Here is a 72,089-nt window from a genome sequence, read left to right on the forward strand (position 1 = left end):
ACCCACGTGTCCCTTGGGACTGTCTATGAGGACTTCTTTGGAAGGAGGGTCCAGTGGTAGTATTCCTGGCTCATGAGGTCAGAGCTTGCTGCGGTGGGCCACACGGATATCATCTTCAGGACCAAGGGTGCCCCAGCTTCTGGGAGTGTTGGCTGCCAATGGCTTAAAACTGAGTCCTTCTCCCGGGGACTGAAAGAACAGCCTCACTCAAGGTCCTGGGCCCCACCCCACCATCTCAACGCAGCTCTCAAGGGCCATCCCGGCTTCAGCGCACCCTGTAGGACAGTGTCACAGCCGAGGCCCCTGTAGTGACTGCTTCCAGTTCAGCCTCCCTACCAGTGTCACTCCCCTGAACAATGATGCTCAGCACGCTCCCCAGTAATCGTCCTGCATGCAGTGTTCGCTCTCAGCTTCTGCGTGTCAGGGAACCACCTGAGTCATGAGAGTGTATACCTTTAATGTGACTACGCAGTCACAGACGCACAAGTGCAGCATAAGTGGTTTCCGTTCTCTCATCCTTACACACTCGGGGGGTTTTCTCGCAGACCAATTCTTGCATGTGTATTAGGAGTAAAATGGTATCTTTTTGTTTTAATATGCATTTCTTTGATTACTACCGTGTTTCTCCGAAAATAAGCTCTAGCCGGACAATCAGCTCTAATGCATCTTTTGGAGCAAAAATTAATATAAAACCCGGTATTTTATATTATATTATATTATTATATTATATTATATTATATTATATTATATTATATTATATTATATTATATTATATTATATCATATTATATTATACCTGGTCTTATAATAAAATAAGACCGGGTCTTATATTAATTTTTGCTCCAAAAGACGCATTAGAGCTGATTGTCCGGCTAGGTCTTATTTTCGGGGAAACATGGTAATGATTTTCAGCCTCTCTTTTTATACTTATTAGATTTTGGAGTTTCCTTTTCTGTAAATTGCCTGAACATATAATTTGGCCATTTCTTTTGGGGGTTACTGTCTAGGTATTAATCCCTTCTCAGTTTAAAATATTGCAAAATCTTCTCCCATTCTGTTATTGGTTTATTAACTTATCCAAGGTGTCCTTTAATGAACCAAAGGCCTTAATTTTGATTAGAGCGAATCCTTCAGATATTTTTGCCTACATTTGAGTTTTTAAAATTGTTTAGAAGGTACTTCCTCTCCTTAAGTCACAGTGATAATTGTACTTTATTCTAGTAATTATATATTTTTACCATTCATATTTACACCTCACATTTTCACATTTCAATCCATTTTAGAGTCTACCTGAATATGATACTATTGGACATCTTGTTTTCTATTTCTCTGATAATTAGTGACAGAGTCATCTAGTTTTCTCAAAAGCTCTCACTAATAAATTTAGCCCTTTTCCTTAGCTCTGTGGTATTATCTGTCTATTAATCTATTTATTCTTTTCCAGTGGCACACTGTGTATTGTTCTGACTTTGTAATGTGACTTTATATTTGATACATAAATTCTTTCCTCTTTAAATTTCCTTTTTAAGTTGTTGAAGTAGCTATTTTTGTATATTTGTTTCACTTAATTTTAGAGTAAATTTAAAGTAAATTTAGATTTTAGAGTTGATTTGTGAATTTTGTCAAAAATCTGATTTGGAGTTTTTGAATTTTACATGGATTGAGTTAAATTTATAGATTTAGTATAGGAGAATTGGCAAGCTTATAATGTTATCATTTTATGATGTTATATTCAAGTTTTGAAGTATTATTTCAGTGTATTTTACATATTGTGAATAATTTACTATTGTGAATAATATCTTATTTTTCAGTTGTATTTTCTGGTTGGTTATAGTTGGTAAAAACAAAATACTCTTGATTTTTGTAGTTTGGTGCTTTATCCAGCATCTTGCTCAACTTTCTTAATAATGAAAACATTTTTTCTGTTGTTTTTCCTTTTTGTGGGTTTGTTTGGTAGATGGCCATTTCAGCTGTAAATGGTGATGGTTTAAACCACCCCTTCCAATACATCCTCCTCTTACTTATTTCTCTTCCACTTACTGGCTTCATGGGAAACTAATAGTTCATTCGAATTTATTTTCCTCAATACTAAGGGAAAGAAATTGCCATTTATTCTTAGTTTGCAAATGAGTTTGATTTGTAACTTTTTTAACCAAAAAGTGCAGATGTAAGTGCACTACTTGTTAATGTGTCATTTCAGTCCTTTTTCTGACCCCCTTGGCAAAGGTTTCTGTTTCAATGACTATATCTTGGCGCTCACTGGCACAAACCCCAAGTTACAAGCCAAGGGCTCGGGAGCCCTCCTGTGCCCCAGTTGCTTTCTTGTATTATTCCTGCCATGAGCATGAAAAGAACATGCCCGGGCCGGTGAGGATGACAGACTCATGCAGCCGAGTTATCCAGTTAGGTCCAGCCAGGGCCAGTCAAGTCCAGCTGACTTGAAGAAGCAGAAGCAGGCCCAGTCAAGATCAGCCACCCCCAGGTCACCCACAGATGTGCGAGCTAACCAAATGCTTGTTGCTATATGCACTGAAAATATGTGGGTTTTAGTTACACAGCAATTGCCAACTGCAAATGTGTCACATGCCAGCACTCTCTTTGCTCACCATCCAGGTAAAAATTCCAGGAAATACGAGGAAGCCCATCTAACCCCACTCGCCAAGGCTCTGTCCCTCCCCAGTGTCTCACCACACTGCCAGCGCAGGTTAGAGACAGTGCTGACGGCTCCTTGGGGCCGCCTTCATTTTCCCAGGATGTGGACGGGCACAGCAGAGTTCCTTAGGGGACCTAGGAAGCCCTGGTAACTGCACGCAAACCCTTCCCTCACAAAAAGGAACCCAGAACAACCAAACATGTCCTGTGTCTCTGAAGCTCTTTGGAATCATAAACAGTTGTGTGCACAGTCCTTACTTGTGTTCCCAAGAGAAAAGAACAATTTTGAGGAACGCCTCAGATTTTGCAGGTTTTTTGTCACCAAAGGAAGATTGCCAGTCATTAATTCTGCCTCAACTTTGGCAACCGGAATCGCTGCCAGGGTGTTGTCGGACTCTGCAGCTGCCGGCTGGTGAGCCCAGCCAGCCTTCCTGTTTGGGGATCATGGTTTTTTCCAACGCGTTCTCATTGTTGTACGTGTCGCAGTTTCACTGCTGCGCTGAAGACCCAAGTATCAATTTTAGTGGAAAATGCTGCAAAAACAAAAAGGTAATGCAACTTCCCACACTGTTTCCAAAGGTTTTTAAGTGGAAAAAGGTATTTAGTATTTTTAATAAGCATCTTCAATACTATTGAGTTGGTTTCTTTGTTCATATCACAAGATTAATTATGCTGTCAGACACTTTCAAGGCCTGCTTAACAAAGATTCAGTGATATAATGGTTTGCTTTGCGCGGCCTTTTTTCTGCATAGCAATCACAATCACCGTTAGACAATTTAAAACCCTTTCACCAGCCGGAAGTTCTGAAGAGCCTTTTAATCAACAAAAGTAATTTTGCAAACAACTAGATACAGCATTTTTCATATTAACTAACTTGCATTTAAACTCTGTGGGCTTGATTCTTCCCAGGTCTCTGATTCTAGGAAACTGGGTTATTCTGATGGCCTGGAATCTGCAAGTGGGGATCACAACACACTGTCTGCCCTGGGTACCCCCCAAATTTTCACATCCCACTACTTCACTGGGCTTATAAAAAAGATAGCATTCGTATGCAAATGTAATTCATTCATTTTAATTATCGCTTAATATACATATCTTGTCTATCAGTGAAACTCCTTTTTTTTTAAATTTAGTTGTCCAGAAAGCTTTATTTTGCTATTTTTTAACAACTATGATTTGTTGTAGTTTTATATACCATTATTATTTTTTAATTTGCTTGTTTTTATTTTTATTTGTGTATGCCTGAAATTAGAAAATTCTACTACCTCTTCAAGATTTTAAAATTCAAATTTTTTTAGATGAATTGCGTTGAAGCTGGAGTCCCCCTCCCACAGCGACAGCCCACACAAAACCGAGGGTTTTTAGGATTTGTATGTGAATGAGGCTTTCTCTGGGGGACAGGGCAAGGAGACACATTTAGCTTTTTTTTTTTTTTTTTTAAATCAGGCATATTTTTAAACGAAACTAACCTGTTAATGACACCTTTAAAACATTAATTTAAAAAAAGTGGAGAAAAGAAAGGGCCCAGCCTGCGGCAGCCATTTGTACCGTGGCCGTGTGCAGTGATTAGTGACTGTGGCCGTGACCCACATCCTGAACCCCTTGTGTCTGATACACTTTCAACCCTGGTGAGAAGTGACCCAGGGATCTGGAGCCACAGGACACGAGGAGCAAGTCCTGTCACAGGAAATAACAGGGTCAGGAGATACGATTAATGAAGTCATAGCAACTGGCACACAGAGCCAATCAGAAGAGGCGCCAATCTGTAAATGAGGATATAATTAGCAGAAAAAAATAACATGCTTTGGTTGAATTCAAGGGGAGCCTGTAATGACTGGATATTGAGAAAGATTCCGAAAGATTAGAGCAAACATTATGCAACAAAGAATACCTAATTAGGGGAAAAACGTGAATATGCCTTAATTGGAGGGAAACCCTGACTGAGGGACCCACAGTTGTCTGTCATTTGACCGTAGTGATGGAGGTTAGAACGCACCTGCTGGTCTGGCCAAGCCAAGCACCCTGCAGCTTTAAGAACTGCACACACGTCTTTTTGCAGAGGGTGCTTCTTGCAACGAGGCACGCAGGTCCCCGGGCGCACCGTGGCCCCCTGTGTGGAGGGTCCATGGTGCCCACGCGCAGTAAGTGGGCTGGTCGTCATGGCCTCAAAGCCCCCTGCCTCCGGGGGACACGAGCACCCCCACAACTTGTCACGGAGCTTAAATGCAGAAAACTGGACTCTGGGTACAAAAGACCATATGTCCCTCTGTCAGCATCTGGTAGCTCAGGGAGCATTGAGGGCTTCCTTCCAGACCCATAACTAGTAAGGAGCAGATTTTGTTTAGGGAGTGAACACAGCCATCCTCCTCCCAGACCCCAAGGCTGGCCCTGCGTGTCACCCCGGCAGGGGCTCCCAGGAGGACTGGTGATCCGTGAGGATGAGCAAAGAATGCTACCCAGCCACCGTCTTTCCCCACAAAGAGAGACATTTTAGGGCTCCAGGCAGTGCCCACTCTTTCTCCTAACGGACCAACCACGTGTTGTTTTAGTTCCTCTCTTTTTTTCCTTTTTCCCCAAACTGTTCTGAGTATTGATTTTTCATTTATTTTACACGATTCTTAATTGTCATCATTAGCTATCTATGCCACATTCCCCCCTGCTTTAAATATACCCTGTCAATTTTGCAGCATATTTATAGATTAATTAAATGTGTTTTTTAAATTTATGACTGCATACCTTGGTATGTTTGTAACATTAAAATAACTTATGGTGCAGAATTTTTTAATTAAAACTATTCATCAAAGAAAAGTCCAGGTAGCCAGCATCTTCTCCGTGTTTGCAGTGGGGGTTCTGGCAGCCAGAGCAAGCAAAATAATAGGTAATTAAAAAAAAATCTAAAGATAGAGTTTTCCAAAGACCCAATTGTTTATGAGCATTTGCCAACCAATCTCCCCAAATTAAATTACGAACTAGTTTTTTAGTTATGGGCATCAGGGCTGACTTGTGGCAGAAGCAGAAGAGACAGGGAGGGGTGCTTCTACCTGAAAGCAGGGCCTGCTTTCTTGGGCTCGGACGGCAGGACCACAGCAGACCACGATCTGGAAGTGGTACCTGAGGCTTGTGTTCAAGTCACACTTCTGGAGCCCGGTGACTCCGATCTACCCTGCCAGCTTTGTTTGGGTCTTAAAACCCACAGTCTCACCTGGGCAGGCTTCTTTCTCCCCAAGGGCCTGCCCTAGGAGGAGAGCTGACGGGTCAGACTCACACAGCCCTCACCATCCAAGACAACGTCTCTTCTGTGCTCTGCGCCCTACGCTCCTAGTTCCCTTTGCTGAACTGTCAGATGCCCGTCTGAGGCCAGCAGGGCTTGTGTGGGGCCCTGGGCCGACATGGACACTGCCCAGAGGCCGGTGCTGAACGGCGCCCGCCTGCAAGTCCACTCTGAGGACGCAGACGTGCAGCTGGTGTAGTCGGAAAGCCAAACGGCACCCCAAAACGTGGTTGTGGGGCTCTGTGTCAGAAGTCCTGGAAATGACCACTGCTCTGGCCGGGGCTCTCCCGCCAGGAATGGGTGAAAAGATCCGCTCCATGTCTTTCCACCAGGCCGCTCAGAGCCCACACTTGGTGCTGTTTCCAAACTTCTCTGTCAAGTCAGTTCTGTTTGGGGTGTGCCTTTCTTTTTAGTAATTTCCTCCTATCTGCTGCCATGTACGAAAAAATAGTCCCCTCATGTGACCTCAGTTTCGGGCAATAAGTTTCGTTTTACCTACACTTTTAAAAAATACATGTCCTATAAAGAGAAAGGACATTTTTAGTCAGTGGTTTTTCATATTTTCATCATGTTTTTCTATAAATCTTTTCTGTTTCTCACTCTCCTAATTTTTAAATCCTCATTCTGCTTGGAATGTCCTAAGCCAACAGATGAGTGTACTGCTTCAACAGGGATGTGGTGTTTAAATTAGCAAGTTATGTGGGAACTTTGAACACACATGGATGAATAATATTGACTTTATACCCTATTATTATTTTTACTTTTAGTATGCAGCTGATTTTGGGGGTGGGAATTTTAGTGATAGGGACGAGATTCGGTCCCTAAATAAACAGCTTTCCCAATGAAACATTTTTCGCAGTGTTCTAACAGTTCTTAGATCATGTGAAAGTCATTCCAAATTAGATGGTAGAAAAATGAGAAGCTTCTATAAATTTGCGGCTGTCTGGACACAAGGCAGTTGAGAGACGCCCCTGGCCCCGCACCAGGCCTGGGCCATTCCGCGGGCCGCGTGGGAGCAGCCTCGGTTTCTACATAAATGGGTCCGTGGCCCCAGGGAGGCTCTCTGCACATCCTGCCACTCAGTCCCTGATTTATGCCTGACGTGAGCTTTTATCAAAATGCCCCGACTGACAAGCGGGGGGCAAATAATGAGAGAGCGGTAACGGCGCTGGGTGTGTCGGCATTGAACCACACGGTCCTGTTAGCCGACTGAATGCCGAATAATCCGTCAGATTTATACGGGGGCGGACCTGCACGAGGTCCACGTCAGGGCACAAGAGGGTTACGATTCCATAAAACGCGCGGCGGGGCTTTAGTGACTAATGAAGCCCCGAGCCGCCCACCGCTGTATTTTACTGCCGAGACACACGTGCCCGGCAATTACACCGCCAGCCAGGGTTTGCTAAGGACGCGCCTGTCGTCCCCAGACCCGGAGGCAGGTTCCCAGCCGCCGGGAGGCGCAGGCCGCACACCTTCCCCGGGCCCCCGCGCGTCGGTGCTGCTCCTTCTAAGCGAGCTGTTATTCCCGACGGACACGGCGGCCGCGGGTGGGATGACCCAGCCTGCCCGCGGAGGGGAGGCTCCCTGCGTGGCTCCGTGGCTCCGGCCGCACCCTCCGCCCCTGTCGCGCCCCAAACATTTTGCTGCGGACCGACCCCTCCCCAGGCAGGCCAGGCGCCCACGTGCGGGGCGTGCGCGGCGGAGGGGGTGGCTGTGTGCCCAGAACCAGGGGTACATTTTTATACTGAGAAACAGAGCGGCCCCCGCTGTGGGTGGCTCTGCGCCGCCCACGCCGCCCACGCGTGCCCTCAGGCCGGCGTCGGGCGCTGCCACGTGATCGCACGCACGTACACGCACGTACGCGCGCACGGACGCGGGTTGAGCCTCCTGCGTACTGTTCTGTGCCCTCGTGCGTTAAACGTGAACTTCAGTTTAGGAAAGTGCAGTGCTGGTGGCACCAGGGCCACCCTGCGGCGTGGCACAGCAGGCGGCCGAGCAGGACTGAGTCCGCGTGGGCACTTCCGGTGTCGGGCTCTGCGGCAGTGGGGTCAGAGCGGACACTCCGCGCGGGGTGAGCCGGCGTGGGCCGACCCCCGGGGTGCAGGGTGTGCTGAGTGCATAGATTATTTAGAGGACAAGCGACTTGCACAGTAATTCACGGGAGGATGGTTTCATCTTCATGGTTTTTATCCCAACAAAACACACTGAATGTATTTACACGTGAGTAAGTGTGTAGGAATGATGTAGAAAGAGCCACAGAACCTAAGAATAATGCATGTTCATATTATACGGAGCTAACACTGTGCCCGCATTGTTCTCATGTTTTACACGTGGTATTAACACGCCTGCGATGCTCCCAGCGATCCAGTGGGGCAGGTCCCATTCTGATCTCCAGGTGACGGGGGGAATTGAGGGACAGAGAGGTGGAGCCCTGGCTCAGGCTCACACAGAGAAGCAGCAGAGTGAGGACCACCTCCAGGCCGGTGGGCTCTAGAATCCACGAGTGTCACTCTCCACCGTCAACCTCTGGTCCTGAGGAGGTGGGGCTCGACTAGGGTGGATCCCAGGAGCCGCACAGCCACCAGCCAGGCCTGAGCTTTTCCCCGATAGGCTAAGCAGCTGTGGATGTGAGCTGTGTAGTAAGTATGGTAGGCTCGCACAATTGACTAAGCCGTTCTGAGCTGTGCGACGTCAGAGGCCATGGGTGACTGTATGGTTTGATCAGTTTTGCCAGAGCAGCCGGATGAGCAGAGCTGAGGGCGGCTTCATACGTAAGTGATGTCTCCTCTCCAAGGATGGAAACTTCCACCGTGTTGGGGGAGATGGTCCCAGAACCCAGGACAAGGAGGGGCTGCTGAACACAGTACAGCATGCAGGGCACTTCCTGCCACTGGACACCACAGATGACCTTGTGTTTCGAGCAGGACAAACTGGTCAAGCTAACTTCTTATCGTTGGTTTAAATTTTGTGGGTTTTTAATATTTTTGACTTTAATTAGATTTGTGGTTGTGGTTTTATTTACATTTAATTTGCAAACTTGCTTTGTTTTCAGTTGTACGAAAGCTCCAAATCTCAGCCATACAAAGTGATGATGGGTAGGGGCTTCCCCATCACCGTGTGCCTGCCGTCCTCCCTCCCCGGTGGCCACGAGCCCCTCCCTGGGCCAGCTCTGGGTCCCACTCCCCACGCTGCGTCTGACCTTTAGCAGATTTCAGCTTAGTGTTTTAAAATACATCATACAATGTGAATTGGAAAGCTCATTCATGCTAAAGAGTTAGTGGCTTGTGTTGGAGTCAAATGCATTTTTAAAAGGCCATGATGAATTCAACAGGAAAAAACCTAAAGATGAGATTTCAGGCACCGTAAGACTTGATGAGTATGGTGTCCACCCTGACCTTTGGGGTGGTGACAAGTGGGGAGCTCTTAACCCAGCACTGTGGGCTGGTAACGGATTTCTGAGCTCTCCAGCTTCTATGTAAAGGGCATCATTGGACAGGAGAAGTGGTTTAGGGGCCCACGGGTACAAAGGACCTCTCTATCATGTGGGGGTCCTTGCTCCTGGGTAGCCGGAAGTTTCAGCTGTAGCCATGATCCATGGGCATGCCATTTCCGCTCTGGAAGTCTGTTTCTCAACAGTAAATGGAGGGTTTGAAATTGTGGTCACCACGGGCGTCCTAGTGGGCACACATGAGACCTGCCTGACTGCACTCACTCGCCAGGGTGGTGGTCTGGGCAGATTTGCCCAGTTTCAGTGGTTGACTCCCTCCCACCAGCCGGGGTACCTCATCACCAGTGTGTCCCTCAGGAGCCCTCTGCATTCGCTAGAAGTAAGGTTGATCCAGCCTTCGCTGCCAGGTCAGTGGGGAAACATCAGGCCTTCTGAGGGGACCATTCGCCTCTAAATGCAAAGCCCAGCACTGGGGACATAATGGGAATTTGTGACACTCGGTGGAGAACTTTGGGTCCATAAACCATAGACGGTATGTGGTCGCTCATCTGTGACAGACATAATAGAGATAATCGTCACTTAATAAGTAACTCAAGGCTAATTAAGTGTTTCTAATATATGTTGCAAAGATTCCTTTTCCCCACACTCCTTGAGAAAACCCTGCATGAAGGGGTGTGGCAGAAGCTCCCGTGTGTGGACAATGAGGAAAATGCTGGGGAAGGTCCATTGTAATGCAGCTGGGACAGCTCGGTCGGGTCACTCGCTTCTTGGAGTCTCTCCAGCATATCGGCCCCCGGAGCTGGGTAAGTGGCCGAATGACCTGGGCATCCTGCCCTGTCGGCGCCCACTGCACCCCCAGCGTGGCAGCCCCCCACGGGCAGACGCCACCCCATTCACCTGTGGGGCGCCAGGTATGCGCAATGCACTGGGCTTACTGTTGGAGGACGCAGTCTTTTCTATTCGGCAGAATGTGATGCGAGAGGGGGCTCTGCTCACGCAGGACGTGAGGGTGTAGTGGGGATGCACACAGGTCCTTCAGGACCAGGGGACACATGCCCCCCACCGCTGGGGTTGTCAGCAGTGGGCAGCGCTCAGCTGAATTCTTGTGCAACAAGTGGCCTCCGCAGGTGAGACCAGCCTCCCAGGCCATGCCGTCTGGGGCAGCCCGAATCCAGTCGAGGGGGTGCAAAGGTAGGCCCTTCCAAAGGTGCACCCCAGCTCCGAGCTCCCCATGGCACTGGCCGAGGCCATGGGAGTGACCGCGTCCCTTCCCGCCTGTCCCTCTGCTTGGCCTGCCATCCCCCTCCCTGTGTGACTTACTGGGCGGCCCCAAGGCCTCTATCTCACGAGCCTCCTGCCTGAACTCGGGGCCCAGTTTGCCTTCTGCTCTCTGTGCCCCAGCGTGTGGGCTGAGGTTCAAGGGGGTGCTTGCTGTGTGAGTGTCCACCGAGTGTTTACATGCTCAGCTCTCAGCCCGCGGCTGCTCTGCTTGGGTCTGGAGAAGCTGAGCCTGAGCCCAGGCTCCCTGCGGATGTGGCTCTTGATGGAGCGTTGTGAGGTGACACCTGTGACTGACAGAGGGGGCAGGCGAAACAGCCCAATGGAACCGGGTCTCAGGTGTGGTCTCACCTTGGATCTGGGGCAGCCGGTTCTAGAACATAGCGCACTGGCCTTGTCTGTGCGTCAGCCGTCGGTGGTGGGCGCCCTGGTGACGGGGGGCAGGCCCGAGCCTCCAGGGTGGCGGCTCCCATGTGGAGGGCAGATGTGCAGGGAGCCGTCGCCCACGCTCACTGCTCCTGGGTGTGGGCTCCACAATGTCTGCCACAGCGCCTGTCCCGATGCCAGAGGGCAAGCTTGTCTCCTGTGTGCTGTGCCCGCTCCGGCCCCAGGTCGTGCTGTGCGCTCCTTTCCTGTCTGACTTGCTGTCACAGACGACTTTAAAGACCAAGACGGGAACACTTGAGCTTGCATGGTTTCTGAAAGCCCCTGTCGTCTACCATGTCTCCTTTCCTCCTGACACACTGAGGCAGCAGGATTGCGTTGTTGTTCCGTTCTGAGGTGGGGGAGAGGCCGAGCCCCACCCAGAGCCACCCAGAGAGAGGCGGGGCTGGGCTCAAACAGCATGTAGCCCAAGATCCTGGAAGCCAGGCAGAAGCCCCCTGGGGGGGCTCCCCGTGGGGGAGCCCATGTCACTGCCTGTGCAAATGCAGCCAGACCTTGCTGTGCTAACGTGGGGACTCAGCCCTCCATGTCAGCCATCGTCTTCCTGGCATGCATCTGGCGGCTTTTCCATCTCCCACTTTCCGGTGCTCATACTCCAGCTTTTTTCCGGTGCTGACCGGACCCGTGTACCTGCCACTGTCCCAGCATTTTCCTCACCGCCCTTCTGGGAGGGTCGTGGACCGCTCACCACGTGAGGATTTGCTTGCACTCGGAGTCTGCACCCTTGGTGCCCACGGACTGCGGGCAGGACATAGGGTGGGATCCCGGGTCCCGAAGCGTAGCCGGTGCCCTTGATGGGGTCTGTGACAGGGCAGCTCCCCGGCCCCTCTGGTCACCCTCAGGGTCAGGGCGCAGATCCTCACGCTGACAGCAGGTCGCATTGAGGCTCCTTCCGACTCTGAGTTCTGTGATTCTGAGGCCACCTGTACCCGCAGAGACAGACCACGAGCAGACGCCATCTGAGGGTGGTCTGAGTTCCTAGACACGCCGCGGGCTGTAGACAGCATGTCAGCGGGCCCCCTGCTAATGGGCCGCGTACATCAGTGCCTCCCACGGTGTCCCCAGGACTGGCAGAGCAGGTCGGTGCGTGTCACCGTGCAGCGGAGGGCAGTGGGCTTTAGACGTGGAGACAGATCTATCCTGACAGACAAGATGGAGACAGGAGGTGTCATTAAGAAAAAGCACGGCAGTGAATGTGAGGTCAGGACACCCTGCTGTCGTGCTGGCAAACCAGGCATGCCTCCACACCACCATTTCTCCATGTGACATGTGACAGGTGAGGACAGCCATTCCATCTGACCCACCTCTCTGTGATTTTGGAAACAGTGTGTTGATGTTTATGAAAGCCGGTGTGTGAGAGGCTCCCAGCTCCAGGAGTGCGCCTGCCCAGTGAGGAGGGAACCTGTCCCGGGCTGGTGCCTGAGGAGGCGGGGCCTCACATCCTCCCTGCCCCTCCCCGCCCCTCCCCGCCCCTCCCTGCCCCTCCCTTCCCTTCCCTGTCCTGGCACTCCGTGCCTCTCCCTCCTGCGGGGCAGCAGGGCCCCTTCTGTCCACAGGAAAGGAGCAGCACTGGCGGCTGCAGCCGCCCACCCAGGTCCTGTGTCCTGTCACGGTCCTGCTTTGTTTTTTAAAGGCTGTGTTTCTTTTCAAAACCCCACACAGAGAGAGGGAGCCCTGCATGGCTCCCACCTCTCTTATATACAGTAGCTCGTTTTATGACTTTGTTTTAAAAACTATTGGCTTAGGGTGCAATAACACAGATGTCTTTGCCTCACAAGAGAACCGTGAATTTCCACTTCTCTCTCCTCAGTGACAGCTCGATTACCTTCTATGGATAGTCTCTTACTTGGCCCTGGAAAAAGCAGGGGAAAATGGTGTTTCTCCTGCAAGCGTCCCTTACAAGAGGGCAACCTGATCAATACCACTGGTGCCCATTGTCCCTCGTGGCCCCTCTGTGGGGCCCGGAGCCAGGAGCCAGCCCTGCCAGCAGCCTCCAGGGGCGAAGGAGGACGGCGAGCACACCTGGGGGGAGGGGTTAAAGCCATCGCAAGGGAAATCGCGGTTTGCTCCAGGGTGACAGGCAGGCATGTCCTCAGGGGTGGCACCCCTGCGGGGAAAACTGTGTTGGCTGCCCTACTGAGTTGTCACCTGCCTGACCTCCGCGACAACTTCTTCACTTGCGCAGACAACAGTCAGTACTGTGCAGAGCCCACAGCTCCGTCAGCCCCTCCTCCGTGGGCTGGAGGGGAGGAAGGAGAGGGAGGCAGGTTTACACACGGCAGCGAGGAGTCAGCTGTCGTGCGCTCGTGTGCAGAACTCGTCCTGCTCAGAGCATGTCATGCTGTCACGCTGCCTCTTGTCTGTGTGTGAGGTGGTAAGGTGTGAGTTTAATTAGCATAGAATACAATTTCTTACTCTCTAATAATAACACCTTGAATCTTTATGTTACCTGCTCTCCAAGGGGCCCAGAGCATCAAAAAAATGTACTTCTTCATTTTGTCTCATGGGACTCCCGAGACCAAGGTCATGTCCACATTCAAGAAAAAGAGAAGCCCGTACGAGGGCTCCCTGTGGCACCGACACGCAGGGAGCTTCCCTGCGGCCTCCTGACCTCAGTGATCCTCAGTTCTGTGCAGAGCCTATGAGCCTGAATTCCTTGAAGAGAAGCGTGATGGGACTAGCGCAGGCGCTGCCACCCGAGCGCCTTCAGACAGTGAGTGGTGCGTCTGTGAGTGGCGTGGGCCAGGTGGACACAGCAGGGCCTGGACAGACCAGGGCGGCCACTGACACGGGAGCGCCTCGCCCAGTTCCCGAGAAGCGCTGGCACCCAAGAGTGCAAGCCCAGCATTGCTACGTGTCCCAGCATTGATATGTGCAAATGTTGACCGAAAGAAAAGCAGCACCTCTCTGTAGCTAACCTGTCCCTTGTTGGCATAGTTTCACAGCCTCCAGGGTGTGACTTCTACATTAAGGCACTCGCTTGTGCATGGCGGATCAGGGTGCACTGGAGAACACTGGCTTGTGGGAACAGGTGGGACTGCGCTCCGACTCAGTGTGTGGTGACAGGTCCCTGAATCATGGGTATGGCAGTGACATGGAAAGAGAAAACTGGAGCCCAAAGAGGTGAGCATGAAACACCGGCCGGTGTGGTCCATGGACGGGGCAGGAGAATCCAGGTGGATCGAGCTGGACTTTCCAGGTCAAGAGGGTAGTGGTGCCTTTGATGAAGACAGAGAGCTGAGAGCTCGTCTGGAGGGAATGGAAGCTGGGAAGGGACACGACCAGGGTCTCAGCACCATGTGCTCCAGGTAGAAACTGGAGGCAGGGAGGGGGTGCTATGGCCCGCCTACTTGTGGGCTCCTGCTCTTCACGGGAGAGTAAACATTATAAAAATGGTGAGACCGCTTTGGTCTCCAGTTCGAGGTTGCCAGCTTTTTATTTGGTCAGGCGAGTACCTGAAAATGAATAAATAGCAACCATCTTCTATTTTGTTGAAGAAAAAACATCTTTGCAAATAAAGACAGTACACAGCCCTTTAAAGAGAATGACCTTAGCTTTATAACATCTTGCTCCTTCGCCTTTATCTTATTTTACTTTTCACTGGGAAGCACGTTAGTGCATGGACTGCTGTGACCCTCCAGAAGCTGTGGAGAGGGGACCTGGGTGGGCATGAGGGGTCTGAGCGTGGAGGAGTCCGGCACCGCGGGGACAGAGGCGCGAAGGGCAGGAGCTGAGTGCTAACCAAGGCCTGAAGCGGCTTCTCCGTCACGGGCGGGAGGAAGCGCGGGGGGCTCTTCCATTTAGGGGCAGAGACACAGTGTCCTGGGTCCCGACGGAGAATAAAGCTGAAGGTGCAGGTCCACTGGGTCTTCTCTGGACGCCGAGAACAGGCAGGGGAGCTGGGCTCGGTGGCCGTGGGGCCGCACTGGAAGCCAGTTCAGGTGAAGGCCTCAGTCCACAACGCGCGACGGCTGCTGTGTGGCCGCGCTCCGGCCATTGTCTGCCTGTGTGGGGCCTCGCGCCGACATTGAGGGAGCTTCTCTGGAGGCGTGGGCAAGACTCCTTCACTGGGCTGAGCGTGAAGCACGGCCATTAGCACTGTGGAAGGCCTCCCCTCCTTCACCAGTGCTGTTCCGGGGTTGTGAGCTAACGTACCTGGACCGGGCTGAACGGCTCCAGCCTTTGGGGCTCCCGTGGGCCACCTGGCCGCTACCATTCCACTTGGACCAGAGTCTACCACTGAACGCGACGAGGACCTCGGGCCATTTATCACAGTGAATAGGGTGCCTGCGTCTGGGAGGATATGGTCAGTGGTCCACGCCAGCGTGAGCCTCCCTGCCAGGAACCGAGCAGGGCTGCACTGCTGGGTTTCTGGGCTGATTTGTCATCCTTTGTGAAACGAACGCCGTTCACTTAGCTTCCTTCTGGACCTTATCCATGAGGCAGTGAATTTCACTGATCTGCATATTCATCGCCTCGCTCGTTCAGTGTTTGCTGAGCTCTTACTATGTACCAGGCCCCTTCTGGGCTCTGTAGTCATAACATGCCTGTCTTGTCTCCTAGAGGAGAAGATGAACATAAAAGACCAAGTAATTTCAGACTGTGCTAAAATCTCAGGCAAATGAAAGAGTTAATGTATAGAGAGTGACTGGGTCTCTTTAGACAGTACTCAGAGAAGGGCCTTCTGAGGTGGTGGCAGCTGAATGGATCTGAACCCACTCGGCGAGGGTCTGGGGAAGACTCTCCCATGTCCGCAAGGGAGGCGTGGGCGTGGCGTGCTTGGGGAGCAGAAGGCCATTTGGCTGGAACTAAGCAGGCAAGATGGTGCCAGTGGAAGGTGAGGCTGGAAGGGAGGCAGAAAGCAGGTGACATGGATGCCGACAGGCCCAGGTGAGGGCCTGGGACTGTGGTGAGCGGTGAAGGAAAGCCCTGGGGCTTCAGGTGGAATCGGGATGCCAGCAGGTAGGAGGTTGTGCGCAGTACCCAACAGCTCCCAAAACCCGCCGACTTCTGTCTCCTGTCCCTCAGGCTCCGTGCACACCTGCAGTCCCCGGACGGGCGTGCCCTGCACCATGCTCATTCACAGGCCCCCGTTGAGGGTCCAGCATCTGGAACGCCGCTGGTCCTCATGGCATGGAGACGGGCTGGCAGTAAATCTCCCCCCCGTCTTTTACAGGTGTCTGCCCTGGGAGTGTCAGAGGCAGCTTCTGTCACATCTCCCTGACAAAGGAAGTCACACATTCGTGCCTGTCCTCAGAATGCATGTTGCTGGTGAGAATGACCACCACCCAGGGCACCTGCTGGTAGAGGGAGAGCCCAGGGACCAGCTGCAGTCCCTGGGATCCCGGGCTGCAGCTGCCAGTTCTCACCTGCTTGCAGCATTTCCCCCCAAATAAGGCTACTCCAGCTGCTGAGTTGATTGCTGATGTGGAAGGGATGGCGATCGTTGCTCTGACTCCCCCCAAAGCTGGGCTAGAGCTCGGACAGACGCCGCTATTGGGGGTCTCACAGCAGGCTCAGGGCACATGGGAGGGAAGCGCCCTGCCCTCCGGGGGGAGGTGCCGAGGCCTGGCCTTCGGCCTCTAGGTGCAGCCAGGCTTCCTGCTGACGCAAGGACAGCCCTCCCAGGCCCACCTCGATCCGGGGTGCAGGGCCCTCAGCTTGGTGGCTGCACGTCGACCTCCTTCCCTCCAGGGCTCTCCGTGTCTCATTGGAGACACGTGAGTCTTGCTCTAGAAGTTTCATCAGGAAGTGTTTTAGAATGTATATCCTGTTTTGATAAACAACGTCCAATGACTTTTGTGTCTCCCTTCGTGTGCCGGGCAAGGTGCTCCAGTCACACGCCCCCCATGGGCTCCGTGCTCACTGGTTCACACATCCGCTCACTGTCTCATTCAGCAGTCCATCCAACAACATTCAGGATGTGCCAGGCCCAGGTCCAGGTGCCGGGGACCCAATGCCCAGTGCAGTGGGCCATCTCGGCCTTCCGTCTGGTGGGGCACAGAGGCCTGTGAACCGGGCCATGTGCCCTGTCCCTCTACCCACCCTGAGTCACTGCAGAAGCTGACACACGTCTTCTCCGAGCTCCCCAAGGACGCCAGACTTCCTTGGGCTCACTTTCTCTCAACGTTTCATAGGCAAGCAGCAGTTTGTTTGAACGATACAGGGTTAATGTACTCTGAACTCACCTTTCAGACTGCTGCCCTTCCCCTTCGTTCCTGGTCTCCCTCCACCTCCACTTGAGACCCATTAGGGTGGATGGAGCCAGGAGAAATGTGCCGGTCTCTCAAAAGGAAGGCAGGCAGGTGCTCGCCTGCTACCTACCTCAGGTGGGCTCGCAGCCCAAACCCCTGGCTGGTCCGGCTGTTCTTTTCCCCCGCACCCCACTGTCCTGCCTGCTCCTGGGGAGGCAGCAAAGGCGGGTCCCCAAGGACCGAATCTGTGGTGATGTGCCCACGTCAGCCAAGTGGGGTGGTCTGGGTCGGAGCAGCCCAGCTCATGAGCATTTTTTGTTTGCCTCTTCGGTCTATTCTTCTCTATTCTATCCTTTCTAGTCTCTCTTCTACGCCTTTGTTTTTTATTTTTGCCTTAACAGCACAGACTACTTTTGATGTTGCCCAATGACTGCTCCTTTCCACCAGCCCCGTTCGCTTTGCTCTGTCTGGAAACCATTTCTCGGATTCTCCTTCTGTGGACTCTTAAGTTTTCAGAACAGCTGAACTGAAAGGAATTAAGGGAGAAGCCTTTTCCGGAACACCAGAGCGGCTTCAGAAATGTGTGGGGGTGTGGTCCCGGGGCCCAGCCCCCGGGTCTACGTGGGCCGAACATCTGCTTTGAGATGGACAGCAGCAGCTGGTGAGCTTCCTGCAGAGAGGAGTAACCCCAAGTTCTTACACAGCCTTGCTCGAGAGGGTAGACGTGTTTCCATTTGCCCAGCTGTTGGAGAAAATTTGGTAAAACCTAAAAGATGTGCCGGGAAAAATTTAATTCCAAACTATGGAGCCCAAGAATAGACTGACTTTTGGGAAATGGAAAGGTCCGCCCAGGTCCGCCCCATGGACACTGGACCCAGGCGTGTGACCAGCATGTCCAGAGCAGGGCACTGAGCTTGGCGCCAGGCCCCAGCGCTGAGGACACGGTATTTGCCCTCACACCGGGTACCGTCGGCCTGGGGTGGGGTCTGCTGTGACCACAGATACCCCAAATGTCCAGGCCGTTGTGCTCGCACAGGAGGGGAACCAAGGCACGAGTGTGTGGGCTGTGAGGCCAGGCAGCGGGACAGATGGCGGGGGTGGGGGTGGGGGGCACCCAGAGGAGCAGCACTGCCGCTTGGCCTGCCCGGAGTGGGAAGGAGGCCGACGGACGTGTCCTGACCAGAGGGAACAACATGGACACAGGCCTGCAGATAAGATAAAACTTGGTCCTTGGCGGGAGCTAATAGAGTTCAGTGTTTCTTCTGGCGTAGAGCCCGTGGTGCGGGTGGTCAGTGACCCGCCCAGGAGGCAGGGGAGTCTCCTCGTGAAGGTCCTTGAACACGTGATCAGGACAGAGGGACCCTGCAGCCGCGAGTCAGCGCGCGAGCTGGGAGGTCAGACTTGCGCTGACAAAGGGGTTTCTGGCTGCAGTGGGCACAATGGGGATGTGGGCGGCTGGGAATGTGGAAGCTGCTGCGTTGACCAAGCTGGACAGAGAAAGTGGTGGTGGGGGCTCAGGTCACAGCAGTGCTGATGGTGAGGACAGACAGTGTGGCAGTTGGCACAGTCCGGTGATCGGCAATGGCTGGGCTGAAGAGGAAGGGATCCGATGGCTTCTGGTCACTGAGCTTAGACAAAGAAGCCCAGGGAGCTGAGTCTGGGGCATGAGGTGGCAGGCGGGCCGGGAGGCCCTCAGGGGCTGTTCAGACAGAATGCCCAGATGACGGACAGCTGAAGTCACACGGCCAGCCAAAGGGGAGGTCACGCTTGCCCACAGACTATGTAGAGTGGAAATAGAAGAAAAGGGAATTATCCGTTTATACAAAGTCATGAGAAGTAAGTCTGTGAAGGAGCCAGACAGGGATGGCCAGAAAGATAGCATAGAAGGCAGGAGGATGTGGTATCTCGAAAGTCAAACTTACAAGAAGTAGTGATGCAGAAAACTCACGGTAACCAGAATGTGCAAGCGTCGTGGTTGTGAGCACACCCACCAGCAGTGGGGAGGGGAGGTCCATGAGCCGAGGGGCAGGTCAGCTGCAGTGAGTCGGGGAGGGAAGGGGAGGAAGCGGGGAGACCTAGTGTGGGCCCTTCCTTCAGAAGCACTGTGGGTCGGGAGGGCAAGAAGGTGCTTAGGGGATGTTAATTAAGTTGGGAGATATTCAAGTATGTTTGCTTGGTGAAAGGAAGGAAAGAGAAGGCAGCAGGAGATGTTGAGAATGTGGCAGAGGACGAGTGAACCCATAGAGCAGAGTGGGAGCCGTGCGGGAGCCGAGGGGACACGGCATTTCCTCCGCGTTGTGGGAGAAGAGTGGCGGGCAGGAGACTGCAAACCCACGGAAGGTTTGAGTCATCACTTGGGGAGACTTCCTGTTCTGCAGAGCCCGCTGGGTGGGAGCCCCCCTGCGCAGTGATGCGCAGTGCGCAGGCTCGGCTGAGCCGGGGGACCTCGAGGCAGGGCCTCAGCTTTGTGGGGAGCGCATTTTCTCCAGCTCCTTGCCCACCCATTGTGGAAGTAAAGAAGGGAGGACAAGGTGTTGCCAGGGGCGGAGTGACACCAAAAGGAGTGGTGACATGGAGGACACTCACAGGAGAATGGTTGGAATCAAAGAACGTGAGGCCAGATGCAGAAACGAAGGCAGATGGCCGTGCAAGGCAGGAAGAGGCGGAGGCATCCAGGGCACAGGGGTCCCAGCAAAATAGAAGGAAATGTACAAAATGAGGAAATCTCCCACAGCACGAGTGCGGGGCCCTGGGCCTGGGAATGTGATGGCGCTTCCTGCACTTCAGCCTGAGCCACCGTTTCTGGGGAAGCGTTAGTCCACGGGACGGTGGGCGGCTCAGGTAGAGTGAGAGGCAGGTCACTGCACGTTAGCAGGGGAATCCGTCACCTGGGAGGCATCAGTGATGGGTGATGGGTCATCTCAGTGAAGGCTGAGGTCCCCACCATGACAACAGTGCAGGGGGCAGGGGAGCTGCGGCCCCACTTGTCCTGGTGTCTGAGGAGTGAGGGAAATGCCTGGGATGACAGCAGGTGGCACAGGAGACGGTGATTACCTTTAGGGGCAGGAATAGAGATGGTTGCCACCTCGGGCGTGGAAGAGCAGAGAGTGCCCCCACGGGGCACGTGGGCAAGCTGCTCCCTGTAGCCTCACCAAGACACAGCTTCCACGGCAGTGGAACCAGGAAGCTGGAGATAGAAGGGAGACTGAGGACGTTTCTTTCCCAAGGAACAGAGCTTCCATGGAGCAATGAGAAGGAAGAGGAACACAAGTGAGGCGGTTGGGGGAAAGCCATGCACGTGGCAGTGGAAGAACTGGAGGCTGGATGGCTGGCTGGCAGCGAAAGCAGGGATGGCGGCATCCTGGGGGGACCTATGAGCAGGGGCCAGTCAGCTGAGAAGCAGTGGCTTCTCTCTAAGTGGAAATACCGAATCAGGCTCCATTGCTTTCAGAGGCACCCAGCCTACAGGCGCCGTGCCCAGGGGGCTTACCTAGACCACCAGGTGCTCGGTCCCTGTGGTGGGCCTGGCTTGTCATGCAACCCCCCACCCCGCCCCCCAAGGCTATGTCTCTGACGCTTGCACTTGGCTACTGTTCATTCAAGCCTCCGCCAGGAAACTCATTCCACATCGTATAACGGACAAATGATTTTTTTCCTTGAATTGGGATTTGACAGAGTAATTATAAAATTGGTATTTTGCTTTAAAATCCTTTCTTTGATATTATAAAATGACATTAGAGGGAAACTTTCTCAGCAGAGATTTTTATAAGATGGAGCATATTGAATTGTATTTAAACATATTGACTGTCTGTGAATTATCACTAGTAAAAAGAAGAAAAGAACAATTGTTTTATTTCCAAAAGATTTAAATGACTTTCACACAGCAAGACCCTATGGCCCCATCAATTCAAATGGCTAATGTTTGCATGGCAGGTTTGTGTCTCTTAGGATGGGGCGTCTCAGCACTCAGGAAAGGAAAAGAATAGCTGATGGGGACATATTCCAATCCCTGAATGTTGACATTTAGAAATACCCAACAAACTTTTAAAATTCCCACAGAGCTTGTTGTTTTCCTAAGCAATGCACGCGTTCCAAGAGCAGGAACCTAATTTATTGAATTCCCGTTCCTAAACGAGAGTCTAGTACATGGTACTCCTGGTAAAGTGTTTGAGAAACTAAACTAAATCCAATTTTCAAGTGGCTGAATTAGAATTCAGCGCAAGGTCACTAGATTAATTGTTGGGAAAAGCATGATTAAGACCAATATGGCAGACAGAACAACACCTCTGCCTGGTGATGGCTGAGCAGGCAGGGCCCCAGCTTCCTCCAAATCCCACCCAAGTTTGTGTTCTGGGGAGCAGGAGGGGGGCTGGACCTAGTTATGTTCCTTCTCTAAGGCTGTGATTTTCCTTCCTGTGTCCTAGCTTGAGATATAACCTTCCTCTTGTCTTTCCCTCTGTCCCACTTGTTCAATGGCTGAACTCATTCCCTGCTGCTCACGCAGAGCACACTGGACAGACAGATGGATGGACAGATGGATGGGTAGATGATGGATGGATGGATGGATGGTGGATGGATGCATTGGTGATGGATGGATGGATGGATGGATGGACAGACAGATGTACACAGTGGATGGACGATGAATGGGGGGTGTGGTGGTGGATGAGAGAAGAAAGGAGGAAATTTATTGCTGAGAATCTTTCACCTTAGGTTCAAGGTCAGTCCCCAATACCCAGAGAATATGCTGACAGAGCCTGGAGGCTGTGCCCCCCATGACAAGTCCCCTTAACCCCCTGTGGGCTCAGTCAGAAAGACAAGGACCTGCCAGTTCAGAAAGGCCCAGCCTGAGAAGGAAGCTCATGTCCCTCATGCACCCCCAGTCTTGAGGCAGGAGAACGAGCTGTTTGCCACATCTCAGGCTCTGGCACAGACCCGCAGTGTGAAGCCACCTCATTGCTGTCACTCTTCCTGTGTCCCTCGCTTCGGATGCCATATGTGTGAGCTTTAAGATGCACCAAAAGTGCTGAGTGACGAGTACAGTCCCGAACCCGTGTCTCTGCTTGGGGTCCCGGCCTTGCCACTACAAAGGCCTCTAACAGGGGCTCACACCTCTTTCTCAGGTATACAGTGGATGGGGGAGACCATTAAAAAGGTTGGGGACAGTGAGGTTCCAGAGTCCGGTTCTCTCCTCCTGCCCTGGGTGCTAACCCGCCCCTCCTCCCATTAGCTTTGCTCCCCAGTCCCTCGTCGTCAGGAGGGCCTCTGGTCTGACCCCGGGGGGGCCTTTCCTAACAGCTCCTCCTCCTCCTCTGTCAGCACGTGTGTGTGAATGACACTTGCAGTGCCACCTTCCCTGGCACATTGGATGAGGAAACGACTGGAAACCTGACAGTCTATCACTACCAAGGAGTGACAATTTAAAGAAAAAAAAAGATTCCAGTTATGAGTGTAAGTGTAAAATGTAACTAAAAGCCTTCATCAAAGTTTAAAGAGCTTCTGCGCTTTTAGCATTTGCTTATTCTGATTTATTGACAGTGACACACCCAGGAACAGTCGTCTGTGCTGAGGCAGTGAAGTAATGGACTTGGGGGGAGAGACAGAGGAGAGACAAGGTGTAGCGGCAGGAGAAGGCCGCTGATTACAGCCCACTAATTTGTTATGCACTCCGGCAAATCAGCAGTGATTCACATGACAAATAAGGAGAAAAAATTAACAGCTGTCATGTTGTGATGTGTTAATTTCCTGACAGTCTCTGCACTGAAGCCAATTACTGATTTAAGGGCAGGGACAGAGAGCCCTGTTCAAGCTTCTAATTAGGCTTCTTCAAGACTAAAAGGATAAAAGCAGAAATAAGAGCAAGAGAAGAGGCAGGTAGCTGGGCTCCACAGCTCACATGCTTTAAAGCCCAGTTAAATAGCTTTAAGCTTAAGTGTATTTAAGATTGGAATTTAGAAACATTTATTCACTTTTATCCCTGACCTGGTGGTTTAGGCTTTTGTGGCGTAATTGGGAGTCGAGCAAGGCCCAGGGCTCTTGTTACCCGTTTCTGTACGAGTCCAGCCTCTCAGACGTAATCTACTAATAATACCTTTGTTTAGTGGTGTCAACAACCATTCATCACCGTGGAAGACAAAGGGCGGTGGCGCTCCACCAGCCTGCTGCCCAGGGACCTGCAGACGCCACGTGCCCATGGCTGTGCCTCCATGGCACTAAATGTCCCCATTGGCAATGAACCCAATAGAGAGGACCTGGGGTGGGAGTTCCTGGGGTCTGGGTGCTTACACATCAGGCGACCTCCACACAGACCAAAGGAAGAGAGAATTGGGACATTACTGGCTTGATTCTGGCTCCTTCCAAAATACTGTCTCGCCGGGCTCGTTACTCTATTTGTCATCTGCATTGGTTCAGTTGTCCAGAACGTGAGTGGATCTGCTACGGGACCCAGAGGGCCTCTCACGGGGAGTGTCAGGGGTCCTGGCTGGTGGGAGAGTCACCCTTGACCGTTCTCAGCACACGGGTGCTTCGGGGCTCCTCTCCCTGTCAGTCATGGGGTCCATCAGGAGAAGGAGTCACGAGGCCACGTGGGTCTTTTCACTGTGCCTTCTGAGGAGCGCACGTCCTCTCCATCGGTACCTTTACTCTTTCCTAGGGCTCGTTTAACTTCAGGGCTCCGGGAACACTTACTCAAAACCCCAGCACTGTGGGTGGTGTCATGTCTCTTTGGGGCCCCTGCCCTGTGGATCCCCTGGAAGGGCTTTCCGCCCAGAGAGACAGAAGGCACGTTCCCAGCGCTCATGCTTTATGTCCATGTAGGTGGGGAAACCCATTGGGGTGCTTTGGTTGCCTGTGACAGACAGAAAGAAAAAGGATGAAGGAAGGCGGGAACGAGGGAGGGAGGGAGGGAGGGAGGGAGGGAGGGAGGGAAAGAGGGAAAGAGGGAGAGAAAGAGGGAGAGAAAGCCCAACCTAAGTGGCCAAGGTGAGCAGGGACGTTCTTGCCTCACGAACTGAAGCATTTTCAAAGCTCGTGCTTGGGCTGGATGGACACAGGGCGTCAGATGGCGACTGTGTGCCAGGACTTGCCGTTTAGCCCCTCGGCCCAAGCTCCTCTGTATGGGTCACGTTTCCAGATGGGTCGTCCCTCTGGCTGTGACCAATAGGCACATGTGGCAGGTCCCAGTTTGATTGAAAAGGGGAAAGCAGGCCTCTGGCCACAAGTTACCTCCAAGCCCGAGCAGCCTGGTTGGCAGGGTGAGCTTGTTAGGGAACGGCTGTGCCAAGCGCTTGGGCAGGGGGCCTGTGCCCACCCCACGCTGACGTGTATGCACACGCGGAAGTGGGGGGCGGTGGAGTTCCCCAAGAGGAGGAGAGAACACGAGCGAGGCCAGCCACAAACGCGTCCCCGAGTGGACAGGCCTCTGCGGGGAGCTCTGGACCAGTGTTGGCATTTCTGGATTTCCCTGCGTGTCCTACTATTAGATAGAATATGTCCACAGTGCTGCCAACTCGCTTCCCTGAAGGACGCGGGCAGGTCGGAGGGAGAGCAGGGCCGTGGGCAGAAGCCCACCCGCAGTCGCCTTTCCAGCTCCCACGTTTGCGGCCCTGAACCTGGGATGCAGGCACAGAGCGGGGCCTCTCCGTAGGTTTGTCACATGCCTGGGGGCACTGCCATGGGCCCCGGTGGTCCCGGGTAAGCACGTCGTCACTACAATTATGGAATCGCTCCTGTTCCCAGTGAGGGGGACAGGTCCCTAGGGCCCCCGTCTCCGCCCGGCGCTGCCCTCCTCTCAGGCAGGTGCTCTGATTAAGAGGCTTCAATAGCTTATTTCATTACGCGTCACTGTAGGTATTGCCGAGACAACAAGATCCTTTCGACATTGATTTTGTCGGTGATTGCAGCCCTAAACTTGAAGGGACGGCTAAAAGGTACTGCACTCTCTAACCGAGTTGAAATATGTCAGCACGCGGGACAGTGAGTGTATTATTTTTAGGAGGGTCGCTGAGTGGACAGCGCACATGCATTTGCCTATCTGAGTGCTGTCCAACAGACTTATGATTTATTGATTCATGTAGCGCCCCTCGTCTACATCAAGATGTGCTCCACCAGATGCCACATCCCAGGGGAGGGCAGGTCACCTGCAGAGTGGGCGCGTTCCACCTCATCAGCCCGCGGGGCTCTGAGAAGCCCTTGCCCGTGTAGGAGACTTTGCCTGCTGACCAGGGTTTCTTGTGTGGGAAGGAGAGCATGGGCGGAGCAGCCACGCAGCTGTCTTCTGAGCCGGCAGCACGGGATCGTGCTTCTAATGGAGACACCCATGGACTTGAGACGGATGAGGCACGAGGAGCCTGGGGCGTGGCGAGCACGCTTGACCAGTCCTCCGGGAAGTCCGGCCATGAGAGCAGGGATGTCTTAGCAGGCTGGGCTCTGGGCTGGGTGGTGAGAGTGGGGCCCCACATGAACGCGCCCCAGTGCACAGTTTGCACGGACACGCTGCCTCCCGGCGGTGGGCCCCAGACTCGTCCAGCGACTGTGGGAAGGACTCTGAGGGGTTCCCTGCGTTCCCCACCTCTACCTTCTCCTGCTCACCCACCTCTGTGCTCTCCTGGTGGCCTTCTGCTCACCTTCCCTCCTCCGCTGCCTCACCGCCCACCCCTGGCCATGAGCAGGCCCAGCCATCTTCATCTCTGGTGCATTTTACTCTCCGCTCGAGGGCTGTAGGAGCTTTAAGAAGGGGAGAGGAAGGCTCCCAAACCAGACAGACAAACCGAACCTACACTAGCAGGTTGCCCATGGCTCTGGAGTCTGCCCCCACAGGCCGGCCCTTTGTTCACACCGTGCTGCACTCGTGCACGTCGGGAGTGACGAAGATGGCGGGCATTTGGGGACCCCAGCAAAGACCATGCACGAAGACCACACCTTTCTTCTCCGCCTTTGTCTTCTCCCCGTAAAGACTCTGAAGGCCCTTTTCTTCCCTCTCCCCTTTCGGAGGTGCCTTTGCATGTTTCCTGGTAGGCAGCTGCTGTGTTCAGGAGGCGTAGTCGCGGATGTGGATGTGGCCTTATCAGCTCCCTTTCTCTGCCGAGTGTTATCAGCCAAGCTCTGGGAGGCGTTGGTGTTGTGGACGAGAGGTGCTGTGTTGTTTCAGGCTTTCGGAGGGTGGGGTGGCCGCTGCTGCAGGACGCATCAGGATAGCAGGAATTCTGAGGGTGTCCTCTGTGAGGTTAAACCGCAGGAGCGGGCCCCACCTGGAACCCAGGGGCCAACGTGCGTGTGGAGGGGGATAAGCATGCAGTCTTCCGTCATAAAGGGGTGAGGCCCTTCCATTTGTATGGCCCTCGGGGTTCTCATTTTACAGAGCAAGCAGCGGCTGTGGACGTGTGCCAGGTGCTGCACCGAGGCCGCTGTGAGTGGCCTGCTGGCTTTCAGCGCCATGCGGGCGGAGGGGCAGCAGAGAGCGCGGCAGTACCTGAGGGTTGTCCCCTACAAGCCCTCAGCGGCCCGGAGAAAACCGGGTCCCGCGCTAGCTCTGAAGACCTCTGCTCTCTCGAGCTCCCTGGAGCCCATTTCAAATGCTGGGGAAGCAAAGGTGGGAGGCACAGCATGTGGCCATATTTCAGTTCTTTAGATGAAGTCAGAGACAAGGGGACAACCTCGCCCGTTGTCAGGGTGCTTTGGGGCCTCGAATGCAGGGCCCCACGGAGAGCCTGGGGGGCCCAGAAATTAGATGTAAGAGAAAGGGGCTCCCCTGTGGAGGGGCATAGACTTCATCACTTTCTCTAAGGGGGCGGTGACCCCAGTGAGTAGAGATGTGACCTGTACTGTTTGTGAACCAGGCACTGGAGTCCGAACAGTGCAGCTGGAACCCTGGCTCTTGTGCTTGCACGGCCACACCATGCTCTGCACCCACTGAGAAGGACAGTGACCGTCCCCTGACGGGCACCCTTGGGACAATGGGCAGCAGCACCCAGTGGGGTGGGCTTGACCTTGAAAGCCCCTTCTCTCAGGATCATTTTCTTATCTGCAAAATGGGTGCAGTGCACCCAGCCCGCCCGCCTTGTGGGGCTGCTCTGAAGACCAGGGCGCGTGGAGTGGCGGCTGCAGGCCTCCCCCGCCCCCCTCCCCCCCCGGCCGCGGCCCCACCTCCAGCCACTCCTGTGCCGCTGAGCCTGGGCGGCGTGGCCAGGTCACCAGGGCTCTCCAGCTCTGCCAGCTCCACCCAGAATCCAGACCATCACCTTCTATGAAGGCTCAAGGGCAGCTGGGAGAGGGGGAAGCGCGTTGTAATGTCACAGGGAGAATGATTCACGTGCTTATAATGAAATGCGACAAGCAGAACGTAACAAGTAAAAGCACTACAAGCGATGTTGCAAGCCTCTGAGGTAACAGCATATAACTAGTTTTAGTTGCTTTTTTTAATCTATTATGAGGAATGTCAAGCACTTGACAACAGAGTATTTAATAAAAAATACTATAATTTGTGTTTAAGCGATAGCAATAGATATTACATTTATTTTATTTCTATCCAAGGAGGCAGGTTTGGGACTTCTTAAAGGAATTAGGAAATACAAAGTGAGAGGTTTAATGGGCCTGGCTCCCCGGGACTGGCACATGGGGACACAGGCAGCTGGGGGTGGGTCACGTGTCCCGCCTGTGCCAGCCCCAGTGGGGACCTGAGAGAACTAGGACGTCACATGCCAGGAAAAACACCCAGGGATGGGCTGTGGGCTGTGCTGGGCGCCTCCTCACATGGGCCCTGCAGGAGCCCCCGGCCGCGGCGCCCCTCGGAGGAGGGACCCAGGGCACATTCAGAGAACACGTGACTCGGGAGCAAGCCTCGTTAGTGAGCCCGGGAGAGACGCGTGGGGTTGTTGGAGCTCCGTCACTGGTGACAGTGAGAAGTCAGAGACTGGTAAATGCCCAGCAAGAGGGGGGTAAGGGCTCGGGCTCATGTGTGGGTGTGCAGACCTCAGAGCGCGGTGCTGAGAGGAGAGCAAAGGCTTGTGAGATTTACACACTGGCATGTAGGGATGTGTGTGCATGTGTGCACACGTATGAACGTGGATCGCAAGGATATGCAGCAAAGTCACGCTGTGGCTACCTCAGGAAAGAGTGCAAATGGCGTCAGGAGGGGCGGAGGGCCATTCAGGGTGTCGCCCAGCCACCCATAAACAGCACTCCGAGTCGCTGCTAATCCCTCTGCAGCACATACGGCAGGTGCTACTGTTTGTGAATTTCTGGGTGTGAGTGACTTAGGTATTTGCCTATTCTCGGTACTTTTCTTGTATTTCTCCCTCCCCCCCCCCCAAAAAAAAATGATGGGGAAGCGAGGAGAGCATTGAGACAGCAGTGTAACGGGGAAGCCTCCGGGGCCGACACCAGACGGATGTGGGTTTGTGCTGAGCAGGCCAGGGTCCCGTCTGGCCTTGACTTCGTGTGTGCAGACGGGAAGTTTGGGTTCGAACATCCGGACAGCCGATGGGCTCGGGTAGCACCCCTGTGTCGTTGGCTGAGCAGCCCTGTTGGAGCTCAGGGAGGACGAGGCCAGAGGGGCTGGTGACGCAGCTTGAAGACTAAGAAGGACTTGGAGAGGACCATGGGTTGTGTGACATGGATGGATGAACATCTGTACAGGAGCGAGCAGCAGAAGACTGGGCTCTGGGGACAGGCCCTCGGTCACTGGGCAGCAGGGTGAGGCATCGCTTGGGTCGCTATCTCCATGTGGTCTGCTGGCCAGGACACGTCTCGTGCAGCCTGAGTGGGAGCCACTGCTCAGCCCGCACCCGACACCACCGCAGTGAAACGTTAGCCCAACGACCAGATTTCCCAAGTTTTCAAGAGAAACTAAATAAATCCTTTCTTATGTGAAACCTCTTAATTTCTAGGGATTTGCTCAACTCATTTGTGTACCTGTGTTGGGCCTCCAGAGACAGGGAACTGGAAGAACCTTCCACGGTGTTCGGAGCAGGAAGAATCTGGGGAGGAGAACTCCATGGCCCGTCCTTCCTGCTCTGAGCCACCAGCTGTCCTGGAGGCCAGGCCACTTCCCAGCCACCTTCAAACTGTCTGAGTCTCCGTTTCTTGGGGAATTGAACAGGAGGCCGTGGCACAGGCCGAGGGCAGTTGGGAAGATTAGAGCCTGTGCAGGGGCGTGGGGACGTACTCAGGAGACACGGCACCACTGCTGTCCCCCGTGCTGAGCCTGCGGAGGTTTGTCACTCCAAACAAGTTGGCAAGAATCCCTTGCACGTAGCTCTGTGCAGGCAATGGAGCGAGACCAGTCGTGCCTGCCACACAGGTGGGCCCCTGCCCTGCCTCCCCCGGTGGCCCTCACCAGGCGGCGGCACTGAGGGAGGAGCTGGGGACCCACTCCCCGGCCTCTCTGCCCAGTACTCACTGCCAGCTCCCTACCGAGAACTGCTCCAGCTCTGGCTGTCCTCACCTGGCTGAGGCTGCCCCACGGAAAGGGACCAAGAGTCACCCTTGAGAAGACCGCAGTGCAGAGAGGCACTCGGAGGACCTCTGCAGAGAAAGCAATGGCCACCCTCAGCGTGTGAAGTGTGTGTGTGTGTGACCTCACGTCGCCTTGGTCAGAGCTCTGCATCATGGAAGGCTCAGCTTTGAGGCTGCGGAGTGTCTGCCCGCTGCAGGCTCGTTCAGAAAGAGGCCTCAGCCCCCATCTGGAGGGTGACCTTACCACCAGCTTCCTGTGAAGGCTTCTTCTGGTCTAGGCTTCAGAGCTCCGGCACCAAGTGTCACGGGCAGCCCTGAAATCCAGGGCGGGGCGTCCTCTGAGCCCTTGCCTGCTGGTGAGTCTCTGCAGGGCAGAACCAAGCACACGGGCCCCCGCCCGTGGCCTGCCCAGGTAGCGCCCGTGGCACAGCCGGAGCAATTAATAACCTTGGCACCTGGGTGAGAGGCCCTGGCAGGCTTCCCCGAGCCTCCATTTGCCTTCCCACAGCCTGTGAATAGATTAATCCCCTAATACATAATTAACTGGAAGTTGAAAGGTGAAGTCAAACTTAACCAATTTACTGTTCTGGAGCTGGTTTAGTTCGGATCATGTGATTTTAATTCTTTCCGTATGACCAGGTGACGGGGAAGGCAGAAGGGGGAGAGGGAAATGCACAGATTAATTTCGTTCCTTAACCTCCCTAATGCGCCTGCTTGCTCGCATCGTGTTGCAGACAGCAGATCATCACATGATTTATGGGACTGACCGCTGCCTGCATCTCTCAGGCTAATGACACACACACTGGAGTCATTGATTTGTATGAGGAGCCCCCACTCTTCATTTATCACAATTTAATGTAAGAGTTTGCAATGCAGAGAAAAAAATTCACACGGGAAACATGGGCCCATAGGCCCAGCCGCCAACCAGTTATGAATCATTTGCTGCCTTTTAATATATAGACTATTCTGTTCTGGAAAATGCCCCATAAGGTCATGTTCTTCTCCTGAACATCCTGACAATTAAACTCCCCAAGAAGCTGCTTTCAGATGCATGACCCACCAGCACCTTCGTTAGCTCACGCTCTCGTGTAATGCACACTATCGATTTGCGTCTGAACTCTCTGGAACCCTTCATAAGACATAACCTGTGAAAGTTTCCGAGGGCAGCACGGCATAACCCCAGGGTGGGATGCCTGGGCCTCCTGTCACAGCCAGCCAGGGCACGTGTGGGTGTGGGGCACAGCCCCGTCCCCACACTAACCCTGTGGGCAAGCTCGAAGGGGCTTGTGCCCCAAAGGCCAAACCAACCCACCAAAATTAACGGCATTTGAAAGTAGAGTATTTAATTTCTGATTACAAAGAGTGGTCACAAATGAATCACTTGGAAGATTCAGAAAAGGAACAAAAGGTTTGATGAGCAACAAGAGAGTCCTGCCTTTCTCAGACTGGGGAGCCTGGGGGAGAATATGTGAGGACCCGCAAAGCCTCGGGGCAGCTCAGCACATCCTCCTGGATGGACATGTTGCTTCTGTTTCAGGAAGAGAGAAAGAAAAGAATAAAAAACCAGTTTACTTAAAACAAACATGGGCATACTATGGTAGTAAAATGGATAACACAAGTTTTTCAAGATACAACATAGCCTTTGAATAAAAGTGCTCATGCAAGAAATTTGACCATGTCCAAAGCTGCTAGATTGTTCTGCAAACAGTGGGATCTCACCTGTCGACAGCTAGGACCCTGCCACTGCCTCCGGGCCCCAGGCCCGGCTCCAGGCACCTGGGTGGGCTACTTGGCTTCTAACCAATGGCAACCGCTGCCTTTTCCTTGAGCTGGTGGCTGCATACCATCATCACAGTTAATCCTCCTCCAGACCCCGTGAGGTCAGCTCAGGTGCCACCTTTTCACCTGAGGAAACAGTCTCAGAACTCTGGGTCATGAACAAGTTTCATTAAAAGAAGATAATGGAAATTATAAGGAGTGTGTTCTCTGACCACAGTGGAACCAAACTGGAAATCAATAACAGAAAGACATCTGGAAAATCCACAAACATTTGGAAATTAAACAACATGCTTCTAAATAACCAGTGGGTCAAAGAAGAAATCACAAGAGGAATAAGAAAACACTGTGCCTGAAAATACTATGACTGAATGAATAGAAAACACAGTCATCCCTCCTTATCCATAGTTTTGCTTTCTGGGGTTTCAGTTACCCATGATCTGGAAATATCAAATGAAAAGTTCCAGAAATAAACAATTCAAAAGTTTTAAATTGCTCACCATTCTGAGTAGTGTGATGCACTCTCTCACCGTTGGCCTCCATCCTGCCAGGGACGTGAACCCTTCCTTTATCCTGCGTCTCCACGCTGTAGACACTACCTGCCTGTTAGTCACTGAGTAGCCGCCTTAGTTATCAGATTGGTTATCAGAGAGAGAGAGAGACCACATTCACGTAACTTATTCTAGTACATTGTTATAATTGTTCTATGTTGTTATTAGTTATCCTTGTTAATCGCTTACTCTGCCTAATTTATAAATGAAACTTTATCACAGGTGTGTATGTATAGGGAAAACAGTATACACTATAGGGTTAGGTACTGTCCAGAGTTCTAGGCATTCACTGGGGGTCTTGGAACATATCCCCCATGGATAAGAGAGGGCACTGCATATCAAAATATGTGTGTTACCATTAACACAGTGATTAAGAGAAATTGACAGCACTGAATGCTTCTATTTGAAAAGAAGAGAAGGTGTAAAATCAATGATTTAATCTTTGCTTCAGTAAATGAGGAAAACAAGAACAACTGAAACGCAAAGTTAGCAGAGAGAAAGGAAATAATAAAGATTAGACATTAATGAAATAGATACAGACAGATAATTGAGGAAATCCATAAAGACAAAATCTGGATCTTTAAAGAATCAATAAAATTGATAAAGCTGTAGGCAGACTGATCAATCAATCAATAAAGAGGTACACAGAAATTACCAATATGAGGAGTTAAAGAGGGGACATTACTACGTACCCTACAGGCATTAAAAGAATAAGGGAATATTATGAATAACTTTGTATCAGTAAATTCAACAACTTATGTGAAATGGACAAATTCCTTGAACAATACAAACTACCAAAACACACTCAAGAAGAAATAGATAACCTGAATAGCCCTGTAGCTATTAAAGCAATTGAATTAATGATTTGAAAACGTCTGACAAAGACAACCTCAGACCCAGTGATTTCAGTGGTGGATTCTACCACCCATTTGTGGAATAAACCACATAAATTCTGCACAGTCCAGACGTGTAGGAGGAACACCCCCAGCTCATTTTATGTGACCAACGTGAACCTGACACCAAAGCCAGACAAAGACATTGCGCCAAAGAGAACTATACATGAATATACCTCACAGATACGCATGCAAACATCCTTAACAACATTTTAGCAAATCAAATCCAACAAAACACAAATATGATAACACATCATGACTAAATGGGGCTTATCCAAAAAATGGTAGGCTAGTTCAGCATTCAAAAATTAACGAACACAGATTACCCTATTAAAAATACTAAAAGAAAAGCTGTATATAGTCAGTTTTGCTCTGACCTGTTTTGGAATTTCAGTCTGTTTTGGCACAGTTGATATATTAGGGAACTATTTGAGCAGAATGTGAATTGTGTGTTTGTGCACAGTTGCATACCCAAGAAGCACTTGGTGAATGCAGACGCTGCAGCCGTTGGAAACACACAGAAGGCACCGACGCTCACACCTCAGACATCTCCTGATGGCTGTGGTTTTACCACGGCTGTGGTTACCGGTGTCACAGCCACACTGGTCCAGCATCTGATTTCAGACAGGCTCCCTTCCACAGTCCCATTAACTCTTAGGCTGCAGCTCTCAGCTGGAGGTCTTTTTCAAGGCAAGGTACCATATTTATTGTAGTACTTATGCATTTCTTAACAATTTCACATGTGTCAAACAGTGCTACCATTTTTATTAACTCCCCATGTTTTTCTGTCTCTAATGAAGGTTTCGGGTGTTGGGCTCCCCCAGTTTTCCCATAAGCCCTGTGGTTTTTCCCTGCAAGATTGCGAATGGAATGGTTCTGTGCTTTTTAGACACAGAGAACGTATTTGACTGCATTCAGTACCAAGTCATGGTAAAAATTTAGCATACTCGATAAAAGACTGCAAATGCCTCCCCTGGGATTAGGGAGAAGGCAGGATTTCTCCTTTCACCACTTTTATTCAGATTTCTACTAGAGGCCCCATGTAGTGTAGTAAGTCAAGGAAAACAAAAGGTATACAGATAATATGATGACCTACAAAGGAAACTTCAGGGATCTACAAAATGAGATTGGATTCATAAGTGAGTTTAGCAATGTGGCAGGAGATAAGGTCCATATACAGAAATATAAAACACACAGTAATAAAGTAAATTTTTAAAAATACTTATAATAGTAGTATCAACAATATTAATCAGGGACATGAATTGTGTGCAAGACTTATATGCTGAAACTACAAATTATTGCTGAGATAAAGTAGAAAAGACACATGTAAATTGAGGGATATGCCACGTTTAAGAATTGTAAAACTCAATATTATTAATATTTCACTTTTCCTCATATTGACCTAGAATTCCAATAAAAATCCCTGCAAAGTTAATGTAAAAGTTAACAAGGTGAGTTGAAAATTTGTATGGAAATGCAAAAGCCCTATGAAAGCAAAACTACCTTTGAAAGGAAAAGTTGGAGAACTTAGCTTCTGCATTTTAAGAATTTCCATAAAGCCGTAGTAACCATAGTAACCAACCAGGACGCTGCAGCTTCGGTGGGAACCTGCAGCCCAAAGGGATGAGGAGAAAGTTCAGACACAGAACCGTGTGGGCACAGTCGAAGGAGTTCTGGGAAAGTACCAAGGTTATTCAACAGGGGAAAGAATCTTTACAATAGAGCTGCTGAAATAACTACATATCCACATGGAAAATACAAACTTCATCTCTGATCTCAAGCTGTACACGAAAGCTGACATTTCTGGAAGAGAACTGACAGGAAAATCTCCGTGACCTTGGGCGAGCCAGAGATTTCTTAGTAGATAAGACACAAAAAAACACAAACCTTAAACGAAAGAAATGGTAAACTGGACTTCCCCCAAATTAAGAACTTTTACTCCTGGAAAGACACAGTTGAGAAAATGAAAAGGGAGACTGGGAGAAAATATTTGCCAAATACATGTCTGAGAAAGGACTGTTATCCAGAATATGTAAGAAGCTGGTGCAACTCAGATTTCAGAAGACAAGCAACCCAATTTAAACATGGGCAAAAGCTTTGAACAGACCCTTCACCAAAAGAGGTGTGAGGCTGTCGCGTATTTTGCACTCGGGACCACACCCCACATCGCTAGTCTTCAGGGACCTCCCAGTGGAACACAGTGAGATGCCACTGTGTCCACACCAGAGCGGTCCATTAGCAAGACTGCGGCCGGGCGTCACCCCGTGTTCATGATGGTGTGGAGGGGCCGAAACGCTTATGTCACCGGGGGTGACGCAGCCACGTTTGGAAAAGAGGCAGTTTGTTATAGAGTTACTGTGTATTGACCACGTGACCCAGCAAACCCACTCCTAGCTATTTGCTCAGGACCAGTGGAAGCACAGGGTAAGACAGAGACTCGTTCCAACTGCTCAGAGCAGCTTCATCCCTAATGGCGTCAAACTGGAAACAACGTAGACGCCCATGACGGGGAATAGAGAAGCGCACACGCCACACGGGGGGATGCCGCTCTGCCGTGGAAAACGACAAACTCCTCAGGCACACGGCAGCACGGCCAAACTTCAAAGGGAAGTTTTATGCTGAGGGAAAGAAGCCAGGTATAAAAGAGGACATACTGTGTGATTCGTCATACTTGAAATTCTAGAAAAGGCGACACTGGAGTGACAGGAAGATCAGTGGTTGCCAGGGGCTGCAGAAAGGGCAAGGAGATAGGATGCAGGGGCATAAAGGAACGTGGGGTGTGATGGAAATGCCCTCAATTCGGATGGGGTGGTGCTCACACAACTGTATGCACTCCCCAAAACTCAGCAGATGGCCGGCACGGTTACAGCAGGTCACACTGCGTGTGAATTGCACCCAGTGAAGATGGTTAAAAGTAAAAGCATGCCGATGGTTGGGGAGCTTTGGGACTTAGGAAGGGGACTTGGGCTGGGCCTCCTGGGACCTCTGCTGCAGTGAATTGTGTTGACGCCAGGCTATAAGGCAGAGGGTGGGTCTTAGGTGGCTTCAGGCCAATGGGCAAGCCCTGGGCTTTCCCAGATGAGCTGGATTTAATCTCTGCTCTGGTCTTAGAAATGACGTGGGTTCTGGTGAGCTCTTGGGCTTTCCAGAACCAGTGTCCTCATCCCATAATGGGTCCCCCACCGCCCAACACACAAACCATTGTGCCAACCAACCAAGTTACCAAGTGGCCCCAAAGCTCTGCAAACTTGAAAGCGCCTGTGCTCCTGTGGAAGGGAAAATGGGAGGAGAGGGACTAATGTGGAAGGCAGGGTGTGTCTCGGGGTCCAAGTCTGAGCGCAGAGTTTTAAAGCCACTGCTGGCGTGAGCAGGAGGGAAGACAGGGCCCTTCTTGCCACGGGATGTTCTGACCACTCATCTTGAGGCTTCAGTGGACTTAAAGATACGTTCCCTCAACCCCCAAGATCAAAGAGAGCAAAGCGCTCTGTGAGAAGCCCCTTATGGGCCAAACTAGATAATGTCATTGTCCGATAAACAGGTGATAACGCCAGAGCCCGGCTCATTTCAGACTAATCCACTTCTAATCCCTTCAAGGGTCTGGAAAGATGTGAGGGAATAAAAGGCCACTGGCACTTAGCAAGCTGAGTCTTGTGAGTGGATTTGTCACCCGTCAGGCCTGAGCATCTGTCTGGTTGTCCAGAGGTGACAGGCAGGGCAGGCGGAGCGAGTGGGTGAGAAAATGCTTCTCCTTCACGTGATCGGAAGCACAAGTCATGTTCCCTCTGTTCCTTGGGACCCAAATTTGAAGAAAGACAGCTGACGGCGCCTTAGCCCCACAGGACGACTAACGAATGCTGAGCCCAGAGCTCAGTCTCCTGTCCATATTTCTGTTTCTGATCAGTGGACCGTGGCTGGGACCCGATGTGCCATCCAAAGCACAGGAAGTGAGGGAACAGCTGGATTCCAGGCCAGAGGTGTGACTGGAAGCTCCTGCAGGCCGTGGGGCACTGCGCACATCCTGTCTCTGAGCTGCCGTGTCCTCGGCCATAAATGGAGTCAAATAAGGCATAAGGACATCAAATGTGACCGTGGACGTCAGGAGCCTGGGACAGTCTGAGGCCCTTATGAAATCACCCAACAAGCATCAATCCCTTTGCCAATCAGTACCTGCGGCAGGCTTCCCAGCCCTGGGGCCCATGCGCGTGGGGCTCTGAAAACGTTCACGCAGAGGTCATGTGGCTGGGACTGTCCCTCGTGCTGGCTAGACGTGGTGAAGATTGCTGCCATTGGAGCATGCGAGCGGCAACTGTGCTCCGGGGCCTATGGCCGTCGCTGTGCCAGGCTGGGGTTTCCGTGTGGACCGGCCACGGTCAGCCCTTCTCTGTCCCGGGAAGGGACGTGTGCAGCATCATGGCTAGCAAGGTCTGGCTGTCCCCTGTGGCCTTGAGCCCTCCGGGGTGACACCCTCCAGATTTCACCCAGTGCTTGACGGGGATTGGACTCAGCGGTCCTCAAAGCCGGGCTTGTGAAGCGCCCTCCTGGTGGTCGCAGCTCAGCTGCTGCTGGAGAGCCCACTTTATCCCCTCTTGACAGGTCCATCAGCTGTGCTCAGAATGGAGATAAGTGACCAGGGCGGCCGGCAGCACGCGCAGGGTTTCGGGGGAGGGCCCGGCCATTCCGCCGCCCTCCCCACCCACCTGCCCGTCTGCGTTCTGCTCAGTAGCGACAAGATGCACAGCATCTCAATTAACAGCTCGCCTTCAGGGCGTGTCTGCACCCCTGTCCCGGTGCAGTGGTCCGCACTGTGGTCAGGGCCTAATCACTGCTGATGGCTGGAAACGAGGGAGGCCCTTCCCAGGAAATCTGAGGGAAGGGCATTTTTCTCTTTTAATGCCCCCCCCTTCCCACGGCACAATGCCGTAAATTCATGTCGCAGCCGTTATTACAGCACCGCTGCCATGGCAAGTGTTCAAGCTGCGGTCCTGGAATATTTTACCTCAGCATTTATTTGTCCATAAAATAAAATGGGATTTATGGGATGACTCTCCAGTTTGAGGGCTGCTTGGACAGCAGCTGGGGCACGTCCTTATCCCTCCACAGGTAAAGATATAGGGGCTTTGGGGACAGAAGCCCAGGGCATGGTGCTGGGGCCAGTGGTGCGAGTCCCCCCACCCCGGGGAAGGCTTCAGTTAGAAGGACCCCGAGGCTCTGAGAGCTGGAGTGGGGGGCAGACAGGCAGGCAGCTTTCTGAGCGTGCAGGCAAGAAGCTGGGTGCCACTCGCCCAGGACGCAGGAGTGTCTGCAGTGTCCCCCGCAATCTGCTTAGAGCCCAGGGCACCCACTGAGGCAGCGGGCACCAGGGGGAGCGAGGCCCCGCTCAGCAAAACACAGAAGTGGGGTTCCTTGACCCCATGCCCTTCCTGGGAAGGGGAGGCCCCACCTCTGAGGACATGCTCCGAAATTATAATTCATTGATTCTGAAGCCAATCATTTTGTATTTTGACTGCTGGCTTAGGAATATTCATATTTTCCAGTGCATTTAAATTTCCCTGTGCCATTAAAATCTCCGAGCTCTATAATTAGGTCTCTCCTGATAGATATGGATGAGGTGTCTGCTCTGGGGAGAGGGAGCTAGAGCCTCTGGGAAGTGGGGCTTTGCCAGGGGGGCTTCCCCTCGGGGCTGCTCTCATCCAGTTGATTCCTGTCCAGCTGGAACCTTCCAGCCGGCCCACCCTCCGCCCGGACCCACCCTGCACTCCCTCCGGACAGGATGGGGTGCCCCACGCCCCCTGCCCGTCCCCCTCCTGATCACCCACCTAAACGTGATTTGCATTCTAAGCTGTATTCCCCTCTCAGACGGTATTTATGAAATGAGGTCCCTCTGGTTGCAGCAACCCAAACAGATGTGGCTGCCACCCCTTCACGTGTGTACAAAACCGTGCTCCCGCTCAAAAATAAATACATAAATACAGAGATAGAAATCTTCTCCAGAGGTAAATATTATTCTATGAAATGAAATACAGCACATAAGCCGTTCCGGCCTCGTCCTTGTAAAAACAGCCCACAGCTGGCAGAAGGCCTCTGGCCGGCCTGTGAGTCCCGACTGGCTCTGTCCCCAAACCAGATGTTCAGTGCGCGTCTCGAACGTCACCGTGTGGCCTCATGTCCTGGCCACATCTTACCAGTCAGGTTTCTGCTGAGATCAACCAAAATATTGGGTAATAAAGATGGAAAACCAATAAAGAACAGGGGGGAAAGAATTGCTTAGAATGAATCCGGTACGTAATTACTTGCATTTTTGCTAACTACTGTATAAACAACACTTTTAACAAGCCAAACTGGTGCCTTGAAGACAATTCTGCTTGGGGACATAGCTTCAATTTATTATACGAGGGTAACTGAAAACTTTGCTTCTGCAGCGTTGCAGTCAATTTCCAATGTGTGATTAATCACAGGAGTGCAGGGCTTGCCAATAAACACCCAAACAGAGACTGAACCACGTGCGTCTGTGTGCTCATCCCAAGTAGCTGAGCGGAGGGTCTGTCGGTGCCCCGGGGTCCAAACCCTAGGCTGTCAGAGGATTTTGTTTTGCGCAGCCACAAGCACACCTGGCTCCCTGAACAGTCGGACCCCGGCTTCGGCCACTGACCACGGTTCCCTGGTAGCCAGGCTACCAGCTCAGCACTTGGTGACCAGATGAACACCCTCTGTGGAGTTCTGCTTCTCAAAAAACAAAACAAAACAAAACAAAACAAAACCCAAAAAACATCAAAATAGCTCAATTTGAACAATTATTATTAGTTTAAAATGAAGAAATTTGAGGACAGAGAAGAAAAATGCTGTGGAAACTTGAGCCTCTGTTGTACCCACAGGTGGGTGTGTCCATTTCCCTTTGCCGGTTTTTGATCAGCGCTCATTTCTCATGTCTCCTGGTGAGCAGCCCACGCGCGGCACCCGGCTTGCGGCAGTGGCAGCAGGAGCAACGGCATTTCTCCCTCAAGATGAGTCTCCCTAACGGCGGAGACGTGGGGGAGCAAACACACGGGCATGAGAAGGCAAAACAAAAGAAAACAGGTTTCTCCCCGTGTCTACATGGAACCTTAGTGTTTGCTTCCCTGGTACTCATAGTGGATTCTTCTGTTGAGGGTCCAGGCCAGTCCTCACTGAGCAGACACAGCTGGCTCTGAAAGAAGCCCTTCTCTGAGGGCTGTCCTCTTCCCCCAGGGCCCCCATAGAGATGAGGCCAGGGTGACTGACAGCGTCAGGCCTGATGCACAAACGTCCCAGAGGCGCTGAGCACCAAACACTTTTCTGAGGGACAGAAACAACAAGGTGAGATGGCTCGTTCCCCTGCAGCCTAAATAGACGAGGCCTCCCGACGTCGGGGGTGCATATGGGTTTCGTACTGACGTTCCATTTTCTGAAGTGATGTCACACTGGCTGAGAACAGTTAAGAATAATAATGCTAGGCCGTTATGGCTATAAGAAGGGCAAGAAGAATGAGATATCATGATTATCATTAGGAAGCCCTGGAAAACATATTTGTACATTATCTTGGGGCAAATACGAGTGTCATATGTTACCAGTTGTTTGGCAAAGAACATGGTCCTGCGTCGTTCCCCGTGGGTCCTGTGGGCACTTGTGCAGTGCGGGGCATGGGGACTGGTGTCACAGGAGCCAGGTGAACCTGGGACAGACAGAGCCGTGGGAGGACAGCACCCCGGCCAGGCCGGGCGGAGTGTGGGGATGCCCGGTCCCATCCTCATTCGGGGTGTTGGGTACGATGGCGGCTGGATGGCAGGTCTGCTCTGTGTGCGGAGACCCCTGTCCCACGGAGAGAACCTGGTTATCCCCCTCTTGTCACACGAGGATGTGTGTCTGAAACGTGAGGGTAAAGTTGGCGTGGGCAAGGTCGAGCCCAGACAAGTCTGGCTTCACTTCAGCCCTCAGTTTACGCGTCTGCAAGTTGAAGGGTTTCAGTTTCTCTGTTTCAGCATCACAAGCCCTTTTGCAAATGTTGTGAACATGGAAATGCGTACATGTCTGAGTCGTGGGCCCACAGTGCCCTTCAGATTCGCCTGCCAGCACCGGGCATTCCGTGGGTGTCAAGTGAAAGGCCTTCAGTCCATGCCACCTAAGGGGCCTTTCCAGGCCCTGGATTCCAGCTGCCAGGAACACCCCCAGGGCCCTCTGCTGGGTGCTCCCCTGACCCGGGTCCAGGAGCTTTGCGCCCTGGAGGAGGCAGGGGCTCCCTCGTCAAGGCACGAGCCATAGCCCAGGCGTCCACGTGGCTGTCATGACCCCCAAGCCTCTGTCTGTACCTGGTAGCTGGTCAGAGCAAAGTTCTGAAGGTCCCGAGGGGCTGGGCGCCCCAGGACAGCACTCCGTTTTGCCGCAGAGACACTAGAGGTTGTTAGGATCAGTGTCACCGCAGGTCTGGGCTCCCCGGGAACCGGAGCTCTGACCGTCCACCGAGGTTCCCAGCCCTTGGAGTCTGAATGCAGTGTCACACAGCTTCTGCTCGCCCTGCAGGAGCCGGTGGGATGGAGGCTGTGATCGTCACCGAGTCAGTGTGGGGACAGGGCAGAGGTGCCCCTGAGGCCTGCTCTCTGTCCCCGGCAGCCTCACTCGGCCGGCCCGACCCTACTGAGAGCGAGGACAGTCTGATGACCAAAGCTCAGGCCTGCTGTATCTCTCTGTGTAAGGGACCACCTTTGTCCCCAAAGGAATGCCACACTAATGGTGGCATTTCAGGCAACATGACAGGAAGTGAGGAAAGTGGGAGAAGAGTTCTCTTGATTCCCACTAAGCCTGACACCTAAACACACGAAGCCAGCTGCTAAAGGTGCTCTCTGTCATGGGCTAGAAACCAGGATCCTGGAATAGCTCTAGGAGTGGCTGGTGTAGACTCCGCATAGGGAAACTGAGGCCTGGGTGGGGGCCTCGCAGCATCTTTCCATGAGGACCTGCCCCTGCCCAGCCCAACCTTGTGTGAAAATCAGTGCTTTGGTTCCCACTGTGGATGGCCTGACGGCGTGGAGTCCAGCTCCCTGTTTCTAGGACAAAGCTTATGTCTGCTGCATCTTTGGGGGCCCCCTTTGCAGGCGGCGAGCACCGAGCTGTCTCATGCCCTTTGTCTCAAAGACTCTAGTGCAGAAACCCTGGCCCTCCCCAGCCCTCCTGAGCCACCGTCTGCATTTCCACAAGAACCCCAGGCGACCGGCACGCACTCCAACGTTTGGGAGGCGCTGGTCTCCCGCTCCCCTTTTACCCTCACTTCCAGGACACTCGGGCCAAGTCTCACATTAGGAATTGGCTCATCTCAGAGCTTCCCATTTTCTCTCTTCTGGCTTTCTCTCCAATTTTTCACATTGACAGTGTTTAATTTCCTAAGCAATTACAAGCCAAGCGGGTAGGGCCTGAAGAGATAGAAGGTAAGCTGGCAGCCGGAGGTCCTGGAGGCATAGACACCTCTGGACGTCCTCGGCTGGCCAGGGGCACACAGAGTGGGCATGGTCTGCCCAGAGCCCCGCCCGGCCTTTCCTTGTCCACAGACATGCTCCCATGACCTCCGTGGCCCTTAGCCCTGACAGGCCCCCGCTTTCCCCATGCACCCTACAGTTCCTAACCATCTCCAGTGTTCCCCACGGTCCCGTGACTGTGTGGCTGCACATGGACCCCCCTGGCCCGCCGTGGGCCCCTGAGCCCACCTCCCTTGCACACGGGCAGCCCCGGCCACGTGGCTGTCTTTCGGGGACTTGCTGGCACCCAGCACTCCTGAGCACCTTCCTTCCTTTCTCTGTGCTTTGCAGCCGCTTCTGACCCGACCTGCGCACTTGTCCAGTGTGTGAGGCTAAGTGTGAAACACGTGAGAACACTAAGCCGCGGTGTTACTCTCATGTGTTTAACAGACTGAATTGCGTGCTCTCAGTGCCGGCGCCGCTGGAGCAGCACCGTGGGGTGCTGGTGGCCGCACGTGGTTCCCGTCCTCCTTGGGTCTGAAAATGCTGCCTCCTCGCAGGCTGGCCGGGAGAGCAGGGCAGCCTGTCCCCGGGGACCCAGAATTCCCGAGGGAGGGAGAGGGGCCGACTAACCATGTGATAAACTCCAGTCAGTTCCGCAGAGCAAGGTCCTGGGCAGCGGAGTGAGGTGCTGGGGCCACGGGGCTTCACAGCGTCTCCTCCTCCGGTCCCTTCTCCTGGAGCCGCTGCCGCCAGCGGGGACCCTGGGCGCCGCCCACCGCCATTTTGAGCCACACCCGGAACCACTGCTACTCTACTTAATATTTTTATTTAATTTACGTGCATTCCTTTTTTAACTTAGATTTAATTTTTAAAGGAAGCTCTATATCTCTGCCATGAATAGAAAACTAATAGCATTTACCATAAATATGAAATAACCATAAAAATCTGTATAATGGAAACAAAACCATGTAATTAAATTCCAGTTCCAGTTGAAGCCTCGATGACGCCTGAGGCCTGCTCTCGGTTAAAAGGGACATTAGCCAGTGTCACAGTGACATTCGGGGTGTGCTGGGACCAGAGACAGAGAGCTCCCAGGGAGGGACCCTGTCCTCATGGGCAACTTGTGGGGATCCAGCAGTGCCGGGGCCACTCAGGCCACCTCAGGTTCCACAGTGGACCGCTCGTCTCGTAGGTGCCACACTGTGCCAGCGGGAATCCTGGCCAGAGTGTGCTGTGCTGCGGGGCGGAGCGCCCGCTCTGCTGTGTGACGGGGGCCTCCCCGGGGTCCGGAGTGGCCTGGGCTGCGGCAGCGTCTTGACTGCACCGACCCAGGTCTTCACTGCCCGCCGCGCAGCAAAGCTGAGACGTTGCTAAGTGTTTCGTGTGACCGGGATACAGAGTGCGCCGTGTTGGAAAGGCCTGCCCGGGACTGCAAGGGTACGGCTGCTTCCCTGACCTTAGGCAGCTGTGCTGGGCCACCCGAACACAAAACCATGGCAGGGGACACGAACCTAAAGGGACCAACTGCTGAACCCCAAGAAAAACGCAAGCATCTTGCTGACTAACTGCAGTCAGAGCCACAGAAAGGAGAGCTATTCGAACAGGACACTGGCTCTCTCGTCAGCATGTGGAACCCATGTCACACCAGGACAGGACAATATCAGGTAATCGGGAGTCACGTGAGGAGACTGCCACCGCCCTCCCTGCTTGCTGTGGTGAGCACGAGCCGTTAGAGAAAGGCTAGGAAATGAAGTCATACATTATTTTCCTCGTAGGTATAGGTTTTATTTGACCTATTGCTTCTAAAATGGAATACCTTCCCAAGCACGCCTTACATGGTAAAACTCAGAGACAAAAGAGGGAAAATGCAAATCAATTCTACGTTGCATGTATGTTGCTGCATTTGGCAAAATCAAATGAGATCTTTTCATCTCCTTCCTACAGAACAAAACAGAGCAATATTATGAAATCTCGCACAGCTTTATTTCTCGTCGTCTTTTGTGTCCAGCCTTTTAAATTCAGGTTTTTCTGCCTTTTTTACTGACAAGCCCACAATTTTCAGAAAAGAAAGCTAGCATTAATTAAGACAGTGCCAGATGTAATTTTCTTGGGAAGTAAATTTCTGCACAACTAAAGGTTACAGAGACCTTTTCACTGTCAAAATTTACTACAGCCTGTGAATGTTAATGTTTCTAATGAAGACATGTTCTCTGTCCCTGAACTTAAAAGTACCCGGAGAAGAAGGCGAACAGAAAAAACTCTATTTGACGAATGCGCGTGCAGCCTGTGCTCGCACGCGGGCAGCCAGGGTGCCGGGCACACGGTGGTTACAGTGTTTGTGTAGCCCTGGTTTCTGAGCAAGGACCGGTGCCCTAACGTGGCGACTTTGCCTGAGGCGTGGGACCGCAATAGGTGCCTGATGCTACAAGTGACCTCCTGGTATGACCCTTAGGTTCACCCTTAGGCTTCAGAAGGTGCACGGGACTCCGGGGGCGGAGGGACACGCAGACACCCACCTCCTGTAAGGTGGGGCGCCCAAGTCAGCATGGGAGACCCTGCGTTTCCGGGCCTCTGACCTCCCAGCGTGCGTTTGAAGACATAGGTGTCGTTTGTTTCTGGCCAGTCTTTTCAGTTTCTTGTGGCGGGGAGAGGCCTGAGCAACAGTCACACCAGCATTTTCTGTCCAGCTCCGAGGGCAGAGCCCACCATGATGGACAGGAAGCAGGGACCGCCCCCACCCCCAGCCCTGGGGCTGGGTGGGATCTGGCTGGGGGTTTCCAGGGTGAGACGTCAGCGGGACCCAGTCTCTTGACCACTCTTGACTTTTCCTCTTCAGTAAGTTGAGAAATGAGGTCACAGGACCCTCTTTGGGGTTAGAAGACAGTCATTTCATGGACCTGACAAAGCTTTTTCCAGGAGTGTGTCCTAAGGAAACCACCTGCCATGATCACAGAGAAGTTCTCCATATAAACAATGACACACCCATAAAACGACTCCTTATGCAGGCATTGCTCTTCCTGTTTAAGAAGATGCTTCAATTAAAAAGAAAGATGGATGTTATATAACATGAAAAGCAAGATATAAAATTTTGTGATCTCAATTTTATTAAAAATGCATAAAATGAAGACAGGATGGAAATATGTCAAATATTTGGTAGTGGAAGCCTTTGGGTGGCAAAATTGCAAATACTTTTATTTGTCTTAATAAACTTAACAGAAGAAAAAATTCTTCATCAATACAGAAAAAAACCTGATGGTCTCCAGGGGTGAAGGGGGTTTGAGGGTGTGGGTGAAAAAAGTGAAGGGATTAAGAAGTACAAATTGGTAATCACAAAATAGCCATGGGGATGGAAAGTTCAGCATAAGGAATATAGTCAATGACATGGTAGTAAGTATGAATGGTGCCAGGTGGGTACTAGAGTCACTGGGGGGGGTCACTTCATAAGTTATATAAATGTCTAACCACTATGCTGTACACCTGACACTAATACAATATTGTATGTCAACTGTAACTGAAAAATAAATTTAAAATAAATTAAAAAAATAAAAATTTCCAAAACTGTATTTTTTTACCTTTAGGAAAAATGCAAGATAGGGTGGTGCGGGCTGAATCAGCATCACATTCCATCGTGGACCTTCATGAATCCTAAATTCTTTACACTCCGATTTATCCCTCCATCTTCTTGAGCAAGAGTTCTCAAGCTTTCTCTGCAAAAGATCAGATAGTAAATATTTTAGGCTTTAAGTGACATGCAGTCTCTGAAATGACAAATGGTCACACCCCACCGCAGTGGCGCTGTCTGGAAGGCAACACAGAAGAGGAGCAGAGAGAGAATTTGGGACCCGGGCCGTAGGGGTCGTATCCCGGGGCTGGTCAGAGAGGTGCGCTCCTCTGCTTGCAGAAAATGGCACAAAAGGGTGCGTCTCCAGGGCTTTGCAGTGACTGCCCCAGGGAACAGTCTGCCACTCCAGGGCTTGAGTGGGCAGCCCACTGGCCTGCACTCGATGACTTGCTTTTCCTCTTTGTGTTCTGGATACGTATCTGAGCTTCACCCTCCACCGGACTCTCTCTCTGTTACTCTAAAGAAGTCTTTTATTTCCTCCTCCCTCCCTCCCTCCTTCACCCCCCTTCTTCCCAAACAAAAAGTGTTTCTTGGTCATCTCCCATGTGGCTCGTATTGAGTCCTAAAGGCTGAACACTGCTGGCACCCAGAGCAGAGAGGACCAGCCCAAGGGGTCCTGGGAACAGCAAGTCCGTAAAGGGAGGACAAACAGACTGAGTGAGGGTTGTAGCCTGTGGGGCTGGCTGCTGGTTGGGAAGAGTGCAGACGCCACCATCATTCTCATTTTTAGTGAGGAAGCTAAGGTCTAGAGAGTCTACACGACATGCCAATGTCGCATTGCTAGCAACTGAAAGAACCAGTGCACGGCACCCAGGCGGTTAGCACTGTCCCACCTGCCTGCCGGTTCAAGCTCTTCCTCCTCCAGGAAGCCTTCCCGATTGACCCCAGCTTCCTCTGCACTTTTCTGGGCTTGCTCGCTCTCTTACAGCCTTGGGCCTGTTTTTTGATGGCACAACACACTCCCTTTCCCCTTGTGGCTACCTCTGGGCACACAGGGGTAGGGGATACCCGGGATCAGCCAACTGACTGTGGGGCGTGATCCAGGCCCCCAGTCTCCTGCCTGGGCAGTTTACAAGGGGGTGGTGGGTGGGAGACTGACTTGTACCCCTTGGTCTCCTTGGAGCCCTAAGAGGGAGGAGGCCTGTGCATGGACGAGGCTGAGGAAGAGAGAACTGGCCCCAGGATGAGAAGGGGACAGGGAAAGAGCTGTGAGAGGAAGGCTGCGAGGTGCTCCATTAGAGTTTCCTGTAACAGAAGCCCAGCTTGCTCATGAGGCATTGACACAAGAGCAGGGATACAGTGGTGGGGGCTTGCAAGCCCCTCCCCAAGGCAGGACCCTGCAGCTGCGGCTGGTGGTCACCGTGTGGGAATCTGCCCCAAATGACCAGGCTTTTAATTTTTTCAAGAGAATTGCACATCTGTTTTTTTATGTAGAATATCCTAATTTCAAATTTTATAACTAATTCAAAAAAAATGTAAACATTCTATAGAGCAAGTGAAAGCTCTGGAAGCGGTTAGGCCTGAGGCCTGCCTGTTTGTCACCTGGGAGGGAAGGGCAGGGTCAGGAACTCAGCGGCAGTGAGAGACCCTGGTCGGGAGGCGCTTCTTGGGAGCGTCCTGCAGCTCTGTGTCCCTGGACGTGTCCCCTCCAGGCCCCAGCTCCTGTCCTCACTCCTCTTCCTGCCACACAATGGGGCCACCTGCTGTCAGCTGGCACTGGCTCACCCCTGCCCAGGCCCTGAGTCCCCAGGCACTTCCCACTGCGTCTGCTCACCCAGCTCTGTCCCCAGCAGAACGCTGTTGCCGCTGGCCAGCCTGACAACTGTCAGCCTGAGGTGTGGACACCTTCTCCTTGGTGGCTTTCCCTTTTTCATTAGGTTTGACAATGCGCTTTTCCGAGATTAATAGTGCAGGGGTAGTCTGGATATGAGGCTTTTAGTGGTGACAAACTGCCAGGCTCAGGTGGCCCTGGACGTTGTGTTGCAGCAGGAACAGGCCCATGGCAGCGCCCTGGGGGCTGCAGGAGAAGGGGTTGAGGGCGACATGTCCATCAGGGGCTGGACCCAGCTGTCCCGTGGCAGCTCAGCCCCTCATCTTACCCTTTCCTGGGCAGCAAAGACAGTCGTGTCCAACCCCACCTGCCAAGCGGCACACGCACACACACACACACAATGCACACGCACGCGCACTCACGCACACACACACAACACACATGCACACAACACACACGCACACGCACACAACACACACACACAATGCACACACATGCACGCATATGCACGCACACACAACGCACACACACGTGCACGCAAAAGCACACATGCACACACACGCACACGCATGCACGTGCACCCGCACGCACACGCACATAGCCCATCACCCCCGCGGGTGGGCTCTGCAGCTGGCCATGCAGGAGGCAATTGGCGGGCTGTTACAGGGGCAGAGCTCACCAGAGGGTGACAAGAGGCTGGCAGGGCAGTCCTCCAGGTGGCACTTCTGCTCCGGACTGGGGTGCTCCCACCATCCGGGGACCCTTCACATGGACATGAGGGCTTCAAGTCACAAGGGTGCAAGGACACGGCCACCTTGCCACTCTGCCCTGACCTTGTCTACTGCAAGGGCCCTACCGATTGCCCTCCCCACCCCCTCCGACTCTCAGGACAGGGAGGGAGGGAGGGGTCTGGAGCTGGACCGGGAGCTCAGGGAGGGCAGCCATCTATGAGCTCACACGCAGTGTGGTGCGACACATACAGATGCGAGCGTGCATGTACACACACAAGCAAACGCACACACACAGGACTCCAAAACATAGGTGCACATACATATGCACACCTGCACACTTATGTGTGCTGAAAGTGCGTATGTACTCACATCCGTGTGCACGCACATCCGTGTGCACATGCACACCCCCACCCTGTCCTAGGAGCGGCCCCTGGCTCACTCTAGGTTCTGCATGACCCCTAAGCTGGAAAGAGCCCTAACCTGAGGCCCAGAGAGGTGAAGGGGCTTTCCCATTGTCACACAGCCTTGCAGGACTGAGCCGAGCTTGAAATCCTGACATACCCAAGACCTTTCCCCAGGTGAATCGACTCCTTCGATTTTTAGGATAAAAATACTTCCCTGTTTACATTCATGACTCCATTGAACCTTTGTGATTCATTTGAAAGGTCATCATTATTTTTGAATTCATATTATGGATGAGGAAATTGAGGCCTAACTAGGAGAAATCACTTACCGCATGGAGTTGCCCCCGACCTGCTGGCCCTCAGGCCCTGTCACTTGGACCCCCCGCAGCCACCCCTCTCCTAGGGTGCTGGGGCGTCACGTGGCTCGATGAAGTTCTTTCTCTGCCCCCAGCCTATTCCAGTGCGCCCTGGAGAACGGAGCTAATGTCTGTTCCGATGACATGTAAGAGCTGTGTGACCTTGGACAGGTCTCTTCAAATAGCTAGGCTTTCAATTAGCAAGCTACCAAATGGGCAAGGGGTTTGATAATAGCTGTTTTTAGGGTCGTTTCAATGATTAAATAAACATACATACACCCATGTTTTTCAAACAGGAAAACATTGTACAAAAATGTGAGAAATGTTATTGAAAACTGCTGGAAAGTGCTTAGGGCAATTAAGGCACAGGGGGGCTTCCTCCTGTCGTCTGTCTGCTGGACCCAGAGCACAACTGTCAGAACTAACAGGCATATGACTGAACGCGAGAAGATATGTGCGGTGTCTGACATTGACAAGACTAAAGGAAAAAAGATAGCAGTGTAGCAGAAAAATGGGGCAAGCATGTGAATAGACAGTTCACAGAGGGGAAGCACGAAAAGCTGGTCGACTCATAAAGAAATGTTCAAACTCAGTAGTAATCGGGGGACTGCAAATGAGATTAATGGGCTTTACTTGGCAACTGTTTGGCAACGCCAGGCAGGGGCAGGAGGAGAGGCGAGAGCCTGGGCGCTGAGCTTGACGGTGGGGAGGGTCTGGAAGCCGTGACCCTGGCCGTGCGCGGAGCCTGTGTGCCGCCGATCTTTCCGCGTGACGAACCTCTGCGGACCTGGTGGCTCAGACCAGCAATCACTATTTTGCTCCGCAGTCTTCAGTTTGGGCAGGTCTTGGTGAGGAGTGCTCATCTGGCACTTTCTAAATAAAACTAGACACACACCCAGCCTCTGGCCCCACAGCTCCCCTCCTGGGTATTTATTAAGGAGACATGAAAACGTATGTTCGCACCAAGACTTGTGCAAATCAGCTTTGTTGGAAAAGCTGCGATGGCCTAAAGAATGAATGAACAAATGCTGGTGTGTTCCTGCGACGGAATCGTCTCCGCAGTAACAGGCGTAGCTACCGCTGACGTCGGTGGTGCTGAGCGAAAGCAGGCCCAGGCGTGCCGAGTGGTCGCGTCACTGCCCGGTGCAGGAGGGCCCGGCTCTGTGGGGGAAAAGTCCGAGCGGAGGCTGCCTCTGAGGGGTGGCATGGGCTGGTGTGGAAAGGGGCCCAGGGACTTCCTGGGTGCCCGTCCTGCTGGTGTCTTGGTGGAGGGTAGGGTTATACTGGTGTGTGTGTGTTTGTCACCACTCCACCGTTGCACATTTGAGACCTCTACATTTTGTTGTATGTACATTTTACAACCAAAGTGGAACAGAACTGAAAACAAATATTAGGTAACTATTGGGGGTGCCAAAAAAATGTATACACATTTTAAGAGATGTGATCTATGTATTACTTTTCGAAGTTGAGTTATATAGCAATGTGTAGTATGACGTTCGCTCAAAAGATGGTGTTAATCAAATGAAGGTAGCGTCATTCACTGTATTACAATTTTAATACAGTTTTTTTCTTCCTTAAATTGTCTGTACATTTTTTTGGCACTCTCTGTATTTACAGGAAGTGCACTGATGTCGTCTGCGATTTACTTTGAAATGTGTCCAAAAAGTGGATTGACGGGTAGATGGGGTTTGGGTCCAGGGCACATTCTTGATAAAGGGGCTACAGCGAAATGCGCAGGTGGAATCAGGCAGTGGGTGCACGGGTGTCCCCTGTAAGTGTTTGTCAGCTGCGCTGTTAAAAATGTTGGGAAGAAGGTAAAATAAAGCAAGAGGGGGCCTAGCCCCCAGCAACCATGCAAAGTGCCTGAAGCGAATCATGTGATTAAATCAACCCTCAGACCCTAAGGTCCAAACAGGAAAATCAAAACAACTCCAATATCAGCTGTTTTGAACTAAGCTACTAGGTGTTTTACAGTGGTAGGCAAGGGTCCCCTGGTGGGACACAGACACCCAGGGCAGTGCCAGGAGTGACAGCCAGCACCACAGACCAGGCATGAGCCCTGTCTACCCACTTGAAAGGTCTCATTGCCCAAGCTGTGCCCCCCGCTCTCGCCAAGCGCCCTGCAGCGCAGTGGGGGAGCAGCATGTCAGGGGGCAGCTGGAACCCAGGCGCTGGCACGAGGACTACCATTCATGCCGTCTTCTGAGGAAGCTGCCCGTTCCCCATAGACATCCCAGGGCTTCCCCTGGGTGGTTCCCACCCCCTCCCAGGAGCTCCGCGAATTCTCATCTGGAAACCGTGCTGGTCTGAGACCCACTCACTCACCCCAGAGCACTGGGAGCAGAGGTAGCTCCCACTTCTGGTTCCCAAAACGGTAGCTGTGGGGCTACCCTGACTTCCTCTTCATTTCTTTCCCTGTGGGCTGAGCATTGCAGAAGGAGGATCACAAACTTTAAGTCTGGTCTCCTGAGTCCCTGCGACCAAGTGCACCCCTGTGAAAATAGCCCCAAATGCCCAGGGGTCAGAGCCACTCCCACAGCAGTCAGCAAGGCCTGCCCTGCCCAGCAAGCAAAGCGCAGCTCTGCCCCAGCCCCTTAACCCTGCAACCACCTGAGCTGAGGCCACGGCCAGGGCTCGCCCAGAAGTTCCGGCCTCCAGCCCTTGGGGGCAGAGCCAAGTGTCCCCTAAGCTTAACGAGGCGATTAGGGGTGTGGTTAAAGATGGCACCATCAGGCGGGGTTCTCAGAGCTCAGAACACAGAGCAGTGATGGAGGGTGGAAAGCGCGGAAGTGGGAAGGGAAGGAGCCCCAGCGTGGGCAGAGCGGTGGAGCTTCTTTCTGCTCTCGGCGCCTTCTGGACTCTCTCTATACCTTTATCTGTCTAATGCACTTTAACACTGCGATCAAATGTTTATGTGGAGAGGATAGACCACTTGAAAAAAGATTTAAGAACCAAAATAAGGAACAAAAGAAACCCTTGTATGTGTGTGTATTATATACGTAGTTCTAACCGTACTGTAAATATACTTTGTACCTTGTCTTTTTGCCTAACATTATAACACAGGCATTTTCCCACTGTTATTATAAAGCCTTGGTAGATTAAATAATGCAGGAAAAAGATGTATAGATTTAACTACGTAATATTTAAAACATGCAAATATCAAAAATTACTACTGAAAGGTAAACAATTGTGGATGAAATCTGCACCAAGTAAGACAAGGAATTAATGTTTTTATTATGCAGCGTACACATATGAATTGATAGGAAAAAGATGAAGAACCCAAAATGTAAAAACAACAAGTATCACATGAAAGTCATAAAAGAAGAAATACATTTGGTCAGCTGAGAAAATTATTTATTCTCACTGTATTTCAAAGGAATATAAATTAAGACCTGCTATACCATTTATCTTTTATCGTATTAGAAAAGATTTAAAAATATTTCACATCCATTGCATGGCAGTGTGGAAGTAAGGTGAATTATCCCTCCTCTACGCACAGGGGTTAGAAATGGGTACAAGGTTTTGGGGGAAACTGGCGTTATGGATCAAAAGCCTTAAGTGTTGCATCCCTTCAGCAATCCCACTTGTGCTGCTCTCACCACAAGCGCAATCAGAGGTTCATTTCTCACACGGCTTTAACATGGTGAGGCTGCAAATGCCGACTTTCCAGCGGAGCTGGCTAAGTAACCACTTGTAGATGAGTCATTAGAATTTAGGAAGCTGTGGGGCAACATTAAAAAATGGCTTCTCTGTTTCCACTCTTACTCACGTGCAGGAGACTTGGAAGTTTATTTATCCTGTTTTCCACAAATAGGGTGAAACGTTTTGCAAACACTGAGTTTAGATACCCCTGAAAAATGTGCACAGCCCTCCCTGGCAGCTGAGCCCCGCTCACGTCACAGGGCCTCAGTGCCACACCGTGCAGGGGACAAGGAGAAGAGGTGGCCGGCTCTTTTCCTCAGGTCCCTCATCCTTTTTAGCCAGCCCTGTCCCTGCATGCAAATGCAGGCAGTTACTCTGGCAGATAAAGTGAAAGAGAATAAATCTCACAATAGCCTTCACTCACCAAACAGTCTCAATTCAGGAATTCAAGAAGCCAGTCCCATGTCGCATCCAGCTTCCAAGTTTGTGCACAACTCTGACCTGTCCCCTTCAGCAGTCCGCCTGTCACCTGCCCTCTCCCTGCCCTCAGCTCGCACCCTGTCCTTTCAGGCCCTGCCTCTTGGTCCCGGGCGGCTGGTGTTTGGGACAGGACGTTGAGGGCGGAGGGGGGCTCGCACTTGGCTGGCAGCGTCCAGCCTGACACGGCCCTTGGGCTGCTCTGTGGGTTCCTCTCACTAGCACTGGCCTGGGGCAGGTGGCACCTCCCCCTGGCTGGCCAGCCTCTGCCTCAGCCCCGGTGTCTCGTTGTCTCCAGGGCCGTGTGACTACGGCCTGCAGACGGGCATTCTCCCTGCCTTTTCATCAGTACCCGCACGCTCAGTACTGTGGCTCTGTGATGTCAGGCGTGGCCCCTGGAGTCCCTCCTGCAGACTCGGGGAGCAGGGCTGTCCCAGCACTGCTATCGAGTCAGCCAGCCCAGGGTGTGCCCTCTGGTTCCCAGGGGAGGCCGACGCCAAGCTCCCCAATCGTGGAAGGGGTCTCTCCTGGCTCCAGGTGCCTGTGGGGGGTGTTGAAGTCAGCATCACCTTTTCCGGAGAAATCCGCCTTACAGATTCTCTTCCCAGCTCCCTTCTTAACCCTTTCCATACCCTCAATGTGCTAGAGAGCTTCAGGGTCACACAACCAATTAGCAGACACGCCAGCTGAGATTTTTGCAGGATGGCAAATGAGCACGCACTGTCTCCACGTCCTACCCAGTTCTGAGAGGACGGGCGGTTCTCACGCCCTGCAGCGCCGGCCTGCACCTTCCCCCACCCTTCAGCCCACGGTGGTCCCCCTGGCTCAGGCTTTTCCTCCCTTGCTCTCCCACCTGACAAGTGCTTGTCCCTCGCCCAAGGCTGCCCTGCTCCCCCTCCCAGAGCCAGCAGCCAGCACCCGTCTGTGTCCTTTCCATGTGTAGCACACGCTGTGCCAGGGGAGAGCTGAGGTGTCTCCTGGCCAAGCAGACGCTGTGGGAGGGCAGCATTTGCATCGCCCTTGCCCCCAGCAGCACAGCATTCAGAGGCTGGCATGTGGTGGGGGCTCCGGGGGTGCCGGCTAAGTTATGCCCATTGACCTCAGCTGTGGCGTTCGTAGGGCCCGGCTGTTTACGGCAAAGTCACAAAGGGGAGAAGTGGCCCCAGATGCTGGGAAGGGCCATATGGGTTCCAGGAATGCTGATCTGTGAGTGGGCCAAGGTCGGTGGGGACCGTCCTGAAGTTCCAAAGGCAAAGACTCCCCAGGGCGGAACTAACCGACGGGTCGTCTGAAGGCCCAGGTAATAGGGCACTAAGCAGACAAGGAAGTGGTGGCCCAAAAGTGCGACGGTAGCTCCTCAGAGGAAGCGGACCGCCCGCCACCCGACGGACATACTGGCCACCATCCATTCAGGCCTCTCTGTGTCGTCTCTCCTCACTCATCTGTCTGACAGCCCATGTGGGTGCACGTTAACGCCAGAGCTGGGGAGACTGAGAAGGCCCGCACACCCTCCAGACACTGGCTGTGACCTTGAGCTCGTATATAAAATTCCTAGACGAGAACTAGGGAAATTCCTGGAGTTCACCTTTCTGCCCGCCAGGTGTGGGCCAGGGTAGCACTGTGCATTGGTGGCTTCCAGGTGTGTCTGCCTGTGGGGGGCAGGGAGCACAGCAGAGGGGGTGGGGCTGCAGCCCCCCATGGCAGGCGTTTCGGGCCTCCTCTGGCTGTAAGTAGGACTTGACCGAGCTGTCACCGAGGCCGCGTTCACTCCGCTGCCATCTTCATTCTGGGGCTTGTGAGGGGACGAATTGCTCGTTGGTGTTTTTGCAAAACACCTCTCAGAGACTTGGAAAAGGTGTATTTCCAATGCTTGATCCCCACGTGACCCCACAATGCCCTGGTGTCGGCGTCCCGTCCCTAGAGATTAGGGCTCCACCGGTGTTTACCGCTGCAGGTCAGCTGTGATGGCCCTTGGTCAGCTTAAGGGTTTCCCCATCCTACAGACCTGCACATTTCTTGTTCAAGTCTTTTCTGGGTATCTTATGTTGGGGATGTTACAATAAATGGGGATCGTTTCCTAGTACATTTATCAACTAGTTATTTGTGATGAAATAGTGATTAGTTTTATATTTGATTACGTAATATGCCAGTTTACTCAGCTCTCATGAATTTCAGTAGGTTTTTAGTTGATTCTGTTGGGTTTTCCAGGTTGACAATCACATCATAAGCAAAACTGTATTTTAAAAATCTTATTTCCTCTTTCCTGGAATGTGTTATCTTCATTTCTCTCTCTGTCTCTCTCTCTGTGTGTGTGTGAGAGAGAGAGAGAGAGAAAGAGAAACAGAGAGGGAGACTTTTGTTTTCATTCTCTAGAACAGCTAAATTACAGTGAAATTACCGGTCCCTTAAAGGATGACAAGCCCTGCCTGTAAAGCCCTCTGGTCCCAGCGTCTTCACAGAATTGGGTCTTCGACAACACTGTCCATTTTATTTTTAAAGAGTCTGTAGTTTATTTGCATTTTCTAGATTTTTCAGCAGTTTGAATGTGTTTCCCCTGAACATTATGAACTTGATGCAGTTTCCACATTTAGCAGAGCTGTTCATGCAAATCTCTGAAAGCCTGTAAATCCCCTTCACATTTGTGATTATGTCTTTATTCTCAATCCTATTTTGGTCTCATTTTTCCTTGATTAGATTTCTTGGTTTTGAGTATTTTATTTGTCATTTCAGAGAGCCTGATCTCACTTACTTAGCAGCTCTGCTGACGGTGTGTTTCTGCCTGTTATTCCTGTTAATTCCTTCCTCCTCCATTCCTTATGCTCTCTGCTTTCTTGCTGACCTGCTGAGTTTAATGGTCAGAGTATTTGTTTTTATTTTTGTCTTGCTTAATAAGAAAAACATCGAAGATTATTACTGTAATAATAAGTACAGCTTTGGCTGCAGCCCATAAGTTTCCCCATGTTGTTATCTCTTATTTTCCCAGTGACCTGTAGTTGTGGTTGTGGTTTGTCTTTTACTGTTACATAGAAATGTGTTCATTACATTTCAAGTAGTTTCTCATTTGAAATTATATTACTTATATATAGTTGTTTGCCTTGCAATCAGAATATAGCCATTACAAGTTGTTTAAGAATTTATTCAGATATTTTAGAGGTCTAACATATAATTATTATTGTAAATATTCCTGGGCACTAGGAAAAACACAAACATTATCTCTGCAGAGTTTGATGTATTACTATTAAATCAACTCTATCAACACACTTCTCTGACGTTGATATATGCAGTGAGCAAAGACTAAAACATGGTAGCAAATCAGAAAAACGCAGCTATAATCTACCACCAGTACTGTGTTTCCCTGTGTTTATCTTTAGATTTCTAATAGCTTTCCAGTGCATAGTTTGATTTAATGTTGTTGGTGAAACAACAGTACTTAACATGAGTGCTCATGAAGTGGCAGACGCTGCTCAGCTCCGGCTGCCATGGCCTTTCCGCGCTCGCTGGGCGCCCAGGAGGCCGACCTGCAGCTTTCAGATGAGGAGCCCGAGCCCACAGACAGCATCAGCGACAGGCGACCCGGCGACCTGGGACAGGAGGAGATGGCAGAGCCAAAGCACCTGGAGCGTTAGTCCGTTTCCGTGTCGCTGCAGGCCTGCTGCTTTGGCAGCCCAGCTGCCCACAGGCGTCCTGCTGCCCTCAGCCTAGGGACCTGAACGGAGGGCTGGCTGACGAGACGCACGGCAGCGTCTGACGGGGAGCAGAGGAAGGCCGCTGACCCTTACGGCCATCAAAGGCGCCCCAACTATGCTCGTTCCCGAACGTGCCAACCTTTGATTGAGGCTGGGAGCCCAGTAAGTGGGGGCCCAACCTGCAGAGGTGTGCCCGGAGCCATCCTCCCCACCCCTCCAGGCGTTGCCGTCTGGTGTCCTGGTCCTGTTAGCTCTGAGCTCTGGTCTGGGAAGGATGAGCTGCGTCCTGTTCTGTCCGTCTGCTCTGTGGTGCCCATCGCTGATGCCCATCTAGCAGAGCCGTGGGAGGGTGGGGGAGGGGCGTGTGTGCTGCACACAGCTCTGCCTCCCTGCAGCTCGTGCAGCTAAGGCCCATCTCTGGGGCTGGTGGACGAAGGCGTAGAGGAGAAACACGCATGTACGCGTGCATGGGCACACGCACCAACACGCACACACGCATGCACACACATGCTCACACACACACACAAATACGTATTTCAGTACATTAGTCTGGCACTCGAGAAAGACCTGCCAAGAAAACTTTCAAAAGAAAGATGTACTTTTCTTCAGTATTTCAGGAACTATTATCTGGATCCTTTTGAAAGCAGCATCTTTTTTTCGTTATCTTTTCTAGTTGATAATGGCTGGAGGTGAGGAAAGCTATGGGTGTGGTGAGCCTTTTTCTGTAATCTCATGCTGAACTCATGTATTAAGTCTGCCACTTAGGGGGGATTTCGTCTCATCCGTGTCAGTTTTACACGTCTTACCTTTTGTTGTCTGGCGAGAACCTTCAGAACAATGTGAAGAGAAGGGCCAGCTTCCTTGTCGGGTCTCTGGCTGGACTAGGAAAGCTTCCAGAGCTCTGCCGTTGAAACAGTATCTGCTGTAGCTCCCAACTCACTCTGACAAGGACATTCCCTGTTACGCCTGGCTTGCTAGTCGTTTTTAGAAGAACGGGTGTTAAAATCTATCATCTTTTGAAATTATAGTATTTTTGTTTGTTTAATCATTTAAGTCAGTCAATTACAAGATAGATCCCTAATGTTGAACCAGTTTGAGCTTCCTGAGTCAGCCATGTTTGGTCAAGTGTACTATTTTTTTATGTTATTGCTAGAATAATACCAGTATTTTTGCCTTGAGGATCTTTGCATTTATGTTCATAAGTAAGACCAACTGATACTTTTTTCTTTCCTTTTCATTGATTTGTTGACTGTTTTAAAGGTCTTTATCTGGCCTGGGTGTGAAGTGAAGCTGGGATCACAGACTTAGTTGAAGAGCTTTAAATTTCTATTTCTATGGTCTGGAACATTTTGTATGGTGTAGTGTCATTTTTACTCAGTAAAGATTGGTAGAACTTACCCATGAAACAGTCTGAGTCTGACACAGTTTTAGGGATTGATATGTGACTTCCTTTCATTTTATTCTGTGGTTATTAGTAAATTTAGGCAGTCCATGTCATCTTGAGTTGATTTTCACCACTTAAAGTTATCTTTAAAATTTTTATTTAAATGTTCACATTTATTGGCATAAAGGGGATAAAATATATGGTGATGGAAGGAGAACTGACTCGGAGTGCTGAACACACAATGCAATATATAGATGACATATTACAGAACTGTACACTTGAAACCTATGTAATTTTACTAACCATTGTCACCCAAATATATTTAGTTTAAAAAAGTGGCATATAGATTACTTACAACTTTTCATAATATTCTTAGTATCTTATCTGTCCCATTTTTTGTAATGTTTTTCTCTCTTTCTTTCTTCTTGATTAGTCATGTGAGAAGTTTGATATTTTTATTAGCTTCATTAAGCTTTTGGGGTTGAATTCATTTGTTTAAATTTCTATTTTAGTAAATGTACCCATTACCTTTATTAAATGCTCTCATAGAATTTTGGTTTATTTTTCATCCATTTTTGCTTTTTGAGTGTTAGGTTCATTTCTTTTACTTTTCAGCATTCTTTATTTTCTACTATATATACTCAAGTGAGTAGTCATAGATGTTTGCATTTTGTGTTTTAACTGGCATTCGTTTTTAGAGAGTTAGAAATTTATTTGGATTTCCTATTTATTCCAGGACTTATTTACTAGTAGTAATAACAAAATTAATAATAATACCAATATAATAATAGTAATAATATAATAATAGAGGCATTAGTAACAGTTGCTATTTTTGTCAAGGACTTTTACTATTTGGCAATGCATTTCGTTGTATTTTAGTTATAGAATATGAACCTGTATTTTTACACTTTATAATACGTTGATTTTCTTTATGTTAGTCTTTATGAAAGTACAAGATTTATTTCAAAATAAGTACTCTTTGCTTAATTTGGGGCATAATTCTGTGTGTGTGTGTGTAAAGAAAGAGATTTAGATATATATTAGAAATATCTATGAAGACAAAGATATAGATTAAATTTCTAATGCTTTTTTTTCTTTACTCTCTCAAAACTCTATTGGTGCAATAGTAAAATAACTGACATAATAATAACCCATAAAGATAAAGAGAATAGAAAAGGAATCAACAGTGTTCATCAATGTAAATTAAGTATTTCAAAGCTAGCAGAGTCCAAAGAGCTAGCAGCGGGGAGAGCAAGGGAAACAAATTCATTTTTCCCACAGAACTCTGGGCTCTGGCAGCACCATGCACCATGGTTGCACATGTGTACTGAGCAGTGAGATGCCCCCCACCCCAGTCTTTCCCAATCTCTTCGTTTTCCATGTGTAGCCAAGGATCCATCCCATCCCCATCTCTATAGGAAATGGGGTTCTATGGTTAGAATTGAGAGGTTCACATGTGGGGAAGCCAGGGTAGTTGGGGGAGAAGGTTCTAAATTGAAAACAAAAGGAGGAAGTAAATGCAAGCCCAGAGAGGTCACACCACACACTCTTCCCTTGCTGTACTCCCAGGGTGTCAGCAACCTGCTGTAACCCCACCACCAGTTATGGTATTGAAGGATTATTTTCTGGAGAAGCCGAATGGCCACATATAGAAATGCTTACCAGGTCTGTCATCGGGGGGCTTTTCAACCAAAAGACAAAATGCTGGCAGCCTGCTGGCACCACAGTGGAGGTCCGCAGTGGTGACCTGATGGGGACACTGGGAGCTTCCAATGAGTGTAAGTCTTGCTCTGAAATATGAAAGGAGAGCCAAAATCACAGCGCACAAGAGAAGACTCCACAGGAAAGACACGGAACAAGGCAAGGAGTGTACACAAATGAAAGCAAGTAACCAAACCGAAAATAGCTCAGAGGAATAGACAACAGATGGAAGAGAGTAAAGATATTGAAGAAGAGATAAAGAGATGAATAATAGGAGACAGAAGATGAGACATGTATTGAGTCAACCCAGAAATTTCCATATCTGGCCAGTGTGAGAAAATTCTGGGGAGAACATCAACAAAGAGACGATGATGAGAAATGGTCAGATTGGCTGGCTCTGTGAAGCATCCAGCAAGATAAGCAACAACAACAAAAAGACATGCCAACCACATTGTCACAAAATTTCAGAAAACCAGGAATAAAGAGCAGATCCTAAGAACTTCAGAGAGGAAAACAACAAAATGGCTGTACACAAAGGGATAGAAAGTGAGATTAAAATTCTTCTCCACTGACACACTCGCTATAAGCTTAGTGAACAAGCCCGGCAAGGGCTGCAGGGGTGTCTCTGGGATGGGGGAACACACGAGGTGCCTGGAAATATGTCTGCAGACTTGGAAAAATACTGACAGATATTGGGCAGGTCTTTTGGAGAATTTAGGGAGAAATGGCTCTCAGTGCAAAGAAGTAATTAGAAAATAAAACAATTGTCAATGCCAAAAAGAAAGTTGTACAAAACAATTATTGTATACTGCTTGGCTAGGCACAAAACAATATGGTCAAATTAATATAAACATTAATTACTGATTTAACCACAATTGTGATGTAGATATATTGATTAGTTGGAGGAAGGGAAATGGATGTGGGAAAGCAAAAATATATAACTAATTAAACAAAAAATCAGTATATAATATGTAACACTCATAAATCAAGAAATAACAATATAAGCATTAATTAGAAATGGGGAAAGTCACGATAAGCTGTTCTTATAGAGAGCCAAATAGGAGAGGGGGGGCAGCAGAACCCTTTCATACTACTTTATTTTTTTAACTCTACATATTGATTACTTTAGCGAAAGTATAAAATATTTTAGTTACAAACACATATAGTTATATTTATGAACAACTTTGTTAATTGTGTGAATAACCACCTTATGCAGGCACATGATTAATAACAAAGGAGTCACACAATTCTTAGGATGGTCATTTTTAAAAATGGTGATGGTTCCAATAGGTAGGTAGGTAGATAAGTAGATGATAGGTAATGGAAAGAGAGAGAGAGAGAGAGAGGTAAATACATGATAGATAGATCGATTGATAATAGATGAATAGATAGAGAGATAGGTGATAGACAAATAGGTAGATGATTGATAGATGATAGATAGATGGACAGACAGACAGACAGACAGGTGACGGATAGATAGACGTCCTGCTGGCTCTGTTTCTCTGGAGAACCCTCACTAGTGCAATCCCTACCTCACACAATACACAACAATTAATTTAATGTGGATCACTGAACTAAATACGATATTAAAACAAATCAGGTTTGTAGAAGAAAAAAGACCTTAATTATTTTTGAATAGACAAATATTTCTTTAACAACACCAGAAGTGTGCTAACTGTAAAAGAAAAGATGAATAATGAGATCTCATTAAAATTAAGAATCCAAGTTCATTAAGACAGCAGGAAGAGGATAAAAAGACACGCCACAAACTTGGAAAAGATATTTCCAATGTAAATACCAACAATAAACTCTAATTTAGGGTATAAAAAGAACTCTTACAACCAATTAGAAAAATTCTAATAACCCAATAGAAAAATAAGAAACTTGAATACATATTTCACAAAAGAGTATTTTAAAATAACCAATAGACATATGAAAAAGTATATGTCATTGGTCATCAGGACATACAAATTAAAATTCGGTGAGACACTGCCGCACACCACCAGGAAGGCTGAAATTCCACACTCACAGCCGCACGTTGCTGGGGAGGATGCAGACAGCTGGAATTCTCCTAAACTGCTCATAAGGTTATAAACTGGTACAATCACTTTGGAAAACTAGTTAGCAATACTTCCTAAAGCAAAATATATGTATATCCTATGGCCCAGCATCGGCACTTATATAGTCCCCCCAGATGAGTATGATGTCCACCCAAAGATACATAGCACAACATGTAGAGCAGCACACTTCACAAGAGTGCCCAAATGGAAAGAAAAGAAGTATCCATGAGCAGTAGAATGGATACATAGACTGATGTATTGATGCAATGGAACACTACTCAGTAAAAAGGAACAAAATTCTGAGAGACACAGCAACATGGATTAACTCATAGACATAAAGTTAAGTGAAAACAAAATCAGCACAAAAGAGTACACGCTGTATCTGGCGGGGTAAAACAGGCATAGTGCCCACAACTGTTCTTGGGGTGATGTCTGGGAGAGGGCGTGAGGGAACCTACTGCATTGCTAAAAATGCTCTCTCTGTATCTCGATGTCGGTGGGACTTACATGGGCGTGTACAAATAAAAAAGTGCATCAAATTACACATGAAGATTTCTGTGTCATATCTTATGCAAATAAACATCATTACAAAGTACTGCACATATCAAAGTTCAGGACTATGGAACCAATGCCAAAAGCAAAAATAGACAATAGAAAGTGTCTGGCTTCCTGAAATGACTTGGTCATTGCACATTTTTTTTTTCTTTCTGAAGGTGTTTGTGAAGGTTTAGGACTATTTGTTTATTGTTGGATAGAATTTACATATAAAATTATCTGTGCCTAACGTTTCCTTGTGAGGTGATTTTTTAACTATTAATGTAATTTTTTTTCATAGTCCTTATATAGGATTATTGAAATTTAATATTTCTTTTTTGGTCTGATTAGTTAATTTTTCTAGAAATTTGTCCATTTCACTTAAACTTTTAATGTATTGTCATAAAGTTGAAACATAAGCTTTTGTTCTTTAAATTCTTGCTTGTCTGTAACTTTTCTTTCCTTTTTCATCCCCAAATTGTTTTATTTGTGCTTTCTCTGTTTTTTTCTATGTTCCATCTTTCCAGAGTTGGTCTATTTTTATTAGCCTTTTAAAACAACCAAATGTAGCTTTGGAAAATCTCTCTAGTATAACTTTTTAAATATTTCATTGATTTCTATTCTACCTTTAATATTTATCTCTTTTTAGTATAAATGATAGAAATTTGTCTTTAGATCCAATTTCTTGTCTTTCCACAAATTATGAGAGTATGTAACTCTACATAACAATGGTTATATGTAGTTACATATTTATTATATGACACAGATATGAAATTTCATATATTATATATGTAATTCAATATGAAATTAATTCTTTGAAATTGTTGAGTCTTAGTGCTTCTGTTTCATTTTCATAAAGATTCTATGTATTTCTGAAAAGAACATTTTCTCTGTTAAAGACTGTTAGTTTAAATTTATCCAGTAATTCAGGTTTGTTAGTTATTTGGTTCAAATTTTCTACATCCTTGCTGATTTTTTTTTTACCTGATCTATCATTTAATGAGAGCAGTGTACTAAAATTTCTTGCTATAATTGTGGATTTGCTGGATTTTCCTTTTAGTAATGTCCATTATAATTTGCATGTTCTAAAGTATGGCATTAAATTCATGGAGACTTAGAACTAAATATGGGTGATATGTTTTATATTCAATAATGTGTTTTGACATAAAGTCTAGTTTTTCTAAGCTTGATTGCTAAATCAGCTCCATTTTGATTAATTAGAGTTTATCTAATATAGCCTTCTTTATCCTTCACTTTTGGAGTTTCTGAGTCTGAATGTTTTAAGAGTTCCTCCATTTTTTTTTCTTTAAATGCAACTTGAAAACCTTTGTCCTTTACCCAGAAAGTTTAGCCCACTTACATTTATTGTGAAAATGGATATAATTGGCTATATTTTGCTATTTAATTTTGTTATCTTTTTTGCCCTCTTTTTCTGCTATTTTCCTGTCCTTTTCTGTATTTTTAAATTGAGAAGGTTGATTTAATCGTCTCTTTTTACCTCATCTAGTTAATCAATATCTTTATCCTGTTTCAAAGTAATATACAGAGGGTATATTATGTATATATTATGTATATCTGCTGTATAATGTGTACACATTTTAAAAATGTGTATACATTTTAAGAAAGGAAAAATACTGCACTAAAATTGTAATAGTATATACTGATAACAAAAGATGAACAAATCACATTTGACTTCTGCAATTACGAGAACCACGGGGAAGGTGGAGGTACAGAGACAGACGTGCTCTCAGGGCCTGGCGCTCGTGATCACGGGCCTGGGAGGCCGACGGCTGCGCAGGCTGAGGCCCTGCGGGTCCAGGCCAAGTCTGGGCCTGAGAACCAGGGGAGCCTCTGGTGTAAGTCCTGCCTGAGTCCAAAGGCCCGTGAACCAGGAGCATCGATGTCTGAGGGCAGGCGGACGTCCCAGCTGGAGCAGGCAGTGACCTCACGCTTCCTAGGCCCTGTTGTTCTAGTGGAACCTCAGCCGACAGGGCAACGCCCCCTACATTGGTGATGGAGACCTTGGAGACACCCTCCCAGAAACACCCCGAGTCATGCTTCCCCAGCTCCCTGGGTGCCCCTTGGCCCAGTCCAGTTGACACAGAACATTAGCCAGCACATGTGTAAAGGGGGTGAGAGCTGGCACGTGGGTCTCTGAGAGCAGACTGTCGGGCTCAGGGAGAGCTGCTGGAGATGCCCCAGGCCAGGCTTGGGGAGAGCAGCCAGAGCACATGGCCAGGGCACTGAGCGCAGCGTGAGCCCGCCCCTGGGGCCCGGAGCACACCGGAGCCAGGGCGTCTCTGGCTGTCCCTTAAAGGGCCATGGGTGCCATGGGAGAGTTTGGAAGGGTAGACACTATGCCCTACCCTGCACTTCAGAGAGTCGCTTTGCTGAGCACAGGTCCCTGAGATGTGCTCAGAATCCCTGGCACACAGTGGATGGCCCTGAGGTCACTGACTTGACTGAATCCTGGTGCCCACAGGTGCACGTGACAGTTACCTGGGAGCTCTTCAAATCCCAACACCAAGTCCACACTCGAGACCAGTTAAAACCTCTGAGCTATGTTCCAGGCACAAGTGCTTTTCAGACCTCCCAGTGGCCTCCACTGTGCAGCCAAGCTTGTGCACCTCTGTGTTCAACAAAAGAAGGCTCCCTTGGCCTCCCTGCTGAACCATGGGGACCTGGAGGTAGGGGCCGTGCCTCTTATTTGGTCACATCCATGGCACATGTTTGGCACAACATGGAGATGAATTCAGCCATGACCTTTCAATTTCACCAAAATGGGAACCTAGAACATTGATGGAAGCATGTGGTCTTTCCAGCCCAGAGCTACTGAGATGCTCCTACAGACTTTTCCAGAATGGATTTTGAACAGATGCTTCATCACTGTGGAGAGAGAGAGAGAGAGAGAGAGAGAGAGAGAGAGAGAGAGAGAGAGAGAGGAGCTTCTCAAGCTGTGGCAAAGCAGCCACTTCTCAGTCTTGAGAGGAAATTCAACTTTTTCTGGCAGGCGTGAGTGTGCCCGGCTGTGGTGATGCTGAAGACCCTGTATCTCATCTCAGCTAAGAAGCTAAGAGATCTTGGTGCAGGGCAGGGCTGTGGGCTCCCTCAGTTTCCCCCACAGGCCCCTCCATGCCCTCAGCGGGGCTCATTTGCTCAGAGATGCCGAGGTCCACCCCAGCCCACAGAGAGCCCCCACTCTGCCACATTGTGAAATCTCAGCAGAGGTCATTGTCTTGGCTTCCTCCCAAGGTCAGACTCACCCTCCAGGATTGCGGCCCCTCCCTGGAGGCCCCACAGGCCAACTGCCAGGCCCCTTGCTCATCCTGCCAGGCTCTGTACGGTGGCAGTGGCGGGAGGCTGCCAGGTAATGGTGTCTGAGACTGTCCGCTCTGGATGCTGGCTGTCCTCCCGCTGCCTGGAGCCCCCACGTGTTCGGGGAGCCACGTCAGAACCAGCGGGGGGGCCGGGCTCAAGCCGTGCCGTCCCACATGGAGCCACTGGACACGAGAGCACTCGAAGGCGCCCGAGAAACTGGACTTTTAACTTCACTGCATTTTACTTAATTTAATTCAAATGACTGATACTTGCCTTGGTTATCGAAAAACTTTTAAGTATGTTTAAGTACATTTGGAACAGCCTTGCTATTTGAATCTACTTTTTCAACTCTAAATTTTGTGAGGTCTAAATACAGATCAAGAAAAGCGTAGCATTCAAATGGAGGTGTACTGTAAACACACAGTGCTCACCAGATTTTGAAGACTTTACAAAAAAAGAACACAGAATATCTCCTTAATACTCTCGTATTGATTACATGTTGAGAGGATAATAGTTTTGTTATGTTGGCTAAATAAACATACTAGGACAGTAAATTTTACCTGCTGCTTCTTCCTTTCTTAACACAGCTGATGGGCCATCTAGAGTCACATAGAAGGCTCATATATATTCCCACTGGGCAGCCGCAGCCTTTGTCCAGAGCAGAGGACATGCCGCCCAGCGCCCCAGGTGGAGCATGGGCCAGGGACGCATTCCACACCACGAAGGGGGCCCAGGGCCGAGCAGCTCCGACCTAAGGAATTTTTCTATAGACAGGAGTCCTGCGCCCCGCTTTGCCATCTCTCTAACTAGAAGGTGCTGGTTTCAAATGGCTGTGGGGGTGGAGCGTGGTCCCCTCTAGAGTCTGTGTCAGGACAGCAGCAAGTGAGACATATCCCTGGGCTCCTGCTCCCTGTCCGGCCTCCTGCTGGGGACTTTCAATTCATGCTGTTGTTTATGAACGCTTTACTTGGGCAATTTCAGAAATATTCTGCTAAGAGAGTCAGGTAGCACATAAGCCTGTAGAGGAAAACTTGAGGGACACTCCTTACCAGTGTACCTCTGTCTTCATGTCATTTGTGTTAGTGCCATCATTTTCTGATGGACAGTTGCTTTTCTGAGCTGACATTACAGGAGATTTTGTCCCGTCCAGGAACGTGGTGCCTGTTCCTCTTTGTACCAGCCAGTTGGTCTTCCACTGGAGGGTGTACTTGGTACTCTTTCTCAGTTGAGAGACATTGAATTTTCCATTTTCTTTCATTTTACAAACGATGCTTTAATAAATGTTCTTTCACTTACATCTTTTTAAACATGTGAGGCTTGACTCCTTAGGAGTCCTCAAAGTAAAATGGCGGCCTGAAGGTTAGTCATATTTGTGTTTTCATAGAGCCAAATTACTCTCCAAAAAATCCATGACGATTTCTATCAGCCCGATAATAAAGTGCTATTTCTTTACCCACATCCCCACTGACATGTTATCACCTTTCTGTTCCCATTCAAACGGGTTTTCACTGTGTTTGAGAACTTATTTTCCAGGCTTCTAGTGAAATCAAGGGACTCTGTGTGTATTGGCCTGTTATACACAACCTATGGATTGTTTATTATAACCTTTGCCTATTTGTCTTTAAAGTTGTTTGTCCTTTTTGCATAGAAGCTCTTTATATGTTTCGGATAGTAAACTTTCGGTAGTACAAATGTAGTATTTCATCTTAACCTGCCACATTTTTGTTTTTAAATCCACTTTTTAATTAAAGAATATCACCAATGCGGAAGAGGACACAGTCCAAGTGTAGACTTAATCATTTATCACCAAGGGACCCTCCATGTAAGCACAACCGAGGTCAATAAATAGACCGTTTCATACACCAACAAGCCCCTCTCACATGCCCTCCCTTCACGGCCGCTTTCTCCACACACGGGTAATGGTGTCAACTCAAAATTAACTGGGCAAAGATGAGTTTTCACCTTTAAAAAATTACAGAAAAGAGTTACATACCATGTGTTTCCTGTGTCTGGCTCTTTCTTGCTGTTGGTCAGTATCTGTGTGTTGTGACATGTAGCTGCCATCTGTTCATTTCTGGTGTCGTATGTCACTGCATTTGGAAATACAAGTTTACCCATTCTAACGCCGATGGACAGCTGGGCTTTTTTTCTGGTCAGAGCTTGACTTTTATCAATGTTGGTGCTGTGAACATTCTGGTTCGTGTCTTCTTGTGAGTATTTATGCAGCACTTCAGTTGGGCTCATGCAGAGGGGCACATTTGAGGCCAAAGAATCGAGGTAAAGTCCGTTTTCCAAGCAGTTGTATCAGTTTTCAGAGCCGATCAGCAGCGTAAGGGTTTTGGTTGTTCTATATCTTCACCAACACTTGGTATTGTGAGTGTCTTTAATTCTAACCCTTCCGATGAGCGGATAGTGGGACTGTGTTTGGTTAAATGTGTGATTCTCAGACACGTAATAAAGCTGAGCCCTTGTTCCTGTTACTTGTCATTAGGACACCTTTGTCATGTGGTGTCTCCCTCACTTTTTACAGGGTTGTTTTCCAGCCGGGGGCCACTTAGGAGAAAGACACCACACCCAGTAATTTATTTTTCATGAATTTTTTATTAACGTGCATCTGACATACAATGTTATATCAGTTTCAGGTGTACAACATAGTGACTCCACATTTATACACCTTATAAGGTGACCACCACAGGAAGTCTAGTATCCCTCATGCAAAATTATCACAATGCTATTGACATATTCCTTCCCTTTTTCACCCATCCCAAAAGCCACCTCCTTCCCAAAGCCAAGGTACTGAGGCAGCCTAGGTGCCCATCAATAGACGAGTAGATAAGGACAGGTGGTAGGTACATCTATATGATGGAATCTGACTTAGCAGTAAAAAAGAATGAAGTCCCATCATGTATGACAATATGGATGGACCTAGAAGGCAGTATGCTGAGTGAGATAAGCCAGACTGAGAAAGAAAAGTGCCCCATGATTTCACTTACATGTACAATCTAAAGACAAACAAACAACCCAACAAATGAACACACCCAATCATTTGAACAGAGAAATGTATTGCAGAGGTTAAGGGGTGGCTACCACCTGGGGGTGGCAGACAACGCTGAGGTGAAGCTCCTTAACACCGATAACCTATGAGCCCCAGGGCCAGGGAGGAGCCAGGAAAAAATCTGCAGTGTCACCTCAGGCCTCCCCCAAAAGGGGCTGAGACTCAGATCTGAGTTTGCAGTAAAGGTGAGGTCTGTTGGGCTGCCCCAGACCCAGGGAGCCTGCAAGAGGCCACTGCCCCCTCAGCGACCCACACTGTGGGAAACCCAGGAGGAAACAGGTCCAGCCTCTCCTGGCCGGCTCCGCTAGCTCCCTCCATTGGCACAGCCTGGAATGGAGCCTGTGGGCCAAGCACAAGTCAGGTCTGCAATTGGGGGGCGGGACAGGGCATTGGGGACCCAGAGGCAATCCGTCCATAACTGGCACAGCGGTGTGTCATTGTGTATTGATTTGGAGAACTTCTTTATATATTCTGGTAACACGTGATATACTGGTTATTTGTGTTGCAAACATTTTCTCCCACTCTGTGATGTATCTTTTAGTCTCTCTATGATGTCTTTCAAAAAACAAAAGCTTTTCATTTTAATGCAATTCTATTTATCAATCTTTTTTATGGTAGTGCTTTTGGTGTCTTGTTTATGAAGTCTTTTCTACCCTAAGGCTGTAAGAATATTCTCCAATGTTTTCCTTAGAAGTTTTACTGTTTTCTTTTCACATTTAGATTTGCAATCTGCCTGGAGTTGGGTTTTGTGGATGGCTGGTGTGAGGTAGGGAGGGAGTCAAGTTACTTTTTCCCGTGCTTTATCCAGTTGACCTAGCAGTATTTCCTGAAAAGGGCACCACTGCCAGCCCACCCCGTGCCTGTGTCGTGGGCAGCTGTCCGCGTGTGTCTGTCCCTGGCCTTTCACCCGTCCTTCAGCCAGCACCCCCGTCTTCACCACGTAACCGATAGTCAGGTTGCCCACCTTCTTCCTCAGGAATATCTTGGTTAGATATTCCTAGATGTAAAGTGTAGCCCTTTACACTTTCATCAAAATTTAAATCAGCTTGTCATTTCCTCCAAAAAAAAAAATCCCGATATTTTTATTGGGATTGCATTACGTATATAAGGAAGAACTGGCATAGCTGAGCTATTGAGTCCTCCAATGTATAAATATAGTACATAGGTTCACTTATTTAAATCTTCTCTATTCTTAATAACAGTTTAATATTTCCCTGTGTAGAAGCCTCAGACACCTTTCATTAGATTTTTTCTTAGGATGTGGCAATTTAAAACTATTGCAAATAATCTTTTCAGTGTTTTTAATTTCTATTTATGACTGGTAAATTACTCGTGACTATAAATAACTGTGTTTGTGGTGATTTTAAATTTCTATGTAGGAAAATCTGATTGTTTTTCGTTGCCCTCGTTGTTGTTGTTGTTGTGTTGTTTCTGGGTTTCCTTGCTTGCTTTGGAAGATCTTTCCTACCTGACCCTATAAAAGTTTTTCTACATTTTTATTCTTATACTTTTAGAGTTTTGTTTTTAAATGTGTAGATGTCCAACCCACTTGCACTTAGCTTTATTAATGAAGAATTTTGTTTTATTTTTTATAATTCTCTAAATTTTCGCACACGCCTGTTGGTCAGTGTCCAGGCTCTCTACTCTTTTTCACTGTTACATTTTTCTCTTCCGATTTAGTAACATGCCATAATGACTATATTTAAAATACACATTAATTACTCTATTTAATGGTATAGCATTATAACATAAACCCCTTGTTATTTTTTCCAAAATTCTGACAATTCCAGAACATTTTATTGTCCATGTGAACATTAGAATAACTTTGTCAGATTGTGTATGTTGAGTTATTGATTAAAAGTGTATTTACTTAATTAGAGAAGAATTGACAGAGTACATGGAGTCTTTTCCTATAGAACATAATAAGGGCATTCACCACCACCCCCAGTCCCTGGCAAGCACCATTCTTTGTGTCTCTATCATGTGACACCTCGTGTCCCTGGGACCGTACATGTTTGTTCCTTTGTGACAAGTGTCCTTCATGTGCTCAAGGTCCGTGTTGTAGTGTGTCACAATTTCTTGCCTTTTTAAGGCTGAGTAATAATAGTCCGTCGTGTTTATATGTCACATTTCATCATATGGTGGTGACATGGGCTCGTTCCACCTTTGGCTTTTGTGCATCTGGCTGCAGAGAACACTGGTGTACCGCTAAAACAGCTCTTCACGCCTGCTCCTGATTCCTTTGGGAACCTACTCGGAAGTGGGATTGCTGATTTATACTCGTATGAGAATTCTGTGACTGAGACACCTCCATATTCATCTCAACTGCACGGCACTGAACTCACCTCCAAGTCCCCGCCCACACTGCAGGAAGCCCGGCTGTACTGTGAGTTCTCGCCGACACAGAGGTCCGAGCGGCAGGTTGGTGGCAATTGGAAGGGTGTCCTGCTTGTGATAACCTGGCTGGCCTTGCCCTCATCATCTGGAAATCCAGCCCCTCGCACATGTCCTCTCTCAGGCGGGGCCGTGCACCCTTGAAACCTCCGCCACTTGGCATCTACGTCTCCATCTTCTGGAGAAAGGCTCACCCCTTGGGGAAGTCCCCTTGTGGCATTGCACTGAGCCTTGGGGTGTGGGCAGGCAAGGGCCTGCTTTGCCCTAGCCAAGGGCTGGGCCCTGCTGAATGAACGTCTCTCTCTCTCTCTCTCTCTCTCTCTCTCTCTCTCTCTCTCTCTCTCTCGCTCCTTCATCTCAGGCCAGCACAGGTTCCCTGAAGCAGCTGCCTGTCACTTCCTGTCACTTGGAGGCTATCACTTGGATTTCCCTGTCCTTCTCGTATTCTTAAGTCTCTTCTATGGTGATCCCAGTAAATGCCTATTTTTTGCATAAGATGTGCAAACCCAATGACCTGTCGCCTGCCGTGCTCCC

This window comes from Rhinolophus ferrumequinum, chromosome 15 (assembly GCF_004115265.2).
Source record: "Rhinolophus ferrumequinum isolate MPI-CBG mRhiFer1 chromosome 15, mRhiFer1_v1.p, whole genome shotgun sequence".
Taxonomy (NCBI): domain Eukaryota; kingdom Metazoa; phylum Chordata; class Mammalia; order Chiroptera; family Rhinolophidae; genus Rhinolophus; species Rhinolophus ferrumequinum.